Here is a 70,753-nt window from a genome sequence, read left to right as displayed (position 1 = left end):
CAAAATCTATTTTTGACCAATAGATGAGCTTCTGAGCAAATGAGAATCAATCCCAGTGAATTCAGCAGTGGGGTTTCAGAGCTGTTGGGGTTTCAGAGCTGTTGGGCTGTGGTACAGCTCTGGGCAGATCACTTCTCCTTGTCCCATGGTGTCCCAGTGCACAGAGGGCTGGTCCCAAAACTTCTCTCCACCTGTAGGGTGCTTTGAGATAAGCTGGTACAAAGAGCTTGGTTTTAAAATGTATTAATTGCTGAGCAAAGTATGAACACCTTAGAGAGGCAAACTGTATCTCTGGCAAGTCTCTCACAGACATCTGGCTCTCAAAACTCTGCTGTAAAAATGCTTAAATATTTTGGTCATGGTGAAAGACAGACACCTCATTTTTAGTTTCCCATTGAAAGCCAGTAACATCCCTGGGAGGAAGGAGATACCCTCACCCAGCAGCCTAAATACAGCCCCCACTGCCCCTCTTTTTGTGAGATGTACATGCACATAGTGCAGTTTGTGCTAGTACTAAAAATATGGGCCTTGTGTTTACAAACAGTGAATAAATCTAATTATTTTCAGTGGCCTTCTATCAAGAAAACAGTGGGCCAGGTGTTGAAAACCTTCCTGTTTAGAAAAGTGTTCATGGCCAGATGTGTCCATGGGAGAGAGCTTGGTGCACTCGCTTCTTGTGACTCTTGCTCTTTATCTCCATGAACTCAGGAATCTTGAGCCATTTTGGAGGTTTCTGGGTCTGACAGTTTATCAACTCAAACTGAAGAAAAAGAAGGATGCCAAAAGGGAATTAACAAATCTTAGCAGTAATTAATCTGACAGCTGAAGAAAAGAAAGTTGGCATCATCAGGGAAAGATGTGCTTGTGAATTTAATCCTAAATCACAACATAACTCACTTATCCAAACACTTTTTTTGCTGTATAGTCTCAGATTATTTTTTTTCTTGCATAAAGATTGCATCTCTTTTATTTCTATAAATTCTCAGACACTCAATAGAATGCAAATGGAACCCAATATACCTAATTTTCTGCTGCTCTAACCAGGCAGAAGCCCCTCTGTAATTAATTTATGAATCTGTTTGGTCCAAGGTTGGTCTCCTATTTCAAAGATTGATTACTGTTGATAATTCTTGTGTGACTGATTACTTGAGTGCAGATTCAGTTTCCTGGGTGACAGCTGCAGCCTTTGCAGAGAAAACCTCACTGACCCCAGTTATAAAGTGATCTCTTGTATGGACCTCAAATAGCAAGTTATAGGTGGGAGATATTTTGTGTATTTTAATTAGAGTTAATGATAAAGCTGAAATAGTTTGTTGAAATACCTTAAAAGATTTAGAATTGAAAATTTAAAAAGGAACCTCAACAAATCAGGGCCTCCTCTGTATTTTTTGCTTCTAAAGGGTGTTGGCTTTATCTCACTTTACTCACTCAGCCTACCAGTAGATATGCCCTGAGCCCTGCAGGTTTATGGAACTGGAAGTAGTATCTCTATTTCTGCCAGTATTTTTCTACTCTAGTCCCAGTTAGTACCAGGCAGAATAGAGATTTATGGTTGGCTTGGTTTTTAGAGGAAAGCATTGCCAAGTGTTTCTGAAATAAAAAGGAAGGTTTGGTTCATTTTAGGCGACTCATCTACACTCAAAGCTGCTGTTGAATTTTATCCAAGCTGGTTCTTCCATCTCTTTGCAAGAGTTTATATATAGGAAATGGAGCTAAATTGGAGTCACATTCTCACAGGGGGGTTGTTGCAGGGCACAGGGACTCACCTGGCATGAACAGTCAGGATGGAACACGGTGCTGGCACCTGGTCAGGGAGAGCCAGAACCAACCCTGGCTCTGACCCCTGACTTCTGGGAAACCCATGAACAGGGGCAGACTTGGGAAATACCTAAGGGACCAAATGGATCCCAACCTTGGGACCAGGCCCAGTTCCAAACATGACAAATTTTATTTTCAGAGAATCCCTGAGAAACATTTTGTGGGGTTTATTTTTGTTGTTGTTCGGGTTTTGGGGTTATGTTGGGGGAATACTTTGTTTTTAGGGTTTTTTTTTATTAGAGTATGGCTGCTTTTCTCTATCTGCTTCCAACCATTGCAGAGCAGGTATGGATGGACTTGTAATTCACTTTCCTTAGCAGGTGGCAGGTGAAATCCTGTGATATTTCCCTCTCATGCTGACCATACAGTCACAGGGGGGTTGCAGAACACACAGCTTTTTTTCCTTCTCTCCCTCTCTTTAAGACAGAGGAGCTTTTTCCAGATTTAGTGTGATATCTAATGATGCGTCTGCCTAAAAGAAAGAATGTCTAGGGAATTAATTGCACTGCTAATTGGTGTTTTTAGATATGATGAAGCAGGAGTATTGAATGTAAGAACAAGGAAGCCTGTGAGTTATGATTACATGCTGAATTCTGACATGTGAAATTGTTGTTAGTTTGCTTCTTATTTAAATGATGGGTGATCCAAGCAGCTTCAGCACCGTGGCAGTCCTAGTACAGCTGTGATTAGCAATTAGAAGACACCCAGGGTCTTTTGGAAAGAGAAAACCTGTCTAAGCAAATCTGTTCTCTGAGATGACACATTCCCCTCCATAATTCTCTGGATTCTGTGACACTGTCTAGTCTGGAAGCACAGGAAAGGAGGATCAGCCTGCTGGCTTTGCTGTCACTAGCCCTTTTCTGCTTTCTCAGTTAAAATGCTGTCCCAAGCTGAGGTGAGCAGCTCCCATGCCCTCAGCCTGAGCTCTTGTGTGCAGAGCAGGAGCTGCCTTTGCTCAGGACCCTGCAGCTCCCCGTGGTGCTGAGGGAGGGAGATGTGCAGCTGACCTGGAACCTCATCATGGATCACTGTCTTAGGTCATTCATCCAGTGTGTGTGATTTCCTCATCAACCACAAAGCTGCAATATAATATAACTGAGAGGCCACTTGCATTTTTTCTCTTGTTCAGGGGGTGGGGGTTGGAGGGGCAGCTGGGTTTAAAGTTTAGCTGGTATACTTTAAACTCTGTGTACATAACCTTGGAGGACACGGGGGTGGGAAGGGGTCTGTGGTTATTTTGGTGGGATTGGTAACTTCAGGATGTTTTTGTTTAAAGAATAAGGTATTTAATTAATGACATTGTACAAAGAGCTATTAATTTAAATGGTGCTTTTGTTCTCCTACCCCAGACCTGTCTAACCTTTTTTTTTTTGGCAAGCCTGCAGCAATGCTGATCATGTTGACTTTTGTACCTTGGGGGAGTGTGTGGAAGGGGAGGGGAAATGGTTTTCTCTTCAGAAAAATAACGTTGCCCATAGTTAACTTCCTGCTTGGATACATACCTTGAATTCCCTTTATGCTGAATTTTTATGTGAAGGTCTCTTCAAAGGGACAGAACAAGCAGAGGTTATTCCAAAAGATCTCAACTGTATCATCTTGTAATATATTGCAGCTTTATGCCAATGATTCCTTGCTTACCTGTACACAGTCCATGCATGTTTTGAACTAATTTTGCATTCTCCACTTGTGGTGAGTTATTTAGCATTTTAACCACCTTTTGTGCCATTCAACTTGTACAGAAAACATTTTTATTGACGTTTTAAAGGGAGGGGGAAGAAAATAAAAAGACCCCTTCTGCTCTCTAGTTGTAGGTAGAACTCAGTTACTTAGCAAACAGATGTAGATGAGTGGTTGTAGTATTAGAAATGTTGGCTTGCTCGTGAACAAGCTCTTGAGAGTAAATGCATGGTCCTGTACCTCTCTTTTCTTAATTAGCTCTTCCTTTCCTCCTGGAAAGATTCTCTCTCTCCCTCTCTCTTACTCTTTGTCTCTCTCTCTCTCTCTCTCTCTCTCGTGGTTGTAAAGTACAGATTTGGGCATAAAGAAAACGATAAAGGACCAGGTTTGAAAAGCAGTTCTCAACAGGTTCTCTCGGGGAACGTATTTCTGCAGTGCCTTGCCTCAGCACGTCGGTCAGAGCAACTTCCAGGGCACAGCAGGTGGAGATGAGTCCCCCCTGAGCAGACCCCAGTGCTCTGCTGGGGCTGGGGAGCCAGTCCAGCCTGTGGAAGCTTGGCTGTGGTGGAGGGTGAGGTGCTGCTGGGCTGCTGCAGCTGAGGCAAGAGAGGCACGGGCGGTGCTGGCCGTGGGCTCCACTCCTGGCAGGGGTGGCTGTGCCTGGGGCTCGTCCCACGGCCCCTGATTTGCAGAGTTTGCACACACTTTTGGTTTTCCTGGATACCCAGCGAGGGGGTGGGGATGGGATATGGGAATTATGTTGTTGGGGGGGTCTGTAGACAACTCCTTCTCCACACTCCTGAGCTCTGAGTTGAGTACAAGGGGCTCCTTGTTTATTAGCTGTGGTTCTGTTGGCAGTGGAGGACAGAAAATGGGCAGAGTCTTAGAAAAGATGGGGTCACTCACAAAGACGCATTTTGTAAGAAATGGACTTCAAGAAACCCCAAAAAGCCGTGCCACACAAAGTGTACCTAGATCCACACCTCTATTCCCTATGGCTCTTCTCCCTTAACAGAATTTCCTTTTGTCAGAAGATTTGACTAGGAAAAATTCCATTTTTGTGAGGTGTTGTGAACTGTTTTTACTACTTGTAATAACCATCCCGGGTCTGAGTATTCTTGTAATGCAATGCCATGCAGCAGAGAACCTGTCCACTTTATAGCTTTGCTCTCAATATTTGTTACTCATTGTTTTCTCATCTAAATGTACATTTGCAAGATGTGTGTAATGTCATTTTCAAAAAATAAAATTTGGTTTCAATATTTAGGCCGATAAAAACCTTCCTGAGGCTTTTATTTGTTGAGTGTGTGTTGACTGTGACTTGTGAATTATAGAACACTCCTTCATTTTGATACCTCAGCTTTCCCAAATCTGCCCCACTTTTAGAAATGCAGGGAAAAAAAAAAAAAAAAAAAAAAAAAAAAAAAAAGATGCTGGGGAGGGAATTTGATGAATTAATTAAAATACAGATCTACCTGACTGAAGCAGCTCAGCCTGTGCAGGACCCATCCTTTTGCCTAAAGGGATGAGCTCTGTGTAGGTCCCACTCTGAGAAAAAAAGGAAAAATAAGGGCAGCTCTTTCCCTGGGTGAGCACTGCAGATAGAACTGTGGATTCAAAGCAGCAAATGTGGCCCCCATCTGAACTCTGCCCTGGCATCCAGGGCCTGGGCAAGGCTTGAGCAGTACCACATGAGTTTGGGGAAGTTTGATGAGATTTGAGAGCTGCACTGTCTTTGTCCTGTTCCCACACAGGCCTGAAAAGGCTCCAAGTTGTCCTTTCCCAGCCTCTGTCAGAACCACAGTGAGGACAAAAGCTTTCTTCCCTGTGAGCCCTGAGAAATGATAATAAGGCTTGGGCTACCAACCCATCACTCCTCTTGGAAAAGTGCTGACACCCACTTGTGCCTGGACAGGCAGAGCAGCACAGACACTGCAGTTCTGTTTGCAGGGAAAGGCCACGGGGAAAAAAATGCAGCTCCCATCATGAAACCAGGAGAAAGCCACTCTCAGGGCAGCCTTGATGTGAATGAGCTGAAACTGAAGCAAATGTTATCAGAAAAGCAGAACCAAGTGCTTTAGAAAACTCTTTGCTTGTGTCCCTTGACATGAGGAGCCAGCAGAGCACCCTGGTGTCTCTTTCCAGGGCTGTGTGTTGGATCAGGTCAATAAAATCCTGGAGAAAGTGCTCCTGCCCGTGCAAAATGTTCTGAAGATGGCAGATTTAAAACCTGCTGTGTGCATATATCACAGCTATTCCAGGGACCCCAGAGAGAGTTAAAAGGAAATCTGAATGCTGGTAGTGTGGCACTCCCAACCAGCACTGCAAACTATAGAGAGTGATGCTGCTGTCTTAGCAGGAATTCCTCTGGCACATACAGAATCACTCCAGATTTACTGTTGTGTCAATGAGTAAAATTCAGCTTCCACAGCCCTGCCTTCCTGCTGCATCAGCCTGGGTCTTGGCAGAAATGAACATCAGGGATCCTGGAATATGTTGGTGCATCAGAGCAGCAAAAGTGTTTGCTCTTGAAAAATTGCAGTCTGAGTGTGTCAGCCCTATGTGGTATCAGTTGCTTGGACTGAAATAATTCTGGCCTGCTTCAAAAGCCTTTGGCTGCTGTCTTCTGCTTTTTCTGGTTTGTGAAAACAACAGAGAGGAGGATTTTGGATCACTGGAAATGATGCTCAGCATCTGTGTTCAGATTCTGGGCTTCTTGAGCCTGGGGTATACTGCTGATAACACACTGTTGTTTTCAGTCATGGCTAAACAGTGTCTGTGTTCAGACTTTTCAGCTTCTCATGAGTTGCCAGTGAGGAGATTTGGGGGCACAAGGAGCTGGGAGGGGTCACAGTCAGGACAGCTGACCCCAGCTGACCCAAGGATATTCCAGACCATCTGGAGTCATGCTTATCAAATAAACTGAGGGAAATCCATCCATGGGCTGGACAAGTGCATTGTGCATCACTTTGCTTTGTACATTGTAATACTCTTTTATTGTCATTAGTCATTATTATCTTCATTTTAAATTCACACATGACCAGCCTGGCCTCTGGAGAGCCACACATTTGTGCAACCAGCAAAGAAAATCTTCAGAAAATACTGTTCTGTCACAAATTGTCCATGCTTTAATTAAGAAGTCCTCATCAGGGAGGAAGATAACTATGAGATACATGAGGGGAGGAACACAGTTGATCTATAATGAAATCAGCTCCCAAATGAGGTCGCCCACCCATGTGCTTGTGCACAGGCAGCAGGAGCCAAGTGCAGGGAGATGAGGCCAAGCTTTTGTAGCTCTGCAAAAGGATGGGGCAGGCTCTGGGTGGGGAGGGGACATGAGTAATGCAGTTACGTGCTGGAGAACTTGAGGACAAGGGCAAATGTGTCCTCCCGTGCTCTCCTCTTAAAGGAAAATTCCCTTATTTCTGTCTCCTGACAAAGTACCCTGGAACAGGCTCCAGGCACACACTGGCCACTGCAGCATCCCCTAGAGGCTTACCCATTAAAACAGCAACTAAAAAACACTATTCTGTCCCCTTGACATAGATTTAGGTACATAAAACCAAGCCTGCCCTTAATATCCTTAAATCTTTAAATCACTCACCATACTGTGCTTTTCTGCTCAGAAAAGTAGATAGGCTGTGTCTCTAAATGCCAGGCACCGAAACTAGAATATTTAGAGCACTAGGTTGTAACTCAGGAGACTTTCAGCTCTTGATGTGGCTACAGGTTTCTGTGTCACCTCAGGAATCACCTGGGACCACAGACAAAACAAAACAAGTGCCCAAAATGGGCTTAGAATTTCTTTGGTCTCCAGGTGCCAGCAGGATGGGAATTACCATGACTTCAGACTTCATGTGAAGAGTTTCACCTGGGAAACTACAACAGCTGCTAAGAGTTATCAGTGTAAGAAATCTCCAGCACTGTGAGAGCAGAGCTGGCATCTGAAACTGCAAGACAAACCTTCACTAAATAAAAAAATGGCATTGCGTGATCAGGTGTCCTGGGCTCCAAAGCAGATGTGAACTGCAGTGAGCTGCAAAAGACCCCCTAAAGCTTGGTGCAGTGGGTTCTGTATGGCAGGGCAGAGCTGCTCCCATGCTGGGGGAGGCTTGGACAATGTTCCTGCAGCAGCAGCATCCCACAGACCAGGAATGACAGGGCAAACATGAGCCAAACCCCCTCCAATTGCTGCCAACATTAAACAAGGTTTTGATTTCAGGCTGTGTGTGAGGGGCAGCACTCAGCATCTCTGATGATGGAGAAGGGGAAAGCGTTGAGCCTGAGCACATTTCTCATGACCCTGAGACAGGAATGGCTTTATCCAAATCCCACGGAGAAACAAGAGTGCTACAGGCAATGCTTTAAATATTTAATGTTTACACAACACTCGGAATACAAGTGGCAATTCAAAGCGAAGGGAACTCCTGTCTCTGTGATCTCCTCAGGGAGTTTTCTCTTCATGTGTGTTTTTCAGCTTGACTGACACCTGCCCACACAGACAGGACTGGCAGCAGGGGATGTGTCCTGTGTGCCCCAAGAACACCCGTCCTGCTGCACTGCACAGGGCCAGACAAGTGGGGAGAAGCTGGGGAAGAACTGGTGATTTCAGCTCCTTCAGTCCCTATCCCAGCCCCACAAACTTGATTTCACTGCCAGCTCACTTTCTGCTCCAGCTCCACATCTCCCACTGCTGAGAGGTGAAGCTGCTCCAGGTTCTCAGCAGGATCTCTATTTAATCTCCAACCCCCAGTCTCTATCCTGTCCCACAGGGGTTTCACCCCCAGCCCACGTTTATGTTTTGCCAGCTGTGCTGTCTGAGCTCCAGCTCCTCTCTGCCTCCAGCTAAAAGCTGCTCCTGTTCTCACTGCAGCCCAGGGTGTTGACAAGGACACGAATCACTCACTGCCACCACTTCAGGATCTCCATGAGCTGTCACACCCATCCCAAACTGGCACTGCTAATGAGACCTGGCCCCAAACACACCTTTCCACAATCCCACCCCAGCTGGCAACAGGGAACAGCCACTGAGCCCCAGGTTCCCCATCCCAAAATGTTCCCTTGGGCTGGTTCAGAACCCCCTAAGATTCCACCCCTGGCTGGGCTGGAAGCCCCTGGGGCGCTCCTGCAGCTCCATCCCCTTCTCCGTGGGATTTAATCTCTGCTCCATCTCCTTTCCTGTGATATATTTACCTAAGCTCCACATGGGTTTGGGTCTGGCTCCAGCCCCAAAGCTTTATCCCCTGTGGCCCCGTTCCTACAACCTTTATTTAATAAATGCTATCTATCTAATAAGAAAAATAAAAAATAGAATACTCTAATGCAAAGTATTAGTAGAAAATAAAAGTAACATAATAACGGAATAAAACAACTTTATTGCCTATATTTTTAACATTACTTCAACTTACCCCACGGGGCCGTATCCCACCCACCCCTCATTCGGGGACAACTTTCTCCCCACAGGCTACGTACCAGCCTCCCCTCACGGGGCACAGCGGGCACCGACGGGGCAGGGCCGAGCACCGGCACCGCCCCGGGACGCCGCCCGCCCGAGGGCACTGCCTAGCAGCCGCGGAGGTTCGGTTCGGTCCGGTCCCGGCTCACGGGCCGCTACGATTGCAGAGAGCAGCACATCAACAGCCCCGCCGCAAGACTGCCCTCCACACCGCCCGCGCACGCTATTTATACCCGCCCCGGCCAGCGCAGCCAATCCCAGCGCGCTGCCCGCCCCGCCCCGCCCATCGCCCCGCTCCCCGCTGTCCCCTCACGCCCCGCTCCCGCTCCCGCCGCCGCTCCGGGTCCGGGCCCGCCCGGCAAACCGCCCGGAGCGTGAGCCGAGAGCCCCCGCCGGCCCTTCCCGGGCCCCAGCAGCACCTGCCGCGGCTGCGGTAGCGGGGCTGCGGCTCCGCCGGGTCCTGAAGCCGCGGCCGTGTGGCCTGAGCCTCAGGACAGCCGGGCTGAGGGGCCGGGCCGCGACTGCCCGGGCGGATCCCTATGGCATCCCGACAGTTCCCATCGCATCCCGACAGTTCCTATGGCATCCCGACAGTTTCCATCGCATCCCGACAGTTCCTATGGCATCCTGACAGTTCCTATGGTATCCTGACAGTCCCTATGGCATCCCGACAGTCCCCATCGCATCCCGACAGTTTCCATCGCATCCCGACAGTCTCCATCACGTCCCAACAGCCCCTATCCCATCCCAACAGAACCTATGACATCCCAAAAGTCGTTACCCTATCCTGACAATCTCCATGGCATCTGAACAATCCCCACTGCATCCCGACAGTGCCCATCACATCCCAACAATCCTATCGCATCCCGACTGTCCCCATCACAGCCTGACAGTCGCTATGGCATCCCAACTGTCCCTATGGCACCCCAATAGTGCCAACTGCATCCCAACTATCCCTATGGCATCCCGACAGACCCCATCACATCCCGACAGTCCCTATCCCATCCTGACAGACCCCATCACATCCCAATAGTCCCCATCCCATCCTGATAGTCCCATCACATCCCAATAGTCCCTATCCCATCCTGACAGACCCCATCACATCCCGACAGTCCCTATCCCATCCTGATAGTCCCATCACATCCCGACAGTCCCTATCCCATCCTGACAGACCCCATCACATCCGCGTCATCACATCCAATAGTCCCTATCCCATCCTGACAGTCCCATCACATCCCGACAGTCCCTATCCCATCCCAGCAGTAGCTCTGCCATCCCGACAGTGACTGCAGCTCCAGCCCCACATGCTTTATTTCACTGCCAGTTCTGCTGTTTCAGCTCCAGCTCTGCATCTCCCCTTCCCCCACAGCCAGGTGAAACTCCTCCTGGTTCTCACAGCAGGATCTCTTTGGCTGCAGCTCCCTGAGGTTTCCTCTCCAGCTCTGGAGCACATTCCAGCCCCAGCCTCACCATTTTACTCCAGTTCCATTCATTGGGTATCCCAGCCCTGCAGTGATTCCAGCTCCACTCCTAGAGCTGCTGTCACAGCCCCACAGTCACTATCCCGGTGATTCCACCCCTTCCCTCAGCCTGGAACCCTCAGTGACCCTTCCTGGCCCCAAGCCCCCCCCGGGGAGCTCCCACTGGCACATCAGGAGGGAAGGGAAGGGAAGGGAAGGGAAGGGAAGGGAAGGGAAGGGAAGGGAAGGGAAGGGAAGGGAAGGGAAGGGAAGGGAAGGGAAGGGAAGGGAAGGGAAGGGAAGGGAAGGGAAGGGAAGGGAAGGGAAGGGAAGGGAAGGGAAGGGAAGGGAAGGGAAGGGGAGAAATTTGAAGGGCAAGGGAAGGGATCTGTCACACCTTAGCTGCTCCTCCCTTCTCTTGCCTTGCCAACCCTTCCCTCATCTTGCCTTGCCCACCCCTCCCCTTGCCACGCCTTGCCTTGCCTTCCTACACCCCTCTTGCTTTGCCTTGCTGACCCTCCCTTGCCTTGCTTTGTCTTTTCTGCCCCATTCTTGTCTTTCCCACTCATCCCTTGCCCTTCCCACCTCTCCCTTGCCTTTCCCACCTCTTTGCTTTTCCTACCTCTGTCCTTGCCTTTCCCATCCCTTACCTTTCCCACCTCTCCCTTGCCTTTCCCACCCATCCTTTGCCTTTCCCACGTCCTTTGCTTTTCCCACCCATCTGTTGCTTTTCCCAACCTTTCCTTGCCTTTCCCACCTGTCTTTGCCTTTCCCACCTCTGTCCTTGCTTTTCCCAAGCTTTCCTTGCCTTTCCCACCTCTCTTGCCTTTCCCACCCTTGTCCTTGCCTTTCCCATCCATCCCTTGCCTTTCCCACCCATCCCTTGCTTTTCCCAGCCTTTCCTTGCCTTTCCCACCCTCCCATCCCTGGCTGATGTCGCCACCTCGCGGCCACCGGGCTCCTTCCCCCCTCCCGGGCTCGCAGGAGGGAGGGAGGATGGATTTTTGTGCGTGTCCTGCAGGAGAATAAATCCTAGGGGTGTTCCCCTGCTCCTCCTTCCACCCTTCACCAGCCTGCCTGAAAAATTACTCCAAACAAAACCTGCTTCAAACCCTGCTGCTCCGAGGAAACCTGAGCGATGGTAGTGCTGCCTTGCCTGTTTAGAAGTTTTTCTTCTGTTTGTGGTTCAGGTAGCTGGAGATAAAGCCTGCTCTGTACCCTTCAGCTTCTGGGACAGCTCTAGACAAGAGCAAAGCTCAGCCCCTTCTGTGTCTTCTGTTTTGGGGATTCTTTCTTTAATTCAAGAAGGTTCAGTGCTAGCAAACCATCAACCTGGAACTGATCCCTTATTCCAACCCCTCCTGTCATTTGTGCTTTGGGAGAAAATAGGAAGGAACATGTTATCAAAATTCCTCGATGTGAAGGATTAGTGATTCAGGTTCAAAATGCTGTTGTTGAGCAAAATCATGCACAACTAGATACACAGCTCTGGAAGTTTTCAGTGAATCTTGCTTGGTTTTCAGATTCTGCCTCTTGGGCTCTTCTTTGTTCAAACTACTTAAATTAGAAAGAGTAGAGTAAACATGTAGGATTTAAGCTGAATCTCTGCTGGAAACCACCTCATGTTTTATTAATAAATTGCCCCATGAAATGAAGTGAATAATAGATGAACTTATCTCTGGTGGGACACAAGAACCTGGCAGTGGAGTGAGTGTGCAAGGTGATGGGCAGGAATTTCTGAAGGTGTGAACGGGCTCTGAGCTCAAGGTGCTGAACAGATGTGGGATATGGAAGACCTTGAAAAGGAGCAGGCTCTGGGGGTTAGAAAACAGGCTGGCTCTGGGCTCTGCCTCTGCTGAGGCTGCAGGAGGAGCCAGGTTTGGAAAGCAGCAAGTCTGGAGCAGGGGAGAGTGTGGTGGGGCACTGCTCAGGGGGCCTTGCAGGCTGGGCAGGAGAGCAGTGAGGAAATTGGGGACTCAGGAGATGCAGCACAGTCATGGATGGAAAGCATCCAGAGGAGGGGAAACATCCAGCAAGGAAGCAAAAGGCTGCAGGGCTCATTCAAGGATTTCAGGTATGGTGATATAAGGCTAAATGGTTCACAATAAGTGAGAATTCTTTTCCAGGGCTTGTTGGGGTTTTTTTTCATTCCTGGAGCCATGTGTCTCATCTTGCTGCCTGTCCAAAGGAATTTCTGTTTCTGACAAGACTTCCAGCAAGAGCTCCTCCTCAGCCCAGACAAATCCCATCCAGTTCTTGGATTACACTACTCACATCAAAAAGTTCTCATGGTTTTGTTCTGCACTGGATCAAAGCAAAGGCAGCTACTGCAAGAACACATCTTATAAGCTGTGAATATTATTATCAGCTCACAGAGTGGAATTTTGTTGTGCTCTTGTGGAGGTTTTCGTGTTCTTCCCTCAGCTGTGCAAATGAATCACAGTGTGTGTGTAATATACAGGCATCAGCTTTTTATTATGATTTAAACTCTGGGCTACTTACTCAATCAGGAATTGGAAACACATGGCTTTAGTATGTAAGGCTTTTTTACTCATGAAATAGTAAAACTGTAGTGGCAGCTTCCAGGGACTTTCAGTCCAAATTTCATGCCTTCAAAAGGAATTGGGGTAAAAGAGCAAATAGTCCTGTGGTGAACCTTGCAGTGCAGAAATTTGTGATACTTCTTAATCATCTTCAGAGTATTTTGTGGATGTACTCATCCCCTGAGATCCAATCTCCTCTAGAAGATTTTCTCAGTAATAGTGTTGAGGAGAAGGAATGAACTTAACTGTAAACTTAGACCAGTTATGCTAAAATGAGGATTAAATGGAGGAAGAAAACTGGGGAGAATATATAAAACTATGGTAGAGATGAAATTTTGTAATGCATTTTGAAATGGTGCTTGTTCAAAAATGGGACTACATTTGCTAAAATACAAATAAAGGCCACATAATGACAAAATAAAGGTGTTATAGTCCTCAAATCAGAAAAAATTCAAGTCATATTAACCCAGATGTTTAGGATTTACCCAAAAGGAAATTGAGACTGAACAAAGTACAGAGAGTAGCTTGTTTTTCCAAAACAATTTCTTGTCAAGAATTTCTTTGTGTCCTACTTTTTATTTTGCCACAGCACAGAGAAATGTATTATTTTCTGGGTTTTAAACTTTGTTACCCCCACAAAGTGACACCAATTCCTTTACTAGGACAGGGAGAGAAGGATGAGTGCTGTGCAGCCTAATAAGGAATGTAACTTTTTTTTTTTTTTTTCCCACAGTGCACATTAATCTGTTGTTTCCCTACCAAAAAAAAAAAAAAAAAAAAAAATCCAAACAAACCCTGCAACTCTTGCCAAACAGCCTGGCCTTATCTCCTTCTTCAAGAGTTCATTCACAGTTCCAGCCACAGGCACAGCTGAGAGTTTGGAGTGAGGAGCACAGGAGGCTCTGCACTTTGGGTCAGCTCAGAGCTTCCCTGGGACATCCCTGGCAGAGTTATCCCAACACTCACCCCCTGGAGATGTGACCAGAGAATTCCAGGTTAAGAAGCTCAGGGATCAGAGTTTGCAGGAGCCACTTTGGAGCTGGATGTGCCCTGAGCAGGTGAGTGCCTGACTGGTGTTTGCTGATCAACACCTTTGTCAGCAGGAAACTCTGTGTGAACCATCATGAGCCAACACAGTGAGAAAATGCTTTGGATTACTTTGTTTAATATATATTCTATTAGAAAGTCACAGCTCTGTGCTAATTCTGAGCTAAGCTTTATTGCAGGATTTATTACCAGAACATGAGTGCTCTTCTTTCTTCTGGAATAACCAGTTCTGCTCTACTTTTTTCTCTACAGGCATCCTTTACACTTATCCCAAAGAAAGGGGCCAGACTGATAAAATGTGATTTGATCTCATATAATTCCATTTGCCATCCTGTCTCTCATCTTCCAAAATATTGTCACTTCTCACTGTGGATTCTTTCACTGTGAAATTCAAGGGTTTTTTTTTTTACTTTTTTTCACTGTTCTTGTGAAGGAGAGATTTTTGTACTGTATCTAAAATAATTGATAAGTGGATATATAAAATAATGGAGTGGCCTGAAAAGGAGTTACTGATTAATTTGCAATCTCTTTTTTTAAACTAACTTTTATGAAAAGGCAGAATGGAGAGGTACTGGGGTTCTGAAGAAAGCTGTTTCCTGTGGTTTCAGCACAAAACTTTGGCTTGAGTGAATCAAGTGACAATGCTGTTTGCATTTTCCTTAGAGCTTTTTACAGATCATTTGACTGGATTAATGTTAATTGTAACAATTGGCATCTACTGTACTAAATAACTTTAAAAATAAATCTAACTCGAATTGTACCTCTCTGATATTAACTGAAAGTGTGTCTGATTTGAGGCTACGCTGGAAGCCACTGAAGGAAAAGGTTTCTAGGAACATGAAGACACCTGTGCACTTTGGAAAATCCTGAAAGGAGCCCCAGGTTTTGTCTCTGCTTGTAATGATCCTCAAAAATTTCAGGATTTTGTTGAAGGTTTCACTTGGAAATCAGGTGGAGGCAAAAGTCTGTTCTGCTTTTTAAATCTCTGCCCTTTCCTGGGGGGAGAGAGGGAATAGTTAAAAGTATTTCACAGGCAAATAGTCAGGGATAAACTCTCATGGGAAAGGCAAGGAGGGGAGAGAAGGAGTCCAGCCAGAGTTTATCCTCTCTGAGTGTGTTCTGCCAGGACTTTGAGTGGTTTTGACTATGGAATCAGTATTGTAGTGCTGAACCATCACAGGTGGATATGGATTTCACTCAGTTCTCAAGCTGGAAAGATCCCACACACCCCTGCCCATCAGCCCTACAAATCTGGGGTGTTTCTGCTCATGCCAGATGCAGTTGTTCCCCCTTGGGCACAGTCACCTGCAAGAACAGCTTTTCTCAGCAGCTGTTTGCTTCTGTACTCCCATCCCAAAGGATCAGAATGGGTTTGCACTTTATCTCACCAGGAACTGCTGAGATGGAGAATTGGAGAGAGAACAATCTGTGAAAATCAGTTGCAGGTTCTTGGGAGAACTCCTGGTCTTAGGAAATGTCAGGCTTGGTCCTGACCCAGCACCCACCCTCTGCAGTGCCACAGAACCTCTCCTATCCCAGTGAGGCCTGAAAGCAAAACCTGTTGCAGCACAAGTATTGTAATTAATTTTTTGGTAGAAAAGCTTTGGTTTATGGCCTGATGGTTGTGCCAGGCTAAGCAAAGCAAACAGGTTGTTTCCTGATGCCCAGTCACTCTCCCCCACATTCCTGCTCACTAGTGATAGGATACAGGCAGATACTCCCAGATGAAAATATGTGGTTTCCAGTCTTGGTTTGAAGTGTGGCAAACTGCACAGCAGAACAAGGTTGGCACCATCCTGTTTCTGCAAGAAACCAAATGCTTGTGTCTCCTTTCCACAGGTAATTCTTGAGCTGAGCTAACAGAGAAACCTTCTTTACATTCCTATGAAAGTCCTCAATTGCAGAGGCCTTAAATAGTCAAACTAACCTTATTTTGCAGGAGTATCCAGATACTGGATGAAAGAAGTGCTAATGCTGCACAGTCATGGTATCCCCAGAGCACACAATAAACTTGGTGTTTCACTCAATCAAGGAGAGCACTGCCATCCAAAACTACTGAGAGCCCTGGATCATGGTCATTAATGCTGGATAGGGTGCTATTAAATTATCCTGTGCAGCAAATTTGATCCAAATTGAATATATTCTTACTAATGCAGTTGCACATCCAACCAAAATGGATTTAACACTGACTTTATACATTTTTATTGGCTTATGTAGAGAAGGTGAGGAGATCTAGTCCAGCATAAAGCCTCCCAGTTAATGTCTTGAGCTGTTTAAAGAATTTGAATGAGTAAATTTCTCCAGAAGAGATGCTTCTGCTGCAGTAGTAGCAGCAGAACAGCCAAGATTGTGAAACCACAGTGTTTATGGAGTGAAAGATTTTCAGCTACTTTAAGTTCCCCTGCACTCTTAATACAGATTTGCAAAGTCATTGCATTGTAAGGACCTGTGATCACTCTGCACAGCAAGAAAAAGCAATAACCTTTTCCAGCTGGAGCTCTGGAAGTTCCTTTAATTAGTTTTACAGAAAACCAGCTCAGAGTAATTGAAAGCTTTTGGCTGCAGGGCTGCTTTTTTGGAGGCACTCACTGGTTTGATTGTTCTGAAGCAAACTATGGAGACAGAGATGTTTGAGAAAACACAAAACTATGTTTGCAAACAGTGAAATACTTGGGTCCCTGTTTTGCTCTTGTAGTCCAAACAGTGGCTTTGAGGTTTGGTGAGGAGTCAGTGTTGAAGGAGCAGAGTTTGGAGCTGGGAGGTTTTTGTGTGTTGTCAAGACAGGCACAAAAGAGAAACTTGAGAACCAGGTGTGGTGGCTGTTACTCCTGCTAAGGTGACAACCTGGTACCTGCAAATGGACAATAATCTTCTAACTGGGTTCATACAATAACAGAATAGTTTGGGTTGGAAAGCTTATCTCGTTCCACCACCCTGGGCAGGGATATCTTCAACTATTCCAGGCTGCTCAAAGTCCAGTTCAGCCTGGCCTTGAACACTCCTGGATGGGGAGTCCACAGCTTTGGGCAGTCTGTGCCAGTTCTCAGGTATTGTAATCTAAACCTCCCTTCTTTCAATTTAAATCACTTCCCCTTGTTTTATCACTGTCTGCCCATGTGAAAAGTTGCTCTTCCTATTTTTTATAAACTCCCTTTAGGAACTGAAGGGATGCTCTAAGGTTTCCCTGGAGCCTTCTCTTCTCCAGGCTGAGGCACCCCAGCTCTCTCAGTGTGGGAGGCTACCCCAGAGCATGGAACAGGCTGTGTGCATCATTTCTGACATCCCTCCATGGCCTTCCCAGAGAGGGGCTCCTGAACCAGCAGGATCCACTCTGGAAGAAGCAGTTTCCTTTTCAAAGCTGTGCCCAACTGTAGCCTTAAATCCTGCCTGGAAATGCTCTTTGCCCTTTTAGTCCTGGTGCTGTGCATGGAAATTCCATGGAGTCCTGCAGCTGGAACAGCTAAGTGGGATGTGTGATAGAATTTATGCATTACAACACACCAAGCCTCCTCCTTGCAGAGGAGTTTCAGCTGGCACCGAGGGGCCTCTGCAGCTGCTTGGCCTCTGGGGCTGAAAGGCTGGGCTTGGTTAGGAAAAACCCAGCCCTGCTGTCCCTGCACCCTGGAGCTGGGATGGGAGTGGGAGGGATGGCTGAGCTGAACAGCTGCAATAACTGCTCTGCATGAGCTTCTCCCCTGCATGTCACACAGTGACAAATCTGGGATGAGAGCAGATGAATTCTGTGCAGGTTTGTGTATTTATTGCATGAATTTAAGGAGGGTGTAGTTATTCCTCACACACCTCTCTGGACAGTCTGTTGTGGATCTCCTGTGTAGCAGCTGGGGGAGAGAAAGGTTAAGACAGGGAAATGTCAATGTAAAGAAACAGTGTTGGATATTTTAACTTTGAAAGCTTATCTAAATGCTCTGGTGAAGATCTGGATTTCAGGTGAATGTCCCTTTAATTTATGGCTGCTGGTATTTGCCCAGTGTTGAGTGTGATTTAGCTGTGCTCTGGCAGTCTCCAGCAGAGGAATCATCTCTGAGTATAAACTGTAAGTAAAACTGAGACTGTTCCGTGGCCAGGCTGAAGAGGGGACTCTGCACCAGCTCCACTTCACTCTTCTGCTGAAACTCTTTTTCTAATCAGAATGGGAATCTCTGGAAAAACAGAGGGGCCAAGAAAGACTTAAAAGCTGCGAGGTTGAAAGCTCAGTGACATTAGACCTGTACTTCTGCTGATACATGGGGGATTGGGTGACCTATAGAGCTCTCCAGGGGTTTTTTCCCCCTTCTTTTCTCCTCTGTGCCTCCCTTGGAGTGGTCCCTTCTCTCTGTGGAGCAGCAGAGTGTCTCTGAGGTGGGGTGCAGTATTTTTAGGACTGTGTTTCTTAGTCCAGTGTGCAGAGCTCATTCTGTATCCCATGGCAGAACAGGGAGCCCTGGCAGAGCAGCTGCCAAGCCCTGCAATGTTTCCTCAGCACTGCAGGGTTGGAGTGCCAGTGAGCCAGGGTAAAGCTGGGGCTGTGGAGCAGGGGATGCTCTGCTGCTGTGTGCCCAACTGGAAGAAGAAGTGTGGTTCTTAATTTGGGAGCTTCAGTGATCAACTGAGAGTAAAAAACTGGGAGCTGCTTCAAAAATAAACCTCGGAATGTAGGCAGGTCTGTGGTGGTGGGTGAACACCCCAGGAGAGGTGAGCTCAGCTGTGCTCCTCCATCCTCAGAGCTGAAACCACCAAGCTGTTGTGTAGAAACTGAACTGACATTCTTGATGGAGGGCTTTCCAATGAGAATGAGGTATTTTTATTGAGTTTAAAATGGGCAGCTCTGGGTTCCTGTGAGAGTGGAATCCTCCTGGTTTTCCAGATGGTGATGGGACTTGAGATCAGTGCCTGCTGGGTGGGGGTGAGACATTCAGCAGCCAGGATGAGCAGCCCTGGGAGCCTGAGCCCCTAAAACACTCTGCAGCTGTCACAGGGAGCCTGGAGAGGGGCAGGACAAGAGACTGGCAGGAGAAGCCTCCTCCTGGTTGGTGTTTCCCTTGTTGAGCTCAGGGCAAGGCAGGCAGTGTTTTATCTCCACCTTCTGTGCATTGCCACAGAACATTCCAGGCTGTTGTGGAATGGAGTGCTAATCCTGGATGGACTCACATTCCTGTCTGGCAGATAGGTGGGGAGAAAGGACAGGGGAATGAGATCATGAAAGACCTATCTCAATGAATTAGGCAGTGACAGAAACCTCATCATCCAGGGGCTATTTTAAAAACAAATAGCCTCAGTTCAGAATGTTAGATAGTTCATGAGGAATTTTTAATGATCTAGAATGCCAGTTATCATGAAATAATCTATATCCCACCCAAATTAGTCAGACTATTTTGTTGTGGTTCCTGAGGTACCTCTGTAAAATTGGCAAGTTGTTCTACACTTGAATTTGAAGAACTGGTTTGTGGGGGGAAGCAAATCTATTTGCCATGTCTTGAGAGGCCACCTGCCAAGTGAGACTTTTTTTTTGGAGAGAGATAAGTAACCAGAAGGAAACAGAATCACAAAATGGCTTTGGTGGGGAGAGATCTTAAAGCCCATCCAGTCCCACTCCCTGCCATGGGCAGGGACACCTTCCACTATCCCAAGTTGCTCCAAGCCCCATCCAACCTGGCTTTGAACACTTCCAGGGATGGGGCATCCACAAACAGCTTTCACTCACAAGAACAAAGACCATGATAAATCTGGCATTTTTGAGTGTTCCTCATTACTCTTCTGTATTTCTCCTGCTGTGCTCACTTGCACACCTGCAAAAGCTTGCTTTAGTTTCCTGCAGATTTGTGGAATCTCATCCAGTTTGTGCTGCAGGTGGCTCAAGGAGCAGCAGCTGAGCTCCCTGCAGCTGGACACAGCCAGGGTGATGTGGTGCCATCCTCCAGAGCAGGATGTTGGTGAATTCAACCTGCTCTTGTCTTTATTGCTGTAGGCAAGGAAGGGAAGATAAATCTCTAATTCCAACCTTTGTCCAGAAGGAAGAGGAGAGGAACTGACACACAAGACCTTTCCAAACAGGGTAAGTTCAGATTCTCTCACCACTCCCTCTCTTGAAGCAGAGGTAACGTCCCTCATGTCCTCCAAATTTCAAACTAGCCTGATTTCTCATTTGTAAAATGTTTTAAAGTTGAGCTATGTGGGTGCGACCATAAACTTGCCAAGTTTGATTGTCAGGATTCTGGGAATTAAGGTCTGGGAACACATTGTTTTGGGTTTTTTTGTTGTTGCTGTGCTTTTTAAAATACTTTTAGTTCTCATCAATTATTTGCAAGTATCTTTTCCTTCTGGGAATTCAGTTCCCTGAACTGTAGCAAAACGTTGGAAGACAATAGTACAAGCCCAAAGTATTGTCACTTTAATTAAGATGGAGAAATGTGGAAATCTGGTTTTGGGTTTTTTTAGGCATAAGATTTGGAGTAGATAATTCAAGTTTTAGTGGCCAGAAGAAGAATGAGGACAGAAAGATGGCCCAGCCCTTCACACATGGTACAGACTGAGAGCCAAGCCTCACTCTGCTACCTTTCCAATCAGTTAGACAAAGAAAAATGTTGGGTTTATGCCTGGCCTGGGCTCTTTACTGTTAAGAATTCTGTTCAGACAAAAATATGATCTTTATCAACAAGATCTCCTTGGGTTTATACTTTCCTATCCTGTAACATAATCTGATTTATAATCTGGGTTGTTTTTGTTTTATTTTAAATAAATCAGTCACCTAATTTAGAGCAAGTTACATGCTCTCTTGTTAAAGGCCAGGGAGTGGTATCAGCTATGGACTTTCAGAGCCTTCACAGTTTGTCCAATATTGATGTCATCTAGACAGGAAGATGTCTTCATCAGTGCAGCTCTTCCAAGATCAGAAGTACCACGAGCTGAAGGGGCAGTGCCTCCAGCAGGGCCAGCTCTTTGAGGATCCTGAGTTCCCAGCCTCAGATGAATCCCTTTACTACGACCCAGTAGCAAGAGGGAAAGTGGAATGGAAGAGACCAAAGGTAATGGCTGGATGTGTTTTTATTCCTCCAGCAGAGACACTTCCACCAAGAGGTGTCTGAGCAAAGCTTTGTTCTGTTGTGACTTGCCACCCTCTCCCTCAGCTGTTTCAGTTTGGTTCTGGTGAATCCTTAGCAGCAAGTTCTATTTACCTAGATTAATGTTCTTAATGTTCTATTTACATATATTTTATTCTAATTTCTCATAAAACCATGCAGAGATTGACCTGACACCCCTGAGATGTTGAACCATATCCCACCAATCCCTGGTCTCTGCCAACCAGAAGTGCAGAGGGTGAATTCTGGTGCTGATGCCAACAGCCCAAACACAGTGGAGAGTTTTCCTCTATTGGTTTATGCCAGTGCTGGTCTCTGCATGGCTGTGCTGAATTCACAGTGGATTTTGCCTCTGACTTGTGTAAAACCTCAATTACCAGTGATTTTCTGTGCCAAATGGACAGCTATTATCTGTAAGCAACCAAGAATGCCTGTGCCACTTTTACTGGCATCTTAACAGCAAAACAAATATGCCATTTGCTTTGAATTGTGACTAATGTCACAGTTCAAATCATCAATACTACCTGTATTTGGGGTCTGTTAGTTGGTTTGCTCTGAGGTTTTATGCTTCACATGTATTTTTAAATCAGTTCACACCCACAAGCAAACAGTTCAGAAGAACACAAACCCATTCCCAGTCTGGCTTTCCATCAGTGTCATTTGTTCTCTTGCTGTGACAAGTGGAAGCCTCTAGCCAGATGCACACAATATTTTTGCCCTTAAGCATGATGAATTTCTCCTTTACTTTACCTGTGTCATCTTTTGGGATTAGAGTTAATCTTCTGGAAGCACAGACTTGGGTGTCTTCCCTTAGAAAACATGATGACAATGTGATGTCCTTCATTTGCAGCTGGTGCTGTTGTGTGTCCTCTGTGACAAGGGACAACAGATGAGGCTGACCAAGGCTGGGCTGTCTTTGCCAGGATGGCCTGAGGCTGCTTTTCTTTTTTGCTTCTTCTTTACTGGTGGTACTCATTCCTCACAGCAGCTCCTCTACTGGAATTTTAGTGAGCAGTCCAAGGGTTGCTTTCCTGCTTCTCGTTTTGGTTTTCTAAGCAAGACATGATACTAAAGAATAGAGATAATGAATTTGAGAAAGAAAAAGAAGATTCCAAACTCTGTGAGTTTATTTTTTTTTCTGAGCACTTTCCTGTTTATTGGAGTTTTTCATCCTCTTCTAGAAGAGGAAATACTGTGCAACTAGTCACAGTGAGGTCAGGAAGAGTGTTTGTTCTTTGTAAGAGATGTGAAGCAAGAGCTAAACTCTAGCCAAGGATGCCATTTTGGGCCATTCTTGTGCATATGAGTCTGTTCAAGGTAGTGGTCAGTGGTTTGAAGTCTAATTGTAGTGATTAGCTTTGCATCCAATTATTTCCCATTAAGCATGATGTTAATGTAGGAAACCTCACATATTAATTAATGTGCTATTTACATAAAATTTATTCTAATTTCTCATAAAACCACGCACAGATTGACCTGACACTCCTAAGACATTGAACCATATCCTACCAGTCCCTGGCCTCTGCTAACCAGAAGTTCAGAGCGTGAACTCTGTTGTTGATGCCAACAACACAGAACCAGGGAATCTTCTAGGCTGAAAAAGGCTTTTAGGTTGAAAAAGATCATGGAGTCCAACAGCTGAGTCCAGTACTGAGCTATGTCCCTAGTACCAGGTTTCTAAAAACCACTTCCCATGGCAGGCAGTCCCAGTGCTTGCTTGACAACCCTTTTGGTAAAGAAATTTCTCCTTATATCTAACCTAAGCTTCCCCTGGTATGTGAATCTTTTGCTGGTGTTTCAGAACATTGGGCTCTGCCAATATCCCAGTTCCTCTGAGATAAACCTGTGAAATAACAACTGAGCTGAGCATGACCATTTCAAAGGTGCATCATCTTCCATTCTTCATGCAGGAAGCCTCCTGGGGAGGTTCTCCAAGAGGAAAACCTGTTGGTTTGTTCGAAAAAGAGTAAGAAACATTTCCTCTGGTTAGTGGACATTCTTTCTGCCCACTGATATTAGCATCAGAGCCCATCCTGCTCTTTTGCTGTGATTTCCCTGGAGTTTGCCCCCTCTGCCAGGCTGAAGTGGGGCTGGGGCAGCTGTGTCCTGCCAAGAGGCAGGAGAAGCCTCTGGCCCCCTGTCTCTGGGATGTCCTTGGCACCTGTCCTGGTTAACACTGCCTCTGTGTGGTGGTCCTGCTCAGCATGGGCTGAAAATACCCAGGATTGACTCTCACTGCTGAATAGATACTTTGTCTGTCTTATTTTTAACTAAACCTCGGGTTTGTGTGAACTTTTTCATTGACCCCTCAAAAAGGATGGAATCTCAAGTACATCTTTGTCAGTGTTAAACAAACAGCAGTGATCCCCCAAGCAGGGCAGGCAGGCATGTGAGGAAAGAGTGGCTAAGCTTGCCTCAGAGACAAACAGTGTTCTTCAGTCATTCACAAAGGAAAATAGTCTGATCCTACAGAATGAGACTCTTATCATGTGCTTCCCTGGTTTCCTCGCTTGACCCTGTGTTTTATAAGCCCTGATTCTGCTTTCATCTGCATCTTTCTCTTTGTGAGAGGGCTGTGATTGCACCCTGATGTTCTGGGAAGACACAGCTGCTCTGTGTCCAGGAAAACAGCACAGAAAGACACCGTGAGACAGAGCTGCTGCTCTGCTTCCCAAGAAACCCTCCTGTGTGCCAGCCCACAGAGGGACACTGCTCTGTTTGATTACATTCCCAGTAACTCCAAAGGTCAAATACCTGGCTGAAGGTGGAGAGTTGTGTCTGCACAGCACAGTGCCCTTTTTCCTAGAAACACTGCATGCCATGGGCCCCATTCTCCACACTTCTCAACAGTTTTCCAGCATTCTCAGGGGTGGTTATCACCATGCAAGTGGAAAGTCCAGGAGATGAAGGCAGCACTGTGCTCTGGAATGATACAGTGATAAAAATAAACAGAGCAAGTGTATCCCCACTTCCCAAACTGGGGTGTGTGGGGTGAGCAGATTGGTGATTTATCCAGGGCTGAGGTGCCGGAGAATTCAGCAGCTCTGACTTCAGAACATTCACATGTTTACTGGAGGCAACACCAGCTTTTGTTTCTAACTGGTGGAAAATGATCCATTGCCTCAGGAACTGAAACATCTTTGTATTTACAAGTGCTGATTTAAACCCTAAACCCTCCCCTGCTTTGTTACCTGTTTAAGATTTTGCTTTCACTTGGAAGGCAGAAGAAGCTTAGGGCAAATCGTTGTGTGGGCATTTAGTCTGGGTGACCTTTACGGATTTTGCATTAATGTTCTTTATTCCACAGTGACTGGATTTGTGGTCTCAGTGTCCTCCAGAACATCCAACAGTAACCCAGGGCTCATAAATTTCATGGAATGAGGGTCATGAAAGACTTGGCTGTCAGGTATAAGCACACCTGAGTTAAATGTCCCTCAGTACAAAGTTCTTCATCATTTAATTCCTGTCTCCTCTGTAGCTGTGTCACTGCAGTCTGACCCTGTTTTCCAGTTTGAACAAGACCAGAGACATCTGCTTATGTTTGGGACTCGTGTGGAGGCCAGTGGTGCCTGCAGGAGAGGGAGATGTCCTGGCACTGTGTCAGGCTTTGAGTGGTTGCATGACCACTGCAAGAGCAGTTTCGGGGCATGGAGTGGAGTGACAGCTCATCACACCCTGGGATTTCTGCCAGGATGGGGCCTGAGGGGAATCCAGAGCTGGAGCAGAGTGGATATTAAAGGGGAATACCATCAGCTGGCCTGGCAGTGATGTGCACTCCTCTCACAGCAGCTGCTTTGCTGCCTTGTGTGTGACAGTGATGGGGTTGTAACAGCCCCCTGAACAGTGACATTTACCTGGTTTGCCAGATCCCCTCTCCATGCTCCCTTCTGGAGTGTGGCTCGTGGTTTAATGATCACTTTTTCACACCAGAATGTGCCTTTTTAATTCCTTCACTCATTTTTTTCCACTTAAATATTTGGAGCAACAGCAATCCTCTTGCTTAATCAGCATAGGGGTCCCTCCCTATCTATCCTCCTCACCCCTAAAGCTTATACAATATAATTATTGTTTTCCTGAAAAATTACTTATTCTGCCAAGGCTACATGTACTGAAACAGCTGAAGTTTAGGCTTCTGTTTCCCTGCCTGTCCCAGAATTCTCCTGCTGTTGGTGGTTATTGTATTGTTCAAGTGTAGGTAAAGCTCTGTGTGCTGTGGCATTCGTGTTTGCACTGGAAATAATGGCACATGTGGCATCTGGGAGGTGAGGAAATGTATTTCAAAGAGGTACTGAGCTTCTGCTGAGCTTTGAGTGAGCTCAGAAGTCCTTTCACATGCCTCAAGCACAGCTGGGGACACAGAGGTGGTTTCAGGTTGGAAGCTGTGTGAGCCAGTGTCTCGTGGTTTGCTTGTATGTTGTGCTTCTCTGGGACCTGTTTGTAGCAGAAAAGGGCTGTGAAAGACTCAGCTTTGCACTGAGATGGAATCATTCCTGAAATGGCTTCTTTTCCTTATGTGTCTGTGACATCCTTGATCTCAACACCATGGATCTCCAACTCCACAGACAGTCCAGCATCCTTCAGTGGGTGACTTTCAGACATTCCCTCCATGAGTGAAGTACAGGGCTGCTGGAGGATTTTAAGACCTCCTAGATGACACTGGTGATCATTTCAGCAGGCATTTTTGTGTGCTCTAAGTGCACTAGCAGGGAGGCTGTTTGCTGTTGTTGCAAATGGTTTTCCTTGCCATTAAAAGCAGATATTCAGCTTGTGATCTTCAGCCACAGCTCATTACCTGTTGAAAAGTTTAAAGTCAGATATTTCTTTGTTAACTGCACGTGTGTATGTAAAGATAATGATTGCAGTGCACCTTAATTTTTATAGAAGGGCTTAAGCCTTGCAGACTCAGAAGTGGTATAAAAGGTCATAGGCAAAGTAGGCTCTGACCTGAGTTTAAACCCTTCATCTTAAAGAAATAGGAAAGCTATTAAGAGCTAAACTCTGGGAAGCAGTCTGCCCTGGAAGATAATCACAGATCGAGGGGGAGGTTTCTGTGCACATTAATCATGCTTTTTAGGTTGAAATTGTGGAGGCAGGGGCCATGTAGTCCTCCAGACATGATACAGCCTTCTGTTAGTGTAGAGGGTGGGTGAGGGGGCAACAACAGGCAGATTGGGAAACCACCAGAAGAAAACAATTCCTAAATGATGGTGAAGAATCTTTTCCTTCCTCACTAAGGACAAACCACGTACCCCAAACCTCGTGCAAACAGAGTCTGAGGGGAGTTGTTCCAGCACCCTGAGTGCTGAGCTGCAGCCATCTGTCCCTCCGTGCAGGTGTCCCTCTGCAGAGCAGGAGGAGCTGCTCAGGCGGCTCCCGGGGAGGAAGGTGTTAAAGCCATCCCGGCTGCGGGAGCCCCGAGCCTGGCACGGCTCCCGAGGATGCAATGGCAGCACAAAAGCATCCTCCGCGCCCCCGTTGCCTTGGCAACGGCACATTCAGACGGCAGCATTGGCAGCGACATCCTGCAGGAGATGGTGCAGCTGCAATTAAGTCGAATTGTCTTCACGTTGTTAGGATTAATTTTGAGCGGGGAGGGGAGGGAGGGGTGGTGGGTGCGCGTTAGGGGTAGAACAATGAGCTGGCACCCCTCTGACATGCCGGGTGGGCAGGGCCTCGTCGTGTTCTGTTTCTTTAAGGGTGAAATTAGTGCTGGCACTTGGCTTCTGAACCTTGGGGGTTTTTTTGTTGGAGCGACTAAAAATTTGCCTCGGGAGCTTTATTTGTTGAATTCACAGAATGCACAGAATAACCAGGTTGGAAGAGACCTTCAAGATCATGGAATCCAACCCAGCCCTAACACCTCAACTAATCCATGGCAATGAGTGCCAATGAGTCTTTTTAAACACCTCCCTGGGCAGACCATTCCAGTATTTATCACTCTTTCTGTGAAAAACTTTTTCCTAACATCTAACCTAAGTTTCCCTTGATACAGTTTGAGACTGTGCCCTCTGGTTCTGTCACTGCTGCCTGGAGAAATGAGATGGATTTGGTGGAGTGAGTGATCTTCTGTGCCTCTGTTGCTGTTCTTGCATCCTGGTGATCCATAGACTGGAAATGTGGGGTTTACAAAGACCCCTGGAATCCTCCTAGGAGGAGGTGTCTAAAAGTAGAAGGCAAGGTCTTTCCAATCCAGTCTTACCTTTCCTGTATGGCTGCAGTTCTGGATCAGCTGGGTTCACAATCTGCTTTCTTGTTTTATTTAGTGAAATCTGTTGATTTGGATAATTTTCACCAGCAGCTGGAAATGTTATGTCATTTTCAAGAGAGATGGAACCACCTGGTTTTGCCCTGGAGTGATGAGACAGAGGAAGTAAAATGTGATTTGGTGCATGACATACAGGGGAATTCATTGAAATTCAAAATTTTCTAAAGCACTTAGCAGCCAGGATTTTGGAGGAGATGTTGAAATCTAAATGTAATCCAAATAAGAGTTCTAATAACTTAAATACATATAGGATGCATTCATCTAGAGATCAAAAAATGAACTGGAATTCTCATTTTACCAACCAAGAATGGAAGTTCTCATGGAGCACATCATGATAGAATAACATTGTCATTATTTGTGCTACCCTAATATGATCCTGTAATTATTTTGAAGCTGATAATAGTCCCAGCTGCTCCAAGTAATTTATATTTTTGACGAGCACACAATTTTGTAAAAATAGAGGGGACAATTAGTGGAATTTTTTTGTGGGGGGAGAATACTGATTTCAATTACTTTTTGGTTTTAATTTTAATGTTGTAACTTTTCCCCAAATATGCTAATATAGCTGAAATATTTATTGGATTTTTTTTTTTTCTTTGAGGCAAGGAAACATTTTTCAGCTCTAAAGGGCTTTCCCTTGTTGGTCTTTTAAGATACTTGGAACAACATGTTCTGATGGTGTCCAGCCAAACAATTCACTGAAAACATCATGGACTTTATTTTGCTTTTTCCCTTCTCCCATTATTATTTTCTCCTAAGATTTTGATGTTGGGTTTTTAAATTTTTTTTCACTGAAAATGTTCTGAAAAGAAAATGTGACACCTTCTACCACCCTGGCAGGTGAAGGTAGGGAGCTCTAGGCAGCTGTTTCCTACAGTCCATTGCCCTTTCTTGGTTGAGAAATAGCAAAGGTGGCTTTCTTTGGGAGTGTGTTTGTGTGTTTCACAATTGGGAGGTTCACTTGGTTTTGGGTTTTTTTTATAGCTGGATGCAAAAGGAAGAACCAAACAGGGAGATTTTTGTCACATCACTCATACAAAATGTGCTTGACAGCTCACAACATCTGAGAGCAGCCTCCTGAGGAACCAGGGAGACTCCAAAGGAGTATCAGCTCCAGGCTGATATTATTATTTATGTTTGTTAGCTAATCTTTTATGGAGCCAACCTGTAGTGCAAAGGGAAGGCCTTTATTGCTACAGCAGAAGAGACAGCTGCCACAAGATATATTTTGTTAAATACAGTAAAAATACATAATAATCACTTGAGGAATTGTTATGTTGATCCCAGGAAAAGAGGAGGGAGGGTTGAAATGCCCAGGCTGTGGCCACTGTGCTAATTCATGTTCAACATGACACTGATCCTTCCTCAGTGGCTGTGACATCTCTGCTGCAAGCCCTGCCTCAGCTTCTGCAGGTGTTCTGCTATCACCAGACAAACTGAAAAACCTGTGTTGACTTTGTCTGCATGTTTGGCCTATTATTATTCCAAAGTGACCTTTGTCACCAAAGCCTCTAAGTAATAATTAACAGGCTTGTCTCTGGACATCTCATGGGCATTGGACCCTGAGAAAATCCTGTTAATAGCAAATATTTCATATTGGATTGCATTTTTCCGAAGAGAATTTTAAATTAAACAATATAAACTTCATATACAATTACCAATTTCACCAATGTAACCTCCCAGCAAACTGAAATCTTGATTCACATGCAGCAGCATTTCTGTCTGTGATGAGACCAGCCCAATTTCTAACACAGAAATAAAGCCTGGATGATGGGATGTGAGGGCATGAACCCAGAGCAGGCAGGCAGGGATGTGTTTCAATGGATGCTGAAGGGTGGAGCAGTGCTGTGCACTTGGTCACCTGGAAGAGCTGAAACAGGGATGCAGAACTTCAGGTGGCTCCTTAAAATGCTGTTTATTGTATCCAGAGCATCCAGCAATTCACAGGTCGTGGGTGACAAGAGCCCACAGCAGTCAGCATCAGCATCACACCAGCCTGTCTGAAGCCAACTCTAGTTCTGGTTACAGTGCATTATATACTTTTCTTTGTAGAACATCATAATACATGACAACCACTCAATACTTTCACTATTGCCTATAGCCTATCTTAACTATTAACATTATGGCCTGGTTTGAAGGACAGGTGTCTGCCAATAAAGGCAGAAGCTTCTCTTTCAAATGGAGAATGTGAACCCCCTCTCTCCAAATTATTATTATCATATTGAAATTTAGAGGGTCTCAGGCAAAGAGATGGGGATAGGAATAACAGTTCTTTACTAGGAAAATTAAAATAGAAATGCAATATTACAAAGAGCAATCCCAACCCTGCCAGAGTCAGAATCCAAGCTGACACCCGTCAGTCAGTCAGGGTGGTGGTAGCAGTCCCATTCCATGGTGGCTGCATCCTTCTGCAGTGCCAGATGTGGCTCAGCTGGAGCAGTGCTCCTGGAGAAGGTGCAGTTTCCTCTGAAGCTCCAGGGATGATGTGGAAGGGTCTGGTTTTCCTCTGGAATCCAGTGGAGAGAAGGTGCCTTGGTGTCCAAAATCTCAGTTTTTCTCTGGGTAGGAAAGGCTTGGCTCCTGCCCTGTCTGGAGCATCTCCCAGTGGGATGATGGAATTTTATCAGTCATGCTCTGGGACTCACTGGCCATGAACAGGAGATATCTGCTGGAGGGAGGATGGGCTGTGGGAAGATAAAGATGATTGCCCAGCTGGTTTAAAGATGGCCCATTAGCAGAGAATATGTGCCAGGAGATCAGGGGCACTGCCCCACCCGGCTGCAGCAGGTGGGGACAGAATACACATTGCTGGGCACAGCCTGTATTGCAATCCAGGACATATTACCATATTAACGTTAGTATTTTCCAATCACAAAAAGTTTCTATGTTACAGAAGTTGTTTTGCAGTTTTCTTGCAGTAGAAAATTTTGAGACCTTTCTTCCTACTTGCTACATGGCATTTTTGTTGACTTGTGAAAATCTTTTTGCTTGATAAAAGCATCTTTTCTTTGAGGTAAATTTATCTTTTGCTCTAAGTCATAAAAACCTCTTCCAACTCATTTTATCCTTTAGCTTCTTAGTTATCCAGTAAGACTGACCCAGCAATTCTTTTATTCTATATCAAAACTTGCTATTATTTCTATTCATTCTTCAGATTCTACATTCAAAAATCTTTCTGTTATACATACACATCTGTGAGACCTTCCTGTCAAATCCTTATCCTTCCCAACAGTCTCCCCAGGGCAAATCTGTGACATTTGGAAGGCAAGCAGTGCCCTGGAATCTATGCTGAAGAATTTGAATAGTGGTAGCTTTATAGGGGAAATATATATATATTTTTTTTTTTTAATGCAAGTAGTGATGGGAAAGAGGATGGGTCCAAGAAGAAGCAACTGGACTGAGCAGTCACCAGACACAAAGGGTTGTTGCAGATGTGATGTTAAGCACTTTCTGTCCCAGCTGTTTGCTTCCTGGAGGCAGGAAGTGCAGCAGAGCTGTGTGCGGTGCCCCAGGACTCCTCTGGCACAGCCAAACAAACAAGGAGAGATCTCTTAATTCCCTGAGTCTCTCCCAGCAGTTATTCCTGGCAGGGGTGGGATTTCACTCTTGGGGGTTGTGTTCAGCTTGTCCAGGTCCCATTTCCCAGGCCAAGCTGAGGTGAGTGCAGTGTGCTGTGCCTCTAAACAAGAAACCCTGAGAAAATGGTAAAATTTTATTCAGATGGGCTCCATTTCTGAGTCTGTGAAGATCCACCAGGATCAGGAATTCTGCATTGTCCTAGGATTTTGTGTCTCTCCTCACCTTTCTGCATCAGGCTGGAGATGCCCAACTCTCCAGAGTGCTTCACCCTGAAGAGACCCTGTGTGTCAATTCGCAAAATGAAAATATGGGAGCACAAAGTGCTCCAGAACTTAGGAGGGCCTCAGTGTTTTTTGAGATGAGTGTTTAATTTAAGAGGCTTTATTGAGACTGAAGCAGATACTGTTTTGTTCTCTTGGGGATGTTATTTTAAGAAAGTGTCCATTTCTAAACAATGGAAACTTATAAACATAGTTTAATCACTTTTATTACTACCAGTGATTTATGCTGGTACACCTCAATATTAATATCAGGGGTTTTGGTTCCTTTCAAAGCTTGGGGAATCTCACTGTGCTCTTTTTGTCACCTTATTTGTCCCCCAACAGGCTGACTATGGGAGGCACCATGAAAACATTGTTTGGCATGTTTCCATCTTGGTTTCTGACTGGATAAAAAATTCCTCCCATAATATTTTGTCCTTAATGTTTTCAGCTGGGGAAGTTGTGACATGTTTCTTCTTGGAATTGCCAAAATGTTCCCAGAACTGAGCTGTTGCTCACCCTTATTCTATGAATTCCATCATTTTATTTTTATTTTGCCTGGAAAGTGTTGTTAAGATGGGGCAGAAGAGATGAGCAAGGGATTATAAAGCCTCCAGGTCTGACCTCTCCAGTACAGCCTGGTGACTGAGTGGACTCCATGTGACATCAATTTGATGGCTCAATCCCATTCCTGATGTCACATCAGAAAATTCTGTGTCGTGACAGGAAGCAAAACCCCCACAGTGGCCACCCTTTATTCCATGGGATGAAGGGGCAACATTTGGAAAGTGGCAACTTGTTGAGTGGTATTATTCACCCAAATCTTCCAGGAATATAATTGAAGGCAAACATTTGTAAATGACATGCATGTTTGCCAAGCAGACAGCTCTCCAGATGCCAATATTTTGTCATCTTCTCTCTTGGCACTTTTTACAGTTTATATTTCCCTCAGACTGGATAAAGGCTTTCTTATGTTGTTGTGCTTTTTTCCTCTAAAGAAAAAAAAAAATATTAAACGACCTCAATGTCATTTCTAGAACACAAACAGCACAACTCCAAGGCTCTGGATGTTTCTTTAAAATTTAGAATGTCAGGTTTTATTTAGTCGGTTCAGTTGTCATTAGATGAAAATTGCTTTCTCAAACAGTTTCTGTTTGTCCTGAGGCAATGTGGTGATGGTAAGAATGACATGGTAAAATTTATTTTGAGGCTGTAAAACAAAAAGCCTGAGGATCATCTCCCCAGCTAGCACAAGTCTTCTCACAGTAATTGTTAGTTCATTGATGTAGTCTTCCAAAAGAATTAAATGTCTGACTTCTCTGAAGGAAAAATTACAGCCTAAACATGCCAGTTGCAAAGGAAATTGAAGCATTGTTCTATCAACACTCTTCAGCAAGTGTGGAAAACATCCACATCCAAAAAATGCTTTCTGTGTGAAGAGCTTCATGCTTTTGTCATATTATTTCCATTATTTTCCCAAAAGGGTATTTGGGATGAGCTGGAATTTGAGGTTTAGAAAGCCATTCTGCCTTCGATTTGCAGAGTAATTTATTTGAATTTCATGCTGTGCTCCTGTGAGCCAAATGTATGTTTCCTTCAAGATTAATTCTATTTAAAGATTAAATTAAAATGTGTGTTTTCTTGGCTAAAAGGAAGCTTTAAAAAATCCTTCACAGCTGAAAGAATCTTTTAGAACTGCTGTCTTGCCTATATGTGGCATTGTTTCTAACTTAATCACAAAGGCTGAAACATTCTGAATTTGCATTTTTTTTCCAGTTTTCAGGATATAAAATGTTGTTCCTTGGGAAAAATACAATTTTTGTTAAGAGCAAGTGTTATCTTATAATTCTCATGCACTGAGCTGAACAGTGAGCTCCTCATGTGCATCAGGAAATGGAATCTCAGTCTGGAGCTGTCCAGGAGCCAACTGGGCACTGCCTGCTCCAGGTGACCCTTCTGAGTTTGGGATGTCTGGTAAATAAAGAGTGTCTGTGCTCTATAAAGCTCATTGAGGTCTGATTTGTGTCTGGAGACAGCACTTTCTAGTCTGATACTGTAAATAATTATCCAAGTAGGGTTGGTTTTTTCTTCCTAAGACTGCACTAAATCTTCAGTCTTGTGATGGTGAATAAAAAAATTAAATCTAATTTAGCAGTGATCCACCTGTGGGCTGAGCTTTAGTCTGCAGGTTTGAAGTCTTATTGCTGCTGCAGGTTTACCAGAGGAGCTTTAAGGAAGCACTTGTGGGACTGATAAAAGACAAAAATTCAGGAATTGTCTCTCCCTGGGTCAGTAGGATAACACTATAAATAATCCATTTTTGTGCAGAGCTGTATTTGCTGTCCATGATCACTGCTGTCTGTTCCCTCCTCCCTTCAGATAAGAGCATTTAATCCTTGGACATCTGATTTTCCTCCCTAAATGGAGATGCAGCACCTCATCCTCTGGCCTCTCCTCCCTCCTTCTCACCGACCCTGCTCTCCACAAATAAAACTCCTCAGAAGTGACAGTTGCCTAAAAGCTGCTTTTCACATTTGGGCACGTGATCTGCTCAAACAGCTGCACTAGAAGAGGAATAACTCAAATTTAATCCAAATATTTCAGATGTATTCCAACCATGGCATTTCTTCTTCCTGGTCTTAATGAGACATTTATTTCCCTAAAATGATGAATGTCTCATGAACCAAACCAAAGCTGGACAGAGTGGGCTGAGCAGATTTGCACCTACAAAGCAACACCAGCCCTTGTTGTAGGTGAAGTGATGATGATTTACAGCTGGGAATCTGCATTTGGGTGGAGTGGAAACTGCACACCCTGAGGGGGAGGTTGTGCTTGGAAGACACAGGGACATCAGGTTAAGCTACTTGTGCAGACATTCCAAAATCTGCAAAAAATTAAAAACCAGCTTTGCCCCAATGAACATAATGGCTGAACTGTAAATACTTCTGCTGTAAGACAAGGGAAAAGCAACACTGGCAAACCTCAACATTATTAGAAACAGGCTCTTCTCCTGCCTTTTGAGAGTTAAGAAATGTTCCCTTAGGTTTTTCACTGACTTGACTTTAGCTGTTAGTCCTTGATTAAATAAAGATGATGTTCTCACAGCAATTCCTAAATATTCGTAGAGAATCTTCATCTTTAGAGGAAATTTTGTGGTGCTTTGAACACACAACAGGAACTGGAGGTCTGGATCCCTTTTATTTTACCCAAAATGTAGCTACAAATCCATAATTGCAAATGAAACACTTTGTGTTATCTGGGCAGTGCTGTGAGGTGGAGCACTCTGAATATTCCTACGGCTGTCAGTAGTCACTGCACAAGATAGGAGGGAGATTATTGGTATTCCAAAGATTTCTAAGCTGGTAATTCAGGAGAGGAATTTCTCAGTGATGGCATTGATGTTAGTGTTTAACAGAGAAATTTGTCTGAAATGAAGTGGTGAATTCAACTCGGTGTATTTATATCACATTGGGAAAATCAAAAATTAGCTGAAGCAGTGAAAGAGCTACGGAAAGAAACAGCATGATATAAACAAGGAAAAAAAATCCTTACTCTGTCTTTGCAAGCAAGAGGTCTCTTAAATGTCTGAACAATTTAATCACAAAGATGAAACTCACTGTGCTTCAACTGGGATAAAATCATGACTAAGTAAATATTCTGACTGCACCCTGTCAGGCTGAGCCTCCTCCTAGGCAGCCAAAGGCTCTTGTCATTGGATCTGTCTGGCTGAATCTGCTCTGGTCTTTGTTTTGGGTTGAAGTAGAAGAGAATCCAAAATTAATTATCATTACTGATGCTAGGAAATTTATTGACTATTCAAACAGTGACAGATCTCCACGTTTTCACAGGTCTTTAAGTGATTAAAGCAACCAAGTTCCTCTGGCTTTTCAACGGTTTGGGCATTTAAGTTGCACAATAATAATATCCAAAGTGACATGCAGAGTTTGCAAAAACATTAAAGCACATTTGGACTGTTTTATCCTGGAGATTCTCTTGAGGCTGGAAAGAAGAAATCCTCAAGATCACTTTGTATAACAGCATGTTATCCAAACATATTTTATTCATTTTAGTATTCTAGTAGCCATCTGTGCAAGACAAAATTATCTACATAGAGGGAAAAACATGGGCTTGATTGCCTGGCACATACAACAACTGTGATTTCTGCTTAATAATTTTTCTTTGGAAGTCACTGATATGGATTTTCCAGTGTCATCACTTGAAACTGAAGAAACTTATCTCACATGCTGATAACTTTATTGCTAAATGAAAATCTTTCCAAAACAAAGTTTCAAAAGATGTTTTAGAGATAGAAGCTGCTGTTTGTTTTCAAGATGTGTAAATAAAATCTTTCCTGGTAGTCACTGTGAATTTATGATTCTGTGACACACTGATTTAGCTGAGTCATCAAAGTTCTTTGTGTATTCAGGAGTAAAATGAATGCTGCTGTTTCACTTTTGAGGCAATATTTTTATAGCTTAGAATTTGAGCTCTCTTCCTAAAAGAAAAATACTCTGGTTTAGATGTTCTAAGGCTGATCTTTGCCAGAAAGGATGTCCAGACTGGAATTTTAAGTCTGATATGTATCATATTGGGACAGAGACCCTCCATAGACTCTGACCTTCATAGGCTCAGCAAAGTTGTGTTGTGATGGCTAGAACAAAATTGCTGTTAAAAACCAATTCTAAATCCAAAATTTGATACAGCTCAACTCATAGTCAAAGAAGCTTGTGTCTTATGTCATTTTGCAGCTCCTCTTTTTATGTTATGAAGCAAACATCTAATCCAGAATGGTGTGGGGTGGATCACAATTCCAAAGGTTTCTGTGGGAGGTGTCACTGGATATGTCTTGAGCTGTTTTCCCAGGTATTCACATATCTGTGCTTGAAGCAAATAAGTGGGAGAACACCTCAAGGTGCTGTCTGAAAAAGAGGAGGAATCTGGGGGGAGAGGATAAAGGATTTTTATCCTTAAAGTGTCTGAGATAAATGCCGTGATTGGTAGGTAATGGAATGAAAGGTAATGAAAGCAAACCCTGGGATGTGGAAAGCAGGAACTTGTTGCAAAAGGGGTTTATGCTCTTTAATGTGGTGTTTAGACTTATATTTTTTAATCTTTGAAGTCTGTGCATTGCCACTGGGTAAGGAAGAGATATCTCCTTTCAGGAAAAACAAATCATCTCCCAGATTAATCTGAATTTTCACTCCAGACAATGTTTAGATGACTTGACTTTAGTTTTACCACAAAATATTCAATGTAATAAAAAAAATAAACGTGACTTTGCTGAAATCTGCCTGATACTCTTGTAAACAGCAAATTCCCTTCCTCATAAAAGGCAGTGATGGAGAATTCCATCTGCTTCAGCTGCCAGCCCCCTGACACACAGCAGAAGGTCAGACTGGACAAGATCATGGCTCCTGAGCCAAAATGATTTCAATTATCAGGCAAACAAATATTTTCCTCCCCAGACAGAACTGGACAGTCAGGAGTACTGACCTGGGAATAGTTTATTCCATGCTGGTCCAGTGCTGAATATTTCAGTGCTGTGAAAAAATGTGTGTGACTTATTGTTTTTATTCCCTGTCTAAGGAAACTCATCCAAGAATTTGATAGACAAACATGTTTTGAGGAAGCAAAAAAAAAGAAATGGAGCTAAAAGTGGGTGGCCTCTGAGTCTGATGAGTGGCCTTACAGCCCATGTCTGACCTCAGCCATGGTAGGGTGTGTCTGGAAATGATGTCAGGGGGTTGCTGTAGGGACTGCCTTTGTCCCTGGCCATCCTCTTCAATTGCATTTAATGCATTTAATGCAAAAGCATTTCCCAGCTTTAGTGCATGGCTGCACTCATATTTTCTTTAAAATGTTGCTACTACATCTACCTGTTTTTCAAGGAGCATCACCACCTCAAAATCAGAGTAAATCCTTGTAAAAGTATTTTGCAAGAGAACTTCAGATTAATGACCCCAGAATTGTGCCTTTAGGGTAGAAAATGATCACTTTTCCCAAGAAGTTTAAACATACACATTTTTAACCAACTAAATGGAGACTTTGATTATTTTTTTCCCCATGTTACGTCACAGTTGTAGCTCTGGAATAGCTGAAAACCAAGTTTCATAGGGGTTGTATTTGCTCTGAACTGTTGGTTTATATGATGAGTAGAGACACAGTGCTCTCTCCAGTGTCACAGCACCATGGCAGTGGCAGGGTAATGTCTGTGCAGTGCCCTTTGAAAGGAGCTGAGCTCTGCTGCCAGGGGAGTTTGGACATCTGGCTGAGAGAATTTAATGTTGCCTGAGGTGAATCCTGTCCTAAGAATGGCATCTCTGCTGATGATGAGGAAAAGTCAGATTGTGGTACTGAGTTTAGAGGAGGAAATAGGTACAAGGGGAAGAAGGCAGGAGGCAAAGACTGTGTTCTGGTAAATTCAGTGAGACACAAAGTGCTGTTCTCAAACAGGTCAGCTTTTCTCTGGAGATGTTATGGATGTACTACAGTTCTACAGCATCACAAACTCAGCGCAGCAAGAGGTGGTTTGAGGTGGTTTGTTCTTGTCTGAGGGTTCTGGGAGAACAGCAAATCCTTCACTGCAGTCTGGAGTGATTTCTGGGCTGCAGTGGCGGAGGACTGGCAGGGCTTCAGCAAACACTTTGTTAGGAGGTTCAGGAGAAGGTCAGCCCTAAGGCCCATCACTGAGCCCTTCCCAGCCCTGTCAGCATTCTGGAGAGAGCAGCTGCACTGCTCCAGGGTCAGGTGAAACCTACAGGCAGCCAAGATACACACCATGCTGCCCAATTCCAATTTTGGGAGGTTTTTCTTCCAAAACATTGATTCAGATCCTTCCCAAACACGTGTGTCCCATAGGCAGGGCAAGGCTGAAACCCATGGACTGAGTATTAGTCACCACTAGCCCCAAACTGAAAATAGAAAAAAAGAAGACCATAAAAATGTCTGTGATGCATTTGGTTTTGTAACAGGATTTAGTGGAGAGGGAGGAGGGGGAAGAAGCATTTCTCAATCCCCACATAGCTGAGTTTTGTTTTACACAAGGCTGGGGCTCTGATGTGCTCTTTGCCTTGCTCATGTGCTGCTGTTTCTGTTTAAGCAGCACTGGGCATTATCTCACTTTCAGGAACTGATGCTGCAGGATGGGGCACAGAGTTGACAGAGGAAGGTGGTTTTGGGTGGATATTTCTCTGAGGGGTCACTTCTCTTTTTTCACTCCACAGGCAGATTTTTTTCAGCCACAACAAGGTTGTAAAAGTCTTTTTTGCATGCACTGGAGTATCCAGTGCAGTTGGGCTTGGTCCTTTTGCTCCTTGGGGCTTGGCACACAGCCTGCCCTGGGGAGGGCTGCTGTGACCATGCCAGCACTGCTGGGGTTTTTATAGGATGGACAATCCCATTTACTCTACAGCTCCACAGCCACAGGGTGCTGTCTTTGCTGCCTTCCTTTAGATGAGGTTGGTACAGCTGCAGCCAGAGCTGAATTTTTACATCCATGTTCAGAAAGAATTGCCTTTCCCCCTGCTTCCCTACACTGTCTCTGCAGGACTTGACTCAGGATGATGTGAGGGTGGGAGAAGGGAACAAAATTGAATGAATTCTCAGCTCTGACAAGAATAAACCTGCTTTAGAAATTTTAAGGGAATGGTTACTGTGCTTAAGTAGATCAGTCTGATAGTGCCAGCCTCTGTAGGTCTCATGTGCAAGCAAAGGTGGATTATTTTTCATGCTAGGGCTGGATTCTTTAAAGGGTGCTGGAGAAAGTAAGCTCTAAATACTACAAAAGCCTTTGAAAATCCTAGTGTCAAACAATTACTACTCTTCCTTCTTCTTCCCTTGATTGAATCTCTGTTTTTCTCTGAGACAGTTGATCTAATCTGTTAAAAATAATTTTCCCTTTTTCTTGGACATCTGAGATCTCTCTTAATGTTTTACAGTTAATGTTTTTTACAGTGCATCTTCAGCTAATGCCTGTGAAGACACACAGCTCATTAATTAACCCTCTGAATGTCTTTCTCCCTCTTTATAACCAATACTGCATAACTTTTAGTTCATGAATTGGTAATACTTACACCAAGAGATGCATGTTCAGAGCAAAGGGAATTTTCTCCTTTAGCTAAATTACTGTAAGAGTCAATGCATGTATCAATGCACAATCAGTTACCTGCTGTACTTTCAGTGGTGCATCTCGTCTCAAATAAAACCCATCCTTTCTTTGTTAATTTCTTTTTTTTTTTTTTTTTTTTTTAATTAATTTTAGGGGATTATGGCAGAACAACACACAAACCATTTCATGGCTCCAGTGAAATGGGTATCTGCTGTCTCCCATGGTTCACATTGTTTTGCTAAACTTCTGTCATGGTGAAATAAATTACTTGGAGTACTCTCAAGTTGTGTTGCTGGAGTCCTACAGGAATCTCCCTTAGTTTGGCACTCATCAGAATTTTCATTACTGCTTGGATGAGGGGCTAGGAAGTCACATATGGGGATCCTGTAGGATCCAGACTGGGATAGGATTGCAATCCAATTGACCAGTTGCTCTGTTACAAATAAAGGAACCATTTAAAATCAGGGAGAAAGGGGTTAGTGACCATTTGGACTGGGGGATGCTCCCTTCAGGCCAAATACTGCAACAACTTTTACTTTTTATTGTGGTGGTATATCAGGAAAAGAGTGGCTGTAGGATCCAGTAATTGCCTTTAAATGTTTCCTTGGAAATGGGAAGATATTTTTCTCTTTCACAGCACAGATGATGCAAGATGATCCTAAGAGAAAGGATTTGGGTTAAACCACTGTGTTTGCAAAGCAGGAGGTTCTGGTGGAACTCACAGCCCCAGTGCTTGGGTGCTCAGGCAGCAGCAGAGAGAAGGGATCAGGAGTCCTCAAGTGCCTGGATCACTTCTCAGATCAGTGTATCCTTCTTGCAATTCCTCTGACAGTAACTAGTTGGTCCTCAACTTTCCTAAATTGGGAACAAGTCCTGGTTTGAAGGACAGGTGTCTGCCAATACAGGCAGAAGCTTCTCTTTCAAATGGAGAATGCAAACTCCCTCCCTCCAAATTATTATTATAAATTTGAAATTAAGGGCTCTCAGGCAAAGAGATGGGAATTAGGAATAACAGTTCTTTACTAGGAAAATTAAAATAGAAATGCAGTATTACATAGAAAAATCCCAAAACCCTGCCAGAGTCAGAATCCAAGCTGACACCCGTCAGTCAGTCAGGGTGGTGGCAGCAGTCCCATTCAATGGTGGCTGCATCCTCCTGCAGTGCCAGATGTGGTTCAGCTGGAGCAGTGCTCCTGGAGAAGGTGCAGTTTCCTTTGAAGGTCCAGGGATGATGTGGAAAGGTCTGGCTTTCCTCTGGAATGCAGTGGAAAGAAGGTTCCTTGGTGTCCAAAATCTCAGTTTTTCTCTGGGTAGGAAAGGCTTGGCTCCTGCCCTGGCTGGAGCATCTCCCAGTGGGATGATGGAATTTTATCAGTCATGCCCTGGGACTCAATGGCCATGAACAGGAGATATCTGCTGGAGGGAGGATGGGCTGTGGGAAGATAAAGATGATTGCCCAGCTGGTTTAAAGATGGCCCATTAGCAGAGAATATGTGCCAGGAGATCAGGGGCACTGCCACACCTGGCTGCAGCAGATGGGGACAGAATCCACATTGCTGGGCACATCAACCCAACACAGAACATTATATATCCTCACTGCTGGGAGCATTATAGAAATATATCTTTTTTCTTTTAAAATATATATTCTTTTTAATTTCTATTTTTTAATATGCTTGTTGCAATCAAAAATGCTTAATGATCCTCACAAGGACTGCAGAATAATATATTGAAATAGCACATTTCTAACTTGTGTTGGGGGAATTGGGGCTTAGATAGATCAAAGTATTCCTAAGAATTTACTATATGGCATAAGTGGTGAAAATCACAAAGGCCAGAAGAGAGCAAGAGCTGAAATGGGCTCTAGGTTGTGCCTCAGTGTTACTGTGTCTCATCTGAGCCATGAAGTGACAGACACCATTGAAGGTGACAAGGAAATTAATGACAAAAGAAACAGAATTGGTAGCATTTTCTTATGCTGTTCTTTAGCCCCAGAACTCCAGGACTCTTAGGTGGTTTAATCAGAAAGGGTTTATCAAGCAGGATCCTGGAGAATTTGGTGGCTCTGGTGGAATCAGGGAAGTGCTGTTTCTGAGCTCTGCTGTTTGCTTTGGACCCCAGCACTCAGCAAATGCTGATCTCATCCATAAATTTTGGCAGTTGGCACATGCTGCTCTGTTTTTCCTCTGAAGACTTTGTGAGATGCAAGACACACTTCAATTAAATAATGGCCATTTAATGTGGTTATTTTTATCAAAACAAACCAAATAAGATCTTCTGTAATACACAGCAGTTCCTAATTTTTTTCTAGAATTAATTAAAGTTTTGGCTTCCACTAGTGACAGGAAAGTTTGCACAGTTTTAACCACAATGGCTCCATTTATCCCTCATTTATTATTCTAACAAAATAACATTTTGTAAGGAAAAACAAACTAGAAATTATTAATGCCAGAGATGCCAGGAATATAAAATTGAATCTAGCCACATGGATATGGGATGTGGGATGTGTGCTACCACCACAAAATCAAAGTGTGGATTTACATCTCTGAAGTGGCAGCCTGGAGGTCCTGCTGCCATTCCATGGCAGAGCATCCAGGGAGGCTGAGTGGATCTGTCCATGATGCTGATGAGCATCTTCTACATGGTCAGTTTTCCTTGTAGGCACCATTTTGTTACTCAGATTTTTGTTAAGGTCTCTTAATAAGCTTTGAATCTTCTCTAAGTGCAGACACGTGAGAATTCCTGACAGAAGAGCAGTGTCATGTAATGATCAGTTGCTTGTTTCCCAAAAGGCATTTAAAGTGTCAGCTGTTACTTAATGAGAAAAATCTCATGCCAAAAATACAATTTTCTTAAGGAAAATGGCTGCAGCTCTATGAATTCCATGCTGTGAGCTGGTTTCAGGTGCCATTGGTTAAACCAGCTCAGGTTTTAAAACCATCAGCTGAGCACTGAGGTGGTTCTTTTCTCAGGAAATGAGTTCATCTGGCACTGATTTGCCAGAGTCACATCAGAGAAATGCCTGTGGTCTGTAGCCAGGCTTGGGTTGAAGTCCTGCTGTTTTGGGATCATCATCTTTAATGATGATGGCAGAGAGAATCCATGGGTAAGGAGCATCAGCTCTGCTGATGGCAGACAGGACAGACTGCAGGAACTCTGGGGTCTCCTGCCATTTTGAGCTGAGATGGAGTTATTTATTCTGCATTTCTACTGCTTGGATAGAGGATCATTTCCCCAGTGTTGAAATTTAGGGTTCTTAAACTGGGAAAGAGCAGAATTTCCTGCCACTGCCTGCTCTGCCATCCTCTCAGCAGTCAGGAAGAGCAGTGACTGACAGGAGAGTCATTGCTTTTTGCTGAAGTGTTGGTGGGAGGTTCCCTTTCAGCAGGACACCTCTGCCAAGGATTTCACAGGGACAAACACAACACTGCTGCAAATGAACCCCATTTGTGGCTTTCCCATGGTCCATGAAACTGAGAGGGTCTCCCTTTCCTGCAAGGGCTAATCCAGAGAGGAGCAGGGAGACATCCCAGGAAAATCCAGCCATGCTCTGATGGGAACCTGCATGTGGATAGAGATGGAGCCAGGAAAGGAGAGACAAATAATTCTAACAGGAGTCAGATCCATGAGAATGATGAGACCCAGAGAGTGAAAGGTGTGTTTCACCAAGAGGTTTTCTCTTCCTGCTGTGGTGCTGAGGGGTTGGTGAAGGAGAATTTCCAGTGTGTCAGCCAGAGGAATGGCAGTGAGGATGCCTTAGAGTAGCACCTAGAACAGAGGCTGGACAAAGTTAAGAGACTAAAGTGGGTATTTATTAAAGGTCTTTAACAGGTGCACCTTGGGCAGTCAACAGCCTCCAAGGCTACCCCCAAGATTCACAATGATCATGTGTTTTTTGGCAGATATAAGTTTGGTCTATTTGTATATCAGAGGTTCATTCTCCAGTTACAGATTCAGGTAATGAAGTCACATTCCCCCAGTTTGCTCCCCACCAATTCACTTTTGTTTATACTTTTTGAGGCTTGAGGCTGTAGAGTGTCCTTGGGTTCCACACATCAGAGAAATTGTTTTGTCTGACCAAAGTGGGAAGACAATAGTTAACATTTTATATGAAGTGTAGAGTTATGCACTATTGCAGCACAGGATTTCAAAAACATAAAGGCTAAAATCTTAAAGCATCATTCCTCCCCTTTAGAGGCTTGACAAGGAGAAGCTGTGAGTTCAGCAGCATCAATTCCTGGTGCTTTTCTTGACTGGAAGGATGCTGTGATAATTTCTGGAGTGGAGTCTCCAGCAATGTCTGGTTTTCTTTGCCAGGACCTCTGTGAAGATCCTCACCTGCTCGTGGATGGAATGAGCTCCCATGACTTCCACCAGGGCAAGCTGGGGAACTGCTGGTTTGTGGCTGCCTGCTCCTGCCTGGCTCTGAGGAAAAGCCTCTGGCAGCAGGTGGGTGATTGGTGTGTGTGGTGCAGGGAACAAAGCTCACAAACCAAACTCACCTTGTTGCTTCCCTGCCTCTCAGCCAGAGTTTTCCTCCCTAGGACTAACAAGGGGTGAATTCTGGTGGATTCAAATCTTCCCTTTAACATATTCCAGGGCAGTCTGCCCCGGGAATAAACCTCAGCACTGGCTGAACTTCCCCTTGCATGGTTTCCAGGTGATTCCAGACTCTCAGGAGCAGGAGTGGGACCCTCACAGCCCCAGGAAATACGCTGGCATTTTCCGATTCCGATTCTGGCGCTTTGGAGAGTGGACAGAGGTGGTGATTGATGATCTGCTGCCAACAGAGAATGGGGAGCTGATCTACTGCCATTCCAATGTCAGGAATGAGTTCTGGAGTGCTTTGCTGGAGAAAGCTTATGCTAAGTATGAGCTGGTTTGTTGTCCTTGTAGTCCTCAGTGTTGTCCCTTTCAATTGTCAGACTTTCCATAGGTTTTAGTTCTCTGCTGGTAAACAACCTAAAAAAAGACTGAAAACTCCTAATTTAATCTCTGTTAAGGATGTAAATAATAAAGGAGTGCAATGCAGTCTACTTCAGCAGCACAAATCCTTAAGGATCCTAGAAACCAGGGAAGATTTATCTGCAGTCTGCTCAGGCTTTTTTTGTTGTGTTCTGTTTTTCCTTTGGTGAGACACAAACATTCCCTATATTCAAGCCAAATTAGAGCACTTGCTCCAGCCCCCTGTAAACTGAGAATGTTCTGTGTTGCCCCAGGCTGGCTGGATCCTACCAAGCCCTGGATGGAGGCTGTGCTGCAGAAGCCCTGGTGGATTTCACTGGAGCAGTGGCAGACTCCATTAATTTGGCAGAGGGCAAATATGGTGAGGTTATTTCTGAGCAGATGAAGCTGTTTGAAGACTTGATGAAAGTGCATAAAAGAGGAGGGTTCATCAGCTGCTCCATTTCGGTGAGTACAGAGGGATGGATTTTAAGGGTTTATTTCAATGAAAATATTCTGGAAGAAATACCATTATTAGGATACTGAGTGTGTCCTTCCCTTGCATGTTTGAAAAAGTTTTGTTTGGAGAAATCTAGCAAGGGCTTTCAGCTCTAGGAACCACTAAATATAATCACAACTGTTTGTGCTGCCACTTCACTGTGTGTCTGAAATTCCTTTTTCTGAATGGTCACAGTTGTGAATTAACCCGAGATAAATCCACCCTCATTTACAGAGCAGATAGCAGCATTCAATTGCTTTATTTCTTAGAGAAATCTCTTTAGACAACACAATCCTGGCACAGAGCTGCTGAGACTTCTTGACTTTGGTTGTGCCAGTGCAGCCAGGGCAACAGTGGAGCTGAGCTGAAAGGCTGAGCTCACCTGGTTATTCAGGTGATGCTATTTGAGATTGAATGTATTTGATATATTCAATATATTTCATAATCTCCCCATGGAATTAACCTGCAGGACTTGCCTGTGCTGGCTCTGTGATGCTCAGGTAACTCAGTGCCCACATTAGGAGGCCATGGCCCTCAAGTTCCCACAGTCAGCAGAGAGGGGATGGTTTCTGAGGAAGATTTACCCCTCTCCAGCCCTGTGCTAGAAGATGGATGAATAAGAGCTCCCAAAGGATGCTCTGTGCTTCACAAACACCTGTGGCCCAGCCCCTGGCCATAGGAGGCACACCAGGGACAGCTGGCTGAGCTCCTTTCTCTCTAAGTCTGTCAGGCCAGTGCTGAAATCCTCACCTTGCCCAAAGCTGTTATCACAGTGAAGGGCTAACAACTGCAATGGCACCTGAATATTTCCTACAAGATTGCTTTTAAATGATTTTTTAAATCATTTATCATGAACCATTTATCCAGCAGCCCACAGGAAATGGATAATTTTCTAGGAACCACAGGGTTGGCATCTAAGGGCACTTCACATCTTCCTCCCATGGCTCCTGCTTCAGTTTAAGACCTTTGCTAAGGCTGAGCTTAGTTAAATCACTTAAACATTTTGCTGTAAGTTCCCTATCTGTGAATGAAGATGATTAATTCAGAAATTCTTGTGAGTATGAAGAGAGTTGGGGAATTGTCAAGAAGAACAGAAAATCAGCTGTTTTTGGAGGTTGCTGAGAATGTCACCTGTTTATCTAACCCTGGCCCAAGAGGGACACCTGGTACCTTCAGGAACAAAACTTGAACCTGAGATAGAACAGGGGTCCTGGGCTGTCCTTTCCAGCAGCATCAGGAAACAGCTCAGAAACAAAAGCTTCAAGGTCTTTGAGGGTTTTTTTACCTTTTTTTTCATAAGGCCTGAATTTTATTTGAAAGAATTCCATCTGATTTGCTCAGACCAGGCTGGCAGAGCAGAGTCCCTGGTGTGAATTGTTACTGCAGACATTGTTTCAGGAATGATAGGTTGCTCCCAAATGCTAGAGCAGTTCTGTTTCTTAACAAGAATTTACTGAGGTGATTGACTCAGTACAGGGAGCTGTATTTTAAAAAGCAATTGATTAGGCAGTTGTAATGCTTTCACTGATTCCTGGCATTATGTTTGTGCCTTCCAAATTAAACACAAATGCTTCTAAACATTGATTACAGAGAGGCCATTCCTAAATTTGCCTGCAATTGTCACTTTTTGACGTATTATACACACAGTGGAGCTTGCTAGGTGTAGAATATTTAATACTCAAGTGGCTTCATTGCTGCCTTACAAACATGTCATCATTTTCCTTGGGTTACAAAATGGCCCTGAGCATCAACATTTGGAAATCTGAAGAGACAGGAGATGTTTAAATATCTCATTTGAATAAGGAAATAAATAAGTATCTTCAGAAGGAGGTGAGAAAGGCCAGCAGTGAGAAAAGCCTGGGGGATAATAAAGGCAGCAGGAGAAGTTACAGACTCCAGTGCTGTCAAGAACTCCTTGTTTGCTTTCAGTTGTGAAAAATGAGAGTGAGTGTTACACTGGAGGGAGCCCAGAGCCATGGGAATGTCACCAGGCTGGGGGAACTCTTGAGCTGATTCTTTGGGAGCTGTTGTCATGAGGGCTTGGTGAGACTCTCACAGTTGCCAGACCATCTGTCAGTTCCAATTTGATGGGAATTTCTCCTTCCCCCCACCCTTTTTTTTTATTTTAATGTGATTTCTTACCTTTGGGGACTGAGCACTGTTGTTATCAGTGCAACATTTGCCTTGGGACAAGGATCTTGTCTGTTCAGACCAGTTAAATTTTGAAATGGGTAAAAATATCTGAGGAAGTACTATGTGCATTTCATAACTGTGGTAAGTCCTTATTTATATTTAAATATTCATCTATTTCTACTAATATATTAATGTGTGATGATAAATAATATATTTATATTTAAATATTTGCATTAGTAATACCAAGAGGCCATACCTCTTGCTGTCTCCACCACAGCCAAGACTTGACTGAGTATTAATTAGGTAATTACAAGTTTATCCACAAGGATCTGCATTGAGTCAAATCTTCCTTCCTTGGTAGGAAGGTGTCCAAGGAAATGAGTGTTTCCAGGGGTGATAAATGGGAGAGACTCAAGGGTGGCTTGGCTGGATTCAGTGAGGGTGTGGAAAATCTGGATCCAGGACCATCAAAACAACTCAAACATCTTTGTATGGTGCTGCTTGTCTGGGTTTAAATCAGGAGATTTGGATGCATTAAATGACACTGTGCTCTTTTTCAGAGCTTGACTACTCTTATGTATTCTTAGATCAGCATCTGATCAGGCCTAGGTCATCACACAGGACAGTTTAGGGTTAGTTAAGGACATTTAGGAACAGCCTGATCACTGTGGAAACTGGGATTCTTACATGGAGTTTATGATGAGTTCCTAAATCACCCTGCAGCTCTTCCCTTTGCCATGTGAGAGAGTCCTGCCAGGAGTGACTGAGGTACAGGACAGCCTTCACAAGTGGCTTGGAAATTTTTTTACTTGTCAACTTGAAAGTTTTTTGCCTGTCAACTTGTGAAAACTTGGAAATTTTTCTACTTTACAAAAACTTGGAAGTTTTTGGCACTTGCCTGTGCCCTCCCATGTTTACCCACTGCCAGTAGTCCTTCCTGGGTATCAAATTTATTCCAACACAAGAACAACCGTTGGACTCACCAGATAAATTCATGTCCAGGTGAGGACACCCCCAGACAGTCTGGGCACAGTCATCAGTGTCCAGAAGAGCCATTTGGTAGAGATGACAGGATTTTGGAAGGGCTGGTAAAGATTTTCCATTTTTTAACTCTGAGGCCAGGAGGAGACAGACTGTCTGCAGCAGGCAGGATTCCCCTGTGCCCAGGGATTGCCTGGCACTGCAATTGCCTGCCACTAACAATACCAGACTGGTGACCCCCTACTCCTGACTCCCAGTGCTGTTATTTCCCTGCACAGTCAAATCATTCAGGATGAAAATAAAAACCAAATTTTTCTTGTCCTTCCCCTTGAACTTGGAGCTGTCAGGTTCCTCAGAGATGTGAATTCTTTGTGTTTAATTGTCCCTGTTTGTGCCCAAGGAGTCCCTTGGCCGCCCCAGCGAGGCAGAGACAGAGATGGGGCTCATTGTGGGCCATGCCTACTCCGTGACTGCCATCAGGAAACTGCGCCTGGGAGAGAGGCTCCTGTTCTCCTTCCAGGCACAAAAGCTCTTCATGATCAGGCTGAGGAATCCCTGGGGGAAGAAGGAATGGCATGGTGCTTGGAGTGACAGGTAAGAGCTGCAGACCCAGTGTCAAAGGGTGAAACTCTGCTGGGGCCACTGGAATTTGTGGTTAAACACTGGTGAGACACACACCATACTCAGAGATGGCTGAGCCTCTGTGCCATCTCTGCCCATTTTCCTCTGAGAAAATGAGCATGTCCTGGAGGGGTTTATGGCTCCCTGAACCTTTATTTACTGTTTACATCATTCTTCTGGAACATGGGAAGAAAAATCAGCTCATGAGTCAAGAACACGAGGCTCGTTCCCAGCTTCATCATTGTGTCTGGGACTCAGTTTCTCATTTCCAGCTGCTGGGGATTGTAAAAGCCTTGTAGATCATTTAAGTGACCAGTGAAAAATGCTGTAAAAATGCCATGTTTGTGATTTCTTTCTGATTAACTTTCTAATGAATTTTCATGTGGGCCATGGGCTTAGAGGTTCCTCCACAGCAAGAGAAATGATTGCTGGAGGGGATGTCTCCCATCATGGGTGATTTATACATGAAAAATATGTGACAGTTCAGCACTGGTCTCACCAGCTAGCATTTAGTACTTGACAATGCAGTGTTCTTAATAGCAGCATTAAATTTCTTATAATCCATGCTTTGGCTAGCAAAACTCTACTGCTTTCAGAGAGATTGGTCTGGGTGAAATGCAAAGAATGCACAAAAGAGCTGCTGTGTCTTGTTTAACTGAAGCCCTTGGGGTTCTCCAGTAGCCTGGCACAGCTGCCACTCATGCCAGCACTGAGGACTCTGATGGTGGCCCATGGCTTTTGGTCTAACAGAATTAAGTGGACAATTTCCAAATAGGTTAAGAAAATGTCTTAGGGTGAGCAGCATCCCTTCCCTCCCTCCAGCCACCTTCAGCTTTAGCCTGCAAGTGCTTTTGGAGGGGCAGTGAGGAGTTGTGGTGTAACCCATCAGGACAGGGTCTGCTTTGGGTTTCAGCAGGAGGCTGCTGGAATTTAGGGTCTGTGCTCTGTAATGTTCCTCTGCAAACTGGACACTGTGCTCAGGCTCCAGCAGTTTCTTCTCAAAGTGCCCCTGGGGAAATCTCAGACCTCAGGCCTGTTTTATTAAGGTGATTAAAAGACAAAGAGAATACTCTGGTCTAAGTGAAGCGTTCAATAATCTCCTGAGGAGGAAAACCAGGTTTCATTTGAGGGGCCTTCAGGGAATGGAGTCAATCTCCTGTGACCTTGGAAACCAGCTGTTTAAGTGTTTAAGAGTCCTAATGGAGGGTGTGACAAAGGAAATCAATAAAGTTCTGCTCTAGTTGAGCCTATTTCCTATTCATCTCTTCCTTTCTCTTCCTTTTTTAGTAGCTTTCAAATCAATTAATGTTTTAAAACTCCTCCTGAAAGCCTCACACTTTCATCAATATCATCTGCCCTTTCAGCACTCTGATAGTCCTTTTAAAACCATGAACCAGGAGAGATTTTTACTCCAATTCTTTTTTCCAGGTGAGAGCTTTTAAGTTATTAATCACCTTTTTTTTGTTTTGTTTTGTTTTGTTTTGTTTTGTTTTGTTTTGTTTTGTTTTTAATTATTTCCTTTTAGTTCTGAAGAGTGGAAGAAAGTCAGTGATTCCGAGCGCAAGGATTTGGGACTCACTGTTGAGAATGATGGAGAGTTCTGGTGAGTGGGAGTCATGTGAAGGATCTGGGGACATTGGCTACACTGAGTAACTGTCATTAATCTGCCTTTCAACAGCTTCAAAAACAGATGGATAAAGTTATCCCAAGGTCTGTTCCTTTCAAACTCCTAAGGGATGGTAGGGAAGAATAATAAAAATGGATTTGAAACTAGTAGAATAAAATTAGTAGCTCTCAGAATCTATTGTCTATATTTAGGATACTCTCTCAGAAACCAGGAGAACATGTGCTGGTTTACATGCTCAATATTGAACACTGTTTATCAGTTAAATTCTGAAATGAGTAAAATTATCTGAAGAGCTATGTGCATTTCACACCCTGCTTACTGACTACTGTGCCTGTCTGTAGGTCAGCCATGGCTGAGGCATCTAAAATTAGAGTTGCATCCAGTGAATTTTGATATTTGTTGGTGTTTTCTAGCATGAGAATGAGAAGTGTTCATTCTCTATATAATATCTAAAGCTCTATTAATTTTGACCTTGCTTAAAGCTTAGATCCTTAGCCCAGCAAGTCCTTCAGGAGATGATCAATATTGCATCAAGTGAGCTGGCAGGGCTCAGAGTGAAAAGAATTCTGTTGGCTTTGTCAGGACTGGCAGCTGCAGGGTTTGGCTCTGGGCCCTGAGTAAGCCAGGCCATGATGGTAATCCAAAAGCTGTTTCCCAGTTGCTCTGCAGTCCAGCCCCTTCCTTGAGCAGGCACAGGTGAGATGGGGTTAAATAAAAGCTCTGTCCAGAGTGAGGGGTTTGAGACATGCTCAGGGACAGATGTGTCAATAAGGACTGTAAGAATGAGGAGTGGATCCTGCTTTGATTGCAGATGATCTCTTTGGCCTTTGTGAAGTGTATTAAGAAATCCAGCCTGGGAGGTTCAACCAACCCTTCAGGTTTAGGAGATGCAGCAGAACAGATCCTGATCTGACCAAACACACTGAGTGATGCTGCTCTGAATTAAACTCTAAAACTGATTTGGCTGCATGAGTATTTCCTCATGGGAAACTTTCCAGTGAATCAATTTGTCCCCTGGACAGCTGAGCAATGCCTCTTCTTCAAATCACTGCAAGATTTTGTGTTTTGTTTTGGCTCTTTGTGTGAATATCACTGTTTATTTTTAAACAAACCATGACTTCCCTGCTGTTCTGTGGAGCAGGATGACATTTGAGGACTGGTGTAAGAACTTCACAGATGTGGACATCTGCAGGACTGTGAACACCTCCTTCTTCAGCCTCCACAAGACCTGGGAGAAGGAAATGATGTATGGGGCTTGGGCAAAGCATCCAGAGCCCCTGCTGAACAGAGCTGGGGGCTGCTTTGATAACAGAGAGACCTTCCTGCAGAACCCCCAGGTGGGAATCCTATGTTTTGGGAGCTACTGTGTATTTGTGAGGTGTTTGATAACAGAGCCCTTCCTGCAGAACCCCCAGGTGGGAAGTTTTGTGAGTTATTGAAGTGTACCCACTTTAGTTGGGGCTCCTGGAGTATCCACCCTGTTTGGGAGCTGGCAGTGACTGCTAGAGAAAAATCTCATTGCCCTGGGAATGTGCTGTGTACTGCATATTTCATTGATTTTGGTGCAATTTCTCAGAAGGGTTTAGATATTTATTTAGGAGTGATCATGCTTGGGGCTGGTGAGTCACACACAAAACAGAATTAATTACTGACTGGACTTCTTTCATTTTCTCAGTCACAGAAAGACAACAAGTCTGATTTTCTAATGACAAAACTCATTTAACCCCCTTAAAAATCCTGGGGATTTGATCCACTGTACTAAGTTAATATCCCTTAATTAATGAGCATTAATGTAAGATTCTGGGAGTACCTCATCTCTTCCTCAAGCTCACCCTCTCATCAGCATAAACAGAATTTTCTTTGTCTCATCCTACCTGCTCATTTCAAGCTATTCAGTTTATCTGTTCATCCATCCCTACTCCCTTTCCCACATTCCTGCCTTTCTTTCTCCCAGCACATGCAAATTCAGGCATATGACTTCTGTTACTATCCATGGGGTCTGGGCGCTTACTCTGTTAGTCACCACTTTAAAAATGGATCTTTCTGTCCAGATTAATTAAGGATATTTTTGAATCTGCCTCTCTGCACTTGCAAGGGAGGTTTCTGCCTGCAGCCTCTGTTTTCAGAGCAGGATGCTGGAGCAGTGCAGCCTCAGCTGCTCACATCAGATTTCAGATTCCCAGCTCACCCTGCAGTTCCTCACTGCTCTGCCTTCTGGCAGTGCCTCATTTCCAGGGGTGATTTAATTCAGGTATTGCCCTGTAAGACTCTGGATGTGTTCCAAGTGCTTGTCTGTCTCATTTGTAAGTATTTAGCTGTCACAGAGAACAAAATGCACATGTTCCAGCTGAGTGCAATGCCTGATGCAGTGGAAGGCTTCAGTATCCCAGTGTCACCTCTGGGCCAGCTGATTAAAAGGCTCTTAGCAGCAGTGCTGGAACACATTGATGTTATCTTAGGCCATGGCACACCCCACCATAATCTAATCTCTGTCTGTTCTCCTGGCACTGAGGCCTCCTGTGAGGTTTATATGGTTTATGCAGAGTGGGATGGTGACACTTCCAGTCCCTTTGATAAAGCAATTTCAGCCAAGTATTTGTGTATTCCACAGTCACTGCTGCTTTCTAGACCATTACCCATTGAGACAGCTGAAGTGCCATCAGGTCACAGATGCAGAGCTGTCATCAGACCAGGAGAATTTTCCTGTCTCCATTTGTTGCCCTCCCACCCCTCCATGGCCTTGGAACACTCTGAGGGAGTAACCCTGTGTATGGCTCAACAGGGACAAGAATCAAAATGTGCCTCACTGGGTGTTGCTGCATGTTTATATCTCACTTTCTAGGTTCTCTCTGTGCTTTCTCTGCTGCAATAAGTGATATTAAACACAAATCAGAGCTTGGGATGGGGTTTTGTTCAGCAGAGCTCCAATGGTTCTGTGACCAAGGCAAACTCAATACCTACCTCAGAGCAAAGCTCAATAATTTTCTTCTTAGCAGCAGTTGAAGGAGAAGGGAAAGGGGGAATTGAACCAATGATGATATTCCTCTCCATGCTGCCAGAGAATTCCTGCTTAACTCAGAGCATGTGGTGCACGTGGTACCCAGCTGTGCACTGCTGCAGGTTTATGTTTCTATTTATTTTTCTTCACATTTAAATGTCTTTGAGGATGGGAGAGCACAGCATCTGTCCAAACTTGGGGAAATAATCCCTCTACTGGTCCTGAAAACTCAGGTTTGCCCTCTGCATGCACAAAGCAATATTTAAAGGATCTCTAATAATTAAAAATTTAATTTATATAAAGAAACTCCTGTCTGACATTCTTTTCTTCATACTTACTTATGAACTGGTCTGGTAATGATTTTTAGTAATGTCACTGTTCTAGTTGGATTGAGCAAGATGGGAACTGCTGCTTAAACTTGAGATAAATTCCTTTGATTTGTCTTAAACCCAAGTTGACTCGACATTACTGTAAACAGTTTGGATAAAATATTTGCATGTTAAAGGTGCAGGAGTCTTTCTTAGCTCAGGTATTCAGGAAAACTGAGAAGTCCAAAATTAGCATTCCTCTCATTCTCACATTAATTAGGAACTGTAGATGCAGAACAAAGTGCCTTTTAAATAAGATTTGAAAGATGCCTTCATTTGCAGGCCCTGTATAAAGATGTTTGAAATTTGAAGACAGTGTTTACTTAAAAGGAGAATCAAAAATTATCTAAGACCCCATGTGGAGTCTGTTGGTTTATTTTTTTAATCTCACTCTGAATTTATAGCTAAATAAAACTTAATCTTTTGTCTTTTGCTTTCAAATGAGGTATCCTCTTGCTGACTCTACTTATTTTGTAGCTTTGTCCCAGGCTGTCCTTTGTGTCAGTTCATAAAATCAGAGATTCATGGAATGGTTTGGGATGGCAGGGATTCTAAAGCTCATCTCAATCCACCCCCTGCCATGGGCAGAGACACCTTCCACTCTCCCAGGGTGTTCCAGCCCTGTTCAGCCTGGCTTTGGGCACTTCCAGGGATCAGGGGCAGCCACAGCTGCTCTGGGCACCTGTGCCAGGGCCTGCCCACCCTCACAGAGAAAAACTGTTTCCTAACATCCATTCTAAACCTTCCTTGCTTCAGCTTAAGATCATTCCCCCATGTCCTATCACTAAGATTACCATTTCCATCAACACTTTTATTTACCTGATACTTTTGATTTTATGATCCTTATTACTAGCATGAATTTTCCAGCTGTGAATTGCTGGGAATGTCTCATACATGAAGAACTCTCCTTCTTCCCCCATTTGTATTTCCATTTGCTCCTTTGCATGCCCATATTTCCTTGGTGATGGCTTTACCCTCAGCCTCCTGAGGCAATTCCAACAGCCCTCCTCTCTTCTCTCTCCTCCCAGTTCCTCTTTGATGTTAAGAAGGCTGAGGACAAAGTGTTGGTGTCACTACAGCAGGAGGATCGGCGCAGGTACAAGAAAGAAGGGAAAGGAGACAACATCACAATTGGCTTTGAAATCCTCAAGGTAGGCAGCCAGCAGCACTGCTGCTGCAGTTTGTGCAGTTTGCTCAGTCCTGCTTCACCCTGACTGTGAGATCTTTGGCAGACAGAGCCACGATCATCCTGGGGTATGGCTCTGTGCTCAGACTTTGTGTGGGAACTGCACTCAGGCCATGAGAGCTCAACTGAATTTAGTTCAGCTCAAACTCTATTTGAATAAATGTCATTTATTTGAAAGAAATAATTTTTGCTGCTTGCAAAAGAATTTTAAGTGCTTTTCCTACCCTCCAAACTTTCTAGATAAAGGCCAAATTATATTAAATGCTTGAAACATGGAGGGTTTTTTCTCCTTCTTCTGCCTCCATTTCATCAGCAAACACAGCCAAGTGAATGAAGTTGAAAAGTCTGCAGTTTTTCTCTTGCTGCTTAGAAAATTGTGTTTTCAAAAGCTGGACTAGTGAGCAAGGAAATGAATATATGGGAAAAGGAACCAGAGTGATCCCAAAAGGTAATTTAATTGCATTCTCAAAGCAAATTGAGTAAAATGCAAACACTCAGACTCAGAGAAGGAGGGAAGCAAAGAAACAGCAATTTTTCTGCTCTTTCACTGAGGATTGGGGTAATCTGTTGGGGTCATCTGTTGCTACAGCTCCTGGGATTACATTAAATCTATGGCTCTACCCTAAAAAAGGTCAATTTTCAACAGTTGATTAGGTCTGCTGACATCTGCAGCACACCTACTCATTTGCCAATCACCTATTAACCATATATATTGAAAACTGTCATTTCAGAAACCAGAGTAATTTCCCTTGTTCATGCCTGTAATTTGGAAAGGCTTGAAAAAGAAAACCACACCTTCCTAAAAGTTTCAGTGCTCTATTTTTATTTCTGATCAGTAATTTTTCTATTTTAGTTGTATTCTAACACACCAGGCTCATTAGCATGACTAAAGGCCTTGGGAAGAGAGCTGCCAGAAAATAATGAAGGGCTGCTTTTGCCCCAAGAGCTGCTGGAGAGAGAGGTTTAGATTTAAACTGTGCCCTGGCAAATACCAGTACCCTGGAGAGGATGTTAAGGGTTGAGCATAACTTCAAGGCTTAGAACAAAACATGAATGCTTGTTCTGTGGCTTTTGTATTCAGGAAAGGGCAAGGAAAATCCAGCTGAGTGCATCTGGATTGGAAGCCTGCTGAGAAAGGCTAGAGAAAGGAGGCAGAGGGATGCAGGTGCAGTCCTTGGGGTGTGTGTCCATCTCTGCAAGTGTTCCCAGCTCTGCAGTAGCATCACATCATCTCTTTCAGTGGTCCCGTCTTTGCCAGCCCCAAACTTTCACCTGCCACACCTTACCTGAATGAGGAAACACTTGCCAAATGATCTGCCTTAATTGCACATTGAGTTTTATGGCTCTGAGAAGCTCAGGGAGAACCCTGCTCATCATCCTTGCTGGCATTAACCCCTCTCCTGCTGCAGGTGGAGGACAACAGGAGGTACAGGCTGCACAAGCTCACAGTGCAGGAGAGAGTGGCCACATCTCCCTACTCCAACACACGCAGCGTGTTCCTGAGGAGGAGCCTCCAGCGCGGCCGCTACGTCCTCATCCCCACCACCTACACCCCAGGGGTGCCCACCAGATTCATCCTCAGGCTCTACACAGATGTGCCCTCAAAGCTCAGGTGGGTGGCACTCACAGCTGCAGATCCCCTTAGGCTGCAGCTCCATGGAAGGGCATGAGGTTACTAACCCTCCAGAGCTCTTGGCTCCAACTTTGTCGGGTTATCTTAAATAAGTGAAGCAGCTGATAGTTGCTAAAAAGGTTATTTATTGCAAAGCACATCTCATTACAAAGCACATCAGTCTCAAAAGCAAGCAAAAAAGTAATGGCAAGAGCAGTAGTAAAAGCAAAAGCAAATGGCTAAAAGCCTGGCAGAAAGCAAGTGGCTAAAAACAATAGCAGGAAACAAGTGGCAAGAAGCACCAATTCTCTCCAATACAAACTTTTATATAGGATTTTCCTAAAAAGCTAAGACACAAACTCAGACCACCAGTCCTTAACCTATTAGAATTCTAGTTTCCTAGCACACTAGGTTACATATAAACTACACATAAACCTATCTTGCTCTATCTGAAACATGTCAGCAATATTCTTACTATAGCTCTATTATGTCCAAGCACTGTCTACAACTGTGGGCCTGGAGCCTCTACTGAAAACATCAGTATGTTTGCAGCCTTCACTAGAACTCTCACTGCTACTCTGGCATTTGAAACCTTTTACTTACTAAAAGCATTAGAGCTCATCTTAAAACTTACTGACTTACTTCTACTTAAATGTCAGCTTTATATGTGAGAGGCTTAATATACTGCAATCCATCCAAAGGCTTTAATTCAGTCCCTGCACTCTGATTTCTCTCTGAAGAATTCAGACAGACCCCTGACTCACTGACTCCAACAGATGGGGTTGCCAGGTCCTGACTCCCTGGCTCAGGTGGCTCCAGAGCTGGGCCCTGGAGGCATCAGGGGCACCTCTGACAATCTCCATGTTTGTGCATGGTCAGGAAATGTTGACTTAGGGACCTCTTGGACAATTCATTTTGAGTCTTTTGGCTTTTTCTAGTAGTGGTCTCCAGTTCTAGATCAGGACACTGAGCACTGGTGTTTTCTGGTTGTTGTTTCTGTGACCATCTCCTCTGGAAGCAGTGGTTGCTGCAAGAGTAGAACCAGGCCCACTACATTTATTTCTTGATTTGATAGCATTTTGCACTATTCAAGATTTCCACTATTTAAAATGGGTCTTTTTTCACCACTTTTGCTTCCATGCAGAAATAACACAGATTTGTTCTGCTTTGCTTTGCTGTATTTTTATTCCTTACATCTCTTATTTCTGCACCACACAACTCAAAAACGGCAGATGAGGAGAAACTACAAATCTCATGTTCTAAAAATGCCAGATTCCCACAACCATTGATTGCTTGCTTGACATTCTTTGCTTAGGTTGCTTTTTCCATGGTTTTTCAGGGAGCTGAAGGCAGACAGGCCTGAAATGACATGTTGGAGTCTCCTTTGTGGCTACCCACGCAGAGTCACCCAAATCAAAGTCCACTCTGCAGAGGGTTTGCAGAAACAAGACAGATCAGGAGGTAAGTGGAAGGAGAGTATGGAAGAGTAAAATTGGCTTTTCAGTCCTCTAAAGGTGATTTGGGTTGATATGTAGGCAGTCAGAAATTATCCAAACAGAGGATTTATGGGATTTGTTTTTCCATCATGCTGTAAAATCTGCTCCAGTGGAGAGATCAGGTGAATATGGGGATGCACAACAGCAAGTTGTGGGCTGGTCCATAAGTGGTCAGGATGGCAGGAGTAGCCAAACCCTCCTGAGGAGCTAATTGTGGGGTTTAGTAAGGATCTTCTGACAGGGCTGTGTATTTTCTAAATGGAAAATATCCAGGAGGCAGCTGAATGGCACAGACTCATGGAGTGTGTTACATTTACCTCATTAGAGCACTGCAGGGAAGACTTTATGGTTTTCAGGTGGGTAAGGTAGAACAGTTAAATGCTTTGTACATGACTGTGTATCTGTCAGAGGAAGTGTCCTGAAGGACACTAAAATGACTTTATAGCAGCTGATGTTGAGTCAATTAGGAAACTTGCCCAGCTGTCCCTTGCTTATTTCATTTTCTACTCCTGCTCTCTGTCTGATAATCTTCATTTTTCACAGCTCAGGGCTGGTTGTTACCAGAGCCCTGTTCCTGGCCAAAGGAAATTTATTTAATCTTTATTTCAAATGTTTATTGGAAAGTTCCTCCTTGGTGCTGTCTTTGATCCATTGCCCTGTCTGGACAGAATAATGGATGGTTTGCTGTTGTCAGGAATGGTGGATGAATCAAACAGCCCAGACTCAGGCCTGGGTGCTCCTTGTGGAAGCACCTCTCTCCAAGTCTGAAGTGGATCCAGCTGTGTGTGAGCCAAGCACAGTGGCAGGTCTGCAGGATGATGAGGAAACTCTGTGCTAGAGGATTTTCTGTCACTCATTCCCAAGCCTGTTTTAAAAATGGCTCTCACTACTCTCTGTCAGGCCTTTCCCCCAGTTTTCCTGTGACAACAAATCACTTTTTGCACCTTTAACTCTTCCTGCTGATGTTCCATGTTGGATTTGCATACTGAACTGTTTTTCACTGATTATATTCTGAGTGCTGAGATCCATGGTGTGTGACAGCCCTGGAAGCAGAGAATCTTCAGTGGGGCCAGCCTGAGAAGCAGAAGGAGAAGCAGAGATTCACCTGCAGGAGGCAAAGCCACCTGCTGTGTTTGCCAGGGCACTGCTGGTGTCTCAGCACTGTCCCTGCTGTTTGTCCCATGTCCTTCTCCAGTGCCTGAGGGTGTCAGAGCTCTCCAGGTTCTGGAAGGGGCAGTAGAGAGGAGTGGGAATGCAGCTGGGAACATTTCCTCAGGAATGTGTTCCAGAAAACCTTTTGCTTTGGTATAGTGCTGCAGGATGTGGGTGTTAGATCCTCGGTGCAGTTCTCAAAAACCCACAAATTAAACCTTAGACTACTGAGCCCAGATTTCTTTAAGCCTTAGAAATGCCATTATTGTTCAGGTGTTTCTGGCTTTTACAGATTCCAATTTTCCTTTGCACTGTTGTTGTGCACAGCTTCCCAGAGCAGCAGCGTGGCCAGGACTGAGGTGAGGGAGCTGCTGTAGGGTTCAGGGCAGGGCTGGAGCCATTTGTGTGCCCCAGAGCTGAACCCAGCCCTGCTTCCCCTGCCAGAGCCGTTTCCTGAGCAGCAGCTCCAGTTTCATTCCCAGCTCAAGGCCAATACCAGGACATTGTTTTTCCATTCTAGCAGACCTCGGTGTTTTTTCTTTGTCCTGTAAATAAACCAGGCATAGAACTAGCCTATCCATAGCTGAGAACATCTGATCCCCCATGTGCTCTCCCACTGCTTCCTTTTGTTGTGGAATTGAAGGCAGTTTTCCTAAAACAACTGACCCATCCAGCACTACCACCATGGGGTCACAACATTTTGGAACATGATGGGTGCAGGAATATTTTGTGTCCCCCTTCTACCTCCCTCTGTTTCTCAAGGTCTTGCTGAGAATTTTTGTGTTTCATTCAAATATTCTCTTTCCTTTTCCTTTCACTTAGCAAGTCCCCTCATTAACAGCTCCCTCATCCACCCAGCAGATGTGCCTCTCACCTCTTTAGCTCTGTGTCCTTTCCCCACCCCTCCTTATGCTCTTTATCTCTTAATTACTGTTAATGCTCTGGTGTTGCTCTGCTCTTTGCCCTCCTACAAAGTTGTTAACACCATTGGGGTGACAGGCAAGACCCAGTTTTACCCAGATCCATTTTCCAAATTGCTCTGCAAAGAGGGCAGCTTTTCCAGCCCTGGTGTCACTGCATGGTGCCACCCCATGCCCCAGAGCTGAATTCACAGTTCAGTGACACAGAAGGCAATTGCCCATCAGAAAAGCCAATATTCTGCTGCCTGCCATGGAACTGTGAGGGGTTGTCAGGGAAACAGGCCCGTGGCAGCTCTGGCCAGGTGCAAGCACAGAGCAGCATATGGAAAAATCTGTGTCTGCCTTGTACATGGAGGTGGCTGCATCTGGTTTGCATGCAGCTGTTGCGTGGTTTCTTCATGTGAGATGTTGGTACCTGGTCTTGTAAATGAGTGATGTGTTCGAGGGAAATCATCTGGGTATGGCTTGTTAAAAAGCTAAAGTTGCCTAAAATTGTGCTGCCTTCTGGCTGTGGTGGTGTTTTCAAGTAGATGGTGAAAAAGTGTGTGTTAGAAGCTCTCATGAGCCTGGCTTACAGATATCCAGGGTTTATTTCAAATCTGTATCTAAGAAGTTGCAAGGTGTGGAAAAAACAGATATTCTGTCATTAACGACAGAAATGGATAGAGTTGTGTTGAAATACAAAACATGGTATTGCCTTTGTTTAATTAAAAATTAATTAGAAAGTGGAATGGCCCAATCTATTTGAATGTGTTTGGTGTTTCCAAAACAGCTCTTGCTCCTTATTGTAAAGGAAAGAGAATATCAACTTTAATAAGAAATAAGAATGCTCACTGTAAAAACAAAGCATTTCTAGAATGCTGAACAATTGCAGGGGGTCACGTGTGAGGGTCAGATTGGATATTAGGGAGAAATTGTTCCCTGTGAAGATAGTGGAGCCCTGGAACAGGTTCATGGAGAAGCTGTGGCTGCCCCTGGATCCCTGGAAGTTTCCAAGGCCAGGTTGGATGGGGCTTGGAGCAGCCTGGGGTAGTGGAAAGTGTCCTTGCCCATGGCAGGAGTGGGACTGGATGGGCTTTAAGGTCCCTCCCAACCCAACCCATTCCATGATTCTGTTTTCACCCGGACAGGGAGCAGTGGCTGTGACGAGCCCTGGTGCCCTGTCCTGTGGTGCTGGCAGGCACAGGGGGGGATTGTCTCTGCTCTCAGCTGCCCCTCTGTGTGCCAGAGCTGTGCTGCTGACTGTGTTGCAGGAGCAGATCCCTACGTGCTCATCAAGTGTGAGAACCAGAGCCGGCGCTCGGCGGTGCAGCACGGCACCAGCAGCCCCGTGTTCAACACTCAGGTCATCTTCTACAGGAAGGACCTGGACAGTCCTGTCACCATCCAGGTGAGACAGCCACAGGGCAGCTGCTCAGGGCAGGGAGGGCTGCACAGCAGCATCCCTGGGCTTCACTGGGCCTCCTTTTCTTTGTGACTGATACCCAGGAGAGAAGTGAGAGCCTCTGCTCCATTTGCTGGGCTCTGCCTGGGGGTGTGCTGCTGCTTCTCCTCCACAAACAGCAACTGATGGCACTTTGGGACTGTCAGGAAAATTAACCCACAAACACCACAGGTTTATGTCCAAAAAGGAGACTTTATCTACTTTATTCCAATAAAGGGAGAGACCATGGGGCATTCCCCTGGGATCTCTCAGATTTTTGGAGGATGCAGCCTCCTTTCATCCCAATTTCCCATCCACATTTCCTCTCCCATTCCCCATGGGCTGAGGTACTTGAGAGGCACAGACTTCCCAGAACACCTGATACCTAAGATTCTCCTCTAATGTATAACTCTCCCTTTTAATTTTTAATTCTTATGGAATTCATGGTTTTTCCCCATTGGTTCTTTCATCTTCCAATATCTAATTTCATTTATCAGCAAACCTACAGTTTATTTGTAAAGGCAAATATATTTTTTCCATTCATCTATCGGTGGAATCCATCCCATTGTTTATCTTTCACTGCTAGCCTTATCTACCAGCAGATCCACAGCTTGTGTGTAAAGCCAAATCTGACATTTCTCTCAGGATCACAAATCATGTTTCATTCCAAGGCACATTTCATTCCAAAGTTTTGAAAGAATTTACAGAACTCCTTTCACCCCATGTGGTACCTGATGAAACAGAGACAAAGAAAGTCAAGTGTTGTCCTGTGTCAGTGTTTGAAACAAATCCAAAGCTAAGGCTGTTATTAAGAAGTTTTCTACCCCAAACTCTAGTGCTGTGAGAACTAAACCTCACTGTTTACCTCAGCACTAGCTGGAGAAATAGAGTTTGAGATGATGCAGTCCAGGAAAACTTTGTCTTCAGTCTAGGCTGTGGGCCAGGCTCTCAAACTCTAGCACTGAGGAGGTGCAGAGGTGAGCCCAGGCAGGCAGAGCAGCACACACAGGCTGTTGTAGGTAGGTTTTACTGCTGATGAGGTGAAAAAAAGGTCATTTTTATTCCTCTCCTAGGCAGACTGTGACCTAGAAAGAAAAAGCTGCATTTCGCTCCTGATTTGCATAGTCTATGTAAACGAGCATGCAAATCCAGCCTCTCCCTCCCGCTCCGCAGACAATTAGCTAAATTCAGGCGCACGCAGCGAGGCGGTCTCTGCTTTCCCGCGGGGTTAACGGGGCTGACCCTTCCGAGCGCAGTGTGACAGGGCTGGTTTGTGTCCCCTGGTCGCAGGTGTGGCACAGCAGGCTCCTGAGTGACCAGTTCCTGGGGCAGGCGGTGCTGGCGGCGTCCCCCGGGGAGCCCCGCCAGCAGCAGAGGCTGCGGCTGCGGGCCAGGGGCGGCGGGGAGGCGGCGGAGCTGCCGGGTCACATCAGCATCACGGTTCTGTCCAGCGATGACCTCGCCGAGCTCTGAGCGCCGCAGAGCCGCGCGGAGCTGGCACCGCGGGAGCGCATCAGCATAATCGCTTCAAAGGGAAAAACACTCCACTCTCCGCGTTATCACTGGGAGAGGGGGGAATGCGTGTTTATACATAGCTATGCTCGTGATACAGCTCATGCGGTAGGAGAGGGGACAAAAGGAACGCTGGCAGGTAAGTGCAGGACGGTGCGAGCATCTTCCCGGCAGCATCGTTGAGGATGCAGCTCCATCGGGCACCCACCAGCAGCTTGGGGACTGCAAGTACAAGGGGGATTCATGGGGATTTTCCTTTCCACCCATAGATGAATTTCACTACACATTAGGTATTTCTGCTCCTTGGTGCAAATGTCACTACTCGAGGAGCTCAGTTGTAGCTCATGACCTTAAGACTTGCCAGGACAACACAGGGGGCAGATTTTGCACTCCGTTTGAACACTACAGCAAATAAGAGCTTTGTCCACTGAAAGGCTCTCAGATTGAATTTTCGATTCTCCTCCACCTCGAGCTGGTGATTCACAATTTGGTATCTCTGTCCAAGAGCACCTCACAGTTCAGCTGTGGCTCTGCTCAGAGCACAGATTCAGTAATGGGAGCCTCCTTGCTTTGTTTAAGCCACATAATGCTGAAAATGCAATAACAGCCCTCTTGTTTAGGTACGTGCAGCACCACCCTGAAAGAGGGGGAAACGAGCTCGTGAGAAGGGTGGGTTTGTAAAAGCTGGGTGCTGTTCCCTGGCAGGTGTCAGGTCTCATTCTCAAAATTTTGCAGTCGTTAATTGCTGGCACGGCTGATGTTTGATGGTTTCACTCGGGTACCGTGGAGGATGGGTGTTATTTACATTTCCCTCACAGCAGGGCTCTGGTGCCAGCTCTCCCCTTGCCCTGCAGCCCATGGCAGGGTTCCCTCAGCAGCTCTCTGGGTGGGCACCTGGCCAGTGACCCTGACAGTGCATGGGGCTCTCTGTGCCACACACTCTGCAATGGATTTTACACAGCTGCACATTCTGGGTGGTAAAGGGAAGCTGAAGGACTATTCTGCCTTTTTTACAGCCAGGAAATTCATATGTGCCTCGTAGCCACTTCAGCCACACTGTGCAATTTTTACAATTTATGAAATGGCCCTTGACAGAGTTAATGTTTTCACAAAAGGTTTTGAAGTCTCCTCAGGGCTCCAAAAGGATCATTGCTGTGGTAGGAAAATGCCAGAGATGGACTGTGGGGCTGTGAATGATGCTGCAGTGCCATCATGTACCCAGGACCTAAATCCAGCTCTTTTCAGACAGTTTGGGCTCAGCAGAGTTCTCTTCAGAGGTGTGAACTACAAGCCGCCAAGTGACATTCTCTGTAAGCTCATGGCTTCAGGGCTGCTTACTCTCAGAAATGTTTGTAAACCAAAATTTGTCTTTTTAAAAGCATGAACTGTCTCACGCAGACCAGAGCTGGATGAGGGGAACTGCAAATGTCAGGGCTGCCCTAGTCGTGCACTGAGACCTGTTTGCTTTGCTTTTCCTCCCACCCTGTTCCAGGCTGTGCTTCCCCCAGTGTTCCCTGTGGGATGGGGGCCATTCCCAGGGCTTGCCTTGGCCAAGGGTCAGTGTTCAGCCTGAAAAAAGTTCCACTCCGATATGGCACCAGGGGTTTGTGCCTGCCTGCCCCACGATTTGGCTGAGGAAGCTCCTGAGCCCACTGAGGACACAAAGCCCCCTCAGCTCTGAGCTGGAGGGGGTCCCTTGGCTCTCTTTTGGAGTTCCACAGCCCAGCACACCACCCTGTTCCAGCCTCTGCAAAGGCTTGTCCCCAGCAGCAGTGGCACTGAGGCAGTGGCAGCAGCAGTTTTTGGGTGTGCACAGCCTGGCAAAGTGGGCAGTCAGTGTGGGCAGCATGGCCATGGTCACTCTGAGGCCTTGAGCATTGCGCCAGCTCCAGCCATCCCCAGTTTGTCCCCGTGGCATGGGACAGGCACTGCTGGCCAGTGCTGCCCTGAGGGACTGGCAGTGCTGGGAGCTGTGGGATGCTCAGCAGGATGCCTGGACCTCTGCACTGTTAATTTTTGGGAACTGTTTGGGTTTCCCATCAGGAGGAGCTGATCCAGCCTGGGAACACAGCTGGCTCTGCTGGTTTACAGATGCCTCTGCTTTCCCAGGTGAAGCCCAGGACAAGCAAGGCAAGGGCAGGGCTGACACGGTCCCCTGCTGCTGCCTGCTCCTACCACTGATAGTTAAAATTGTTATAATATCAACATGTGGGAAAAAAAACATCTTGGGGTTGTTTTTTTGATAGGGGGAAGGGCTGCATTTATGTACAAAAATGAAAACAGGTGGAAATGGGTGTAAAATATTTCATTGCAACCTTTTGTAACTTCTCAATACGAAGCGACCTAAATAAAATTTTACAAAAAATACAATTTTAACGATTTTTGCGGCGCCCGCCAGAGGGCGCTCGGTGCCCGCCCACACAGGTGTGACCGCGGGCAGGTGCAGCACACCGGATAAAAACGTGTTTAATTTATACAGGATGCCACACATTATCCTACACACGCTATTGTAGCTCCCTACGCACTGTGTAACAGCTATAGAAGCGCCTCTGAGTGTATATAAAAAACATAAAATATATATATATGTGCACATGACGTGTATACACACTATATACACACACCCAATATGTATATGCAGATATATATTATTTTTTAATATATATAAGGAACATTATATAAGGAACTATACAGTGCAGTAGAGTTATTGAGGGGGTTGTGCATAGGGGACAAAATAAAATACAAAGTACATGTATATCCATAGCTCTGTAACACACTATCTATACATATAATTACAATTATATAAAAAACGATATATATACTACTATATAACATATATAATCATTGTATATATAGTACTATATAATAGATATATATAATATAGTACTATAATATATTTATATTATATATGTTTATACATATAATTTTACAGTATATTATTTGCCTGTGTACATTTGAACACCCCTATTTAGTAATCTTTTATATACATATCTTTCTCTGTAATCTCTATATATTATATATTTTTTCTGTCAATGCATTCTGCCAGGTGGAGGGAGGAGAGGGAATTCTCCAAACACTCCACAGTCCCAGCTGACTGTGTGTATCCAACAGGATGTTTTGGCTGCCCCATTCTTCACCCATTTTTGGCTGGAAATGCAACTGCATTTTCTTCCTCATCCAGAGGAACTGGGCAAAACCCAGCCCAAGGGCATTCCAGAGCAGCATGGTCTGGAGCTGAGGAATGGAGACCCTTCCCCATTTCCAAACCATACCAGAGCCCCTGTAATTGAGGCTTTCCATCTTTAAGAAACAACCAACAATTCAGAAGTGAATGGAACCATCGGGTGAGAAGAGGTGAATCTCCCAAAGAGGTGACAGTTTTATTCCTGCATTTTCTCTGAGCTGGCATGAACTGTTTCTGTATTGTGGTGGATTTTCCTGGCTATACGGATGGCTTCAGGCAGGACAGAGAGACTCATGGCTGTTTGTATAAATGGATGCTGCCCAAAGGGAAAAAAAAAAAGAAAGGAAGGAACTGTTACTTTCCAAACCCAGTTTCTCACAAGAGGAAGCAAGATTGCTCTGGTTACCAGAAATACCCATAAATAGGACTGAGGGGACCATCTCCACCTCAGTCTTAATATTCAGGAACTTGCTGTCAGAGGCAAACATGGCCCAGTAATCCCATTAATCAATTTATCAAGGGATTTTGGCCCTGCCAGCACTCTGGGAATGCCACTTGCTGCCTCAGGGCTTTTTTCATTTCAAGAAACTCAATGGACTCACTGAGGTTCCTTTTTTCTAAAGGTAGTTTCCAGAAAAGATGAGTGCAAGCTGTTCCACAGGGAACTCCAGCACCTCCAAGAAAAGTTGATCCCATTAGGATTTAGGCCTGTGCTGTTCTGAAGAACTCTGAGGTGCAGGTTTTTAGCACCAAGACAAGAACAGCCAAATCTCTGACTGCTGGGCTGGGACTGGGCTTGTCTTCCACCAACACCATTTTGGGCCTCTGTACCTGGCACCATTCTACTGCAGTTCTCCTGCCACCAGCTAAAACTGAATGCACTCCCAAATTACAACACAGAAATGATCAGAGGGTGCATGGAACACCTTTCCTCTGAGGAAAGGCCAAGAGATCTGGGATTGTTCAGCCTGGAGAAGGCCCCAGGGAGGCCTTATTGCAGCCTTTCAAAACTTCAAGGGAACCCAATTTAGTAGGGCCTGTTGCAAAGGGACAAAGGGTTATTTAAAAATGAAAAGAGGAGAGATTCAAGTTTAGGTCAAAGGAAGAAATTGTTTAAGCTAGGAGGGGTGAAACACTGGCACAGGTTGCCCAGAGGGGTGTTGGATGCCTCATCCCTGAAAACATCCAAAGCCACGTTGGACAGAGCTGAGCAATCTGATCAAGTTGATGTCCCCACTCATGGCAGGGAGGTTGGCCCAGATGGACTTCAAAGGTCCCTTCCAAGCCAAATTCTTCCTTGCAAAGCAGCCAGAGTTGGATGAGCAGGAGAGGAGGGTTCCCTGTGGAGAGGAGGGTTCCCTGTGGAGGGGAGGGTTCCCTGTGGAGAGGAGGGTTCCCTGTGGAGAGGAGGGTTCCCTGTGGAGGGGAGGGTTCCCTGTGGAGAGGAGGGTTCCCTTTGGAGAGGAGGGTTCCCTTTGGAGAGGAGGGTTCCCTGTGGAGAGGAGAGTTCCCTGTGGAGAGGAGGGTTCCCTGTGGAGAGGAGGGTTCCCTGTGGAGAGGAGGGTTCCCTTTGGAGAGGAGGGTTCCCTGTGGAGAGGAGAGTTCCCTGTAGAGAGGAGGGTTCCCTTTGGAGAGGAGAGTTCCCTGTGGAGAGGAGGGTTCCCTTTGGAGAGGAGAGTTCCCTGTGGAGAGGAGGGTTCCCTGTGGAGAGGAGGGTTCCCTGTGGAGAGGAGAGTTCCCTGTGGAGAGGAGGGTTCCCTGTGGAGAGGAGGGTTCCCTGTGGCCGTTACCTCCAGGAGCTCTCTGGCTGTCCAGCGGATGCGCGGGTTGGAGTCCAGGCAGGAGTGCAGGAAGGCGTGGAACAGAAAGGACATCCTGCTGGGCATCCTCAGAGGTGGGTACCTGTTCCTGGCTATCAGCTGCTGGGCCTGGCCACAGAGCAAGCACAGCACTGCCCTGACATCACCATCCCCGGGCTGGCACTCCACTGCAGCCCCCTCCTGCCTCCTGAGAGCTGCCCACGCTCTCAGGGTGACTGGAGGTGGGGAAACAGGGAATTGTCAGCTTCCAGAGCAGGGATGGTAATGATCCTGAGGGTAGCTCTGCATAACATCAATCCCCAGATGGGCCATTGCTTGGTGACCCCTGTGGGGCCCTCCCAACTCAGAATATTCTGGGATCTGCAAATAATTATCTTCATCTGTGTTTGCTGCCTTATATAAGGCAAAGGCAATCCAAAAGTGGTCTTCCAAGAAAAGTGAGGGAACTTTTACAAGAAAAGTGGAAGACTGAATTCTTCAGAACTGTTGTCTTCCTCGGGAATTAACTGTGCAGCATTTAATTTGGTTCCAGCAAATAGTCATGAGATTTTATCCTGGTACACATTCCTCTGGGAACCAGAGAAAAAGCAGCCTTGAGGCCATGCCTTTCTCAGGCCTTTACAAGGTCAAGAAATTATAACAATGATTAAACACCTGCAGGGTGTGTGAGAGACGTGATGTTTTTTCAAAAGTATGTTTTTGAGGAGGTTTGCCTTCTTTGACCAATGAATCTTTTGTGTTTTGCATGAACTACCCTTTATGTATGTGTAGTGTTTCTTTAGATAAAGCTCTTGTCTCTCTTGTTTCTCCATTATACAAGACACCATGTTGCATTATCCTTTTCAATGCTCTTACAGCTTTAAAATGCAACATTCCTCCACTAGTCCTTGCTCATTTCATATAATAACTCATCATTTCATTTTAAGGAATTAGGATCAAACACTGAAAACTTCATAATAAATTTACTACAAGTAGCTTTGCTAAAACATACTTTCAGAATTTTTTGGGGTAATACATAATTATGGCATCACTAGAACCAGTGACCCTCCCTGAAAGGCACTGGTCAGAAAATGAAAAGACATCTGGGTCTGCAGATACACTTGTAATGCTTTTCACAATCATTTCCCAGTTGGAGAAACTTGCTGCTGTCATTCACAGCTCCAGCTCAGACAGAGATCAAACACAGCAGGAAGAATTCAAGCAGTGCTGGAGGCCAAAAAAGGCACATTTTTGCACTGCCACAGGTCACTTCTCCTCTGATGAGATGTTCTGCAGGAACATTTCTAGAAGTGGGCCTTGTAACTAATGGGAACTATTTCAGGGTGATTTGGGTGGGATTTTGGTTCATGGGAGACATAACCTGGCACAGATTGGCAAAACAGTGGTAGCTGACAGTGTTTGCAGCTTACCCGGAGAGGGCTTTCTTTAAAGTAGGGAGGTTCTCCCTCCAGCATTTCAATGGCCACGATCCCAAGGGCCCAGATGTCCACTTGGGTGTCATATTCCTTTCTTTTCAGGATTTCTGGTGCCACCCAGTAAGGAGAGCCAAGCACTGTGCGCCGTGTGCTCCGCTCTTTGGTCAGCTGAGCACACAGGCCAAAATCAGCTGAGGAGGAAAACAAAAATACTGTCAAAACCAGCTTGAGCCATGAAACCAAGCACAAGAATTCCCCACTCTATGTGGGAGAACACAGATGCTGTGCCTGCCCAAGAATACCCACTTAGTTTCACAGATCCATCCAATCCAAGAAGAATATTGTCACTTTTGACATCTCTGTGGATCACATTCTTTGAATGAAGGAAATCCAGGGCTTTGAGGCACTGAAACAAAAAACCCATGAGGATAAAAATTAACTAACCTCATTTCATCACACAAGAAAAGGAAATGGCTCTAAAAGATTGAATTTCTAGGTGAAACACCAATTGTTGATGTAGCCTGTCCATTCCAAAGCCAGACAGAATGGCTGCAGTGGCCATGCTCTCTCCATCCAGGTGACAAAGGAGGGTTTGTCAAAAAGGAAAACATCTCTCTTTCTCTCTCCCCTTTTGTGTGGGAGGCTGCATGACAAAGGTTTTATGTTGGCCTCAATAGCAGACTTAGGAGTAGCACATTAGTCACTTTTCAGAAGCAAACACCATTTGGGGTGCAATGCTCTCCTTTTAAGCTGAGGGCTGTGAGAAATGAGGCTCTATTTTAATTTGCTGTTAGTTTAAAATTCTGCCACCAGCATGTTTGCTTTTACAGGCCAAGAATGCAGTGCAGACATGCTCCAATTTAAAGAGGCAAAGTTCAGAACATTAAATCAATTAAAAAACAGAGTACAAGTGTTTGAGTATAATAACAGAGTATAAGAAGTGCAGTTGTACTGGCATGAGACTCACTTAGATGCCCTTTTATTTTACATCTCATAACAGCAGCACTGAGACAAAGCTCTGTTAATGAAGTCACTCCAGTCCCCCCTGTCCATTGGAAGCACAAGCAGGGTCCCTCACCTCCCTGCTGATTGCAGCTATCAGTCTTTCCTCCATAAAGACTCGGACAAGAACGCTGGTTAAAGTGCCTCCATCCACATATTCCATCACGAGCCACAGGTCTTCTTTCACCAGGTAGCTGAGAAAAGAAAACAAAGGCATGGAGATGAATGTGCACAACTAAATTGCCTGGTGGGAAAGACTGCAGGAGAGTTTTGTTTCTAGGTAACTTGTAAATGGAGGCAGAATGAAATGGAGAGACATTCCTTGTAGTCTACAGGGTGTTTGGAATCTGTGCAGTCTAAATGAGAAAGGCAAATCCATGAAAAAGCAGATGCCTTAGATGGCAAACAAGAAAAATGCAGTTTAGTAACAGCAGAGATCAATCTGGAACCAGGACACTTGCCATCAACTGAGTCATTATCTTAATTTATCAGTTCCACCATTCATGCCAGGAACAAGGCAACACAACTCCAGAGTTATCCTTGGAAGGAGCCTCTGCACCACTGAGGACAGATATTGGC

The 70,753-nt window shown here is 44.9% G+C and overlaps 2 protein-coding genes across 4 annotated transcripts in view; one reads left to right on the top strand and one right to left on the bottom strand.

Moving 5' to 3' along the window:
• The first annotated feature begins 13,934 nt into the window (after positions 1 to 13,934).
• Positions 13,935 to 65,126, top strand: LOC306808321 (calpain-5-like). 3 transcript variants are annotated; one of them, XM_079318775.1, is made up of 14 exons: positions 13,935 to 14,028; positions 19,966 to 20,052; positions 20,850 to 21,022; positions 43,602 to 43,733; positions 43,945 to 44,153; positions 44,504 to 44,696; positions 48,242 to 48,435; positions 49,988 to 50,065; positions 51,231 to 51,426; positions 54,484 to 54,606; positions 56,051 to 56,253; positions 57,593 to 57,714; positions 61,075 to 61,211; positions 62,535 to 65,126. In XM_079318775.1, exons 3-14 carry the CDS (start codon positions 20,858 to 20,860, stop codon positions 62,715 to 62,717), a joined length of 1,935 nt encoding a protein of 644 aa, XP_079174901.1. In that variant the 5' UTR covers positions 13,935 to 14,028; positions 19,966 to 20,052; positions 20,850 to 20,857; the 3' UTR covers positions 62,718 to 65,126. The 3 variants fall into 3 exon arrangements, with proteins under 3 accessions (XP_079174901.1, XP_079174902.1, XP_079174903.1); XM_079318776.1 differs by lacking the exon at positions 13,935 to 14,028 and adding an exon at positions 17,724 to 17,748; XM_079318777.1 differs by lacking the exon at positions 13,935 to 14,028 and adding an exon at positions 18,031 to 18,054.
• Positions 65,127 to 66,114: 988 nt separating this feature from the next.
• Positions 66,115 to 70,753, bottom strand: part of LOC306808260 (serine/threonine-protein kinase PAK 3-like) — a 10,324-nt gene continuing 5,685 nt past the window's right edge. The window contains exons 8-12 of the mRNA XM_079318632.1: positions 70,251 to 70,368; positions 69,479 to 69,578; positions 69,167 to 69,363; positions 67,728 to 67,865; positions 66,115 to 66,253 (exon numbers count right to left, since the gene is read on the bottom strand). Coding sequence (XP_079174758.1) covers positions 66,134 to 66,253; positions 67,728 to 67,865; positions 69,167 to 69,363; positions 69,479 to 69,578; positions 70,251 to 70,368 — 673 coding nt within the window. The 3' untranslated portion in view covers positions 66,115 to 66,133. The remainder of the gene's footprint in view (positions 66,254 to 67,727; positions 67,866 to 69,166; positions 69,364 to 69,478; positions 69,579 to 70,250; positions 70,369 to 70,753) is intronic.

Source organism: Erithacus rubecula, assembly GCF_903797595.1.
Source record: "Erithacus rubecula genome assembly, chromosome: 15".
In the NCBI taxonomy this organism is placed as follows: Eukaryota; Metazoa; Chordata; class Aves; order Passeriformes; family Muscicapidae; genus Erithacus; species Erithacus rubecula.
This window is presented reverse-complemented; position numbering and strand designations above follow the sequence as displayed.

Coding starts and splice junctions, on each gene's coding strand:
- LOC306808321 (XM_079318775.1), top strand. CDS start 20,858: ATGTCTTCATCAGTGCAGCTCTTCCAAGATCAGAAGTACCACGAGCTG. Junction 44,697..48,241: donor TCATCAGCTGCTCCATTTCG/GTGAGTACAGAG, acceptor TTTGTGCCCAAG/GAGTCCCTTGGCCGCCCCAG. Junction 48,436..49,987: donor CATGGTGCTTGGAGTGACAG/GTAAGAGCTGCA, acceptor ATTTCCTTTTAG/TTCTGAAGAGTGGAAGAAAG.